A 72,089-nucleotide genomic window follows, 5' to 3' on the forward strand; every position below is an offset into this window, starting at 1 on the left:
TTAGTTTTGGAACCATACATTCCTTTTGACTCTAATCACTGTGACTGTACCAACCATAGCTGAGTTTGTAAGAATATTTTACCTTGCCCACCTTGTAACTGCTGTTCATTGTAATCTACTTATGTTGCACACACACTGTACAGATATTGTTTTAGTCAGATGATTTCAAAAGGGGGAATTTTTCACAGCTAAACCCACGCTAAGGAATTTGATTATTACAGAGGGTGGGTGATGCTGCCCCCACTCTCTCGCCTGCTTCCACTCAATCCCAGAAATAAATGGGAGCATGAGGAGGCCATTCAGCCCTTCGAGCCTGTTCTGTCTCCACCATTCATTATGGACATGGCTGATCATCCAATTCAACAGCCTGATCCCACCCTTCCCCCCCCAAACCACGGTGGTACGATGGTTACCACTGCTGCCTCACAGCTCCAGGGACCCGGGTTCAATTCCCAGCTTGGGTCACTGTCTATGCGGAGTTTGCACTTTCTCCCCGTGTATGCATGGGTTTCCTCCAGGTGCTCCGGTTTCCTCCCACAGTCTGAAAGACATGCAGGTTAGGTGGATTGGCCATGCTAAATTCTCTCTCAGTGTCCCCGAACAAGCGCTGGAGTTTGGCGACCAGGGGATTTTCACAGCAACTTCATTGCAGTGTTAATGTAAGCCTACTCGTGACAAATAAAAAATAAACTTTTCTTTATATCATTTGATCCCCTTCGCCTCAAGTGCTATAACTGCTTCTTGAAAACATTCAATCTTTTGGCCTCAACTACTTTCTAGGGTAGAGAATTCCATCGGCTAACCACTCTCTGGGTGAAGGAAGTTCTCCTCAACCACATTCTCAAGATGTGACCCCTGGTTCTGGGAACAGCCTCCATGCATCTACCCTGTCTAGTCCTGTTAGAATTTGATAGGTTTCTAAGAAATCCCCCAAAGCTTGGGTAGCCTGACAGCTGCAGCGGATGGCTGCTACAGATAATCCGTGATATCACAATGGGGCAACGTAAAGAGTTAAGCCCCAAGAGCTACCTCAGCCGGCATGGGAACTGAACCGTTGCAGTCGTCATTCTCTACCACGCGCTTAACCAACTGAGCTAACTGGCCCCACTTCATGTGGTACTCCACAAACAAAAGTATGTCATGTCCACCATCTATCTGGTTCAACTGCCAAGATATTATCCATTACACTAGCAGGTAAGAGCTTGCAATTGCATAATAGTATTTTATGTAGTCAATTGGCCTCCCATTTCCTGTGACCTGGGGGGGCGGGACTTTACGGCCTCACTCGGGTGAGACGGGAAATCCCGCCCCCCTCCAAGGTCAACGGAGATTTCCGTTGTCGGACCCACGTCCACTCCGATTCCGTGGCGGGCAAGGCAGCAGAGTTCCAGCGCAGGGCTCTAATTTACATAGTATTCGGGCTGTTGGATTTCAATCTACAGTTTAAGCATATTTTAACACTTTTGAATAGCAAGCAGCATTTGAAAAGGGAATTGTGACTGGATAGAGATGCGTTAACAATTTATTTGCAAAAGTCAGTTGAGCTGGATCCTGATAACTATGTACTTTTTTCTAAGAAGTCAATCTCGGAGGAGTTGGATGTGATTCTTCGTAAATGGCAAGGCAGCGGGATCCTAATTCGTGCTTGTTTGATCCGCATTTTAATCTCTATGGACTCTGTTGTATCAAATATTTGTCCATTTGATCATTCATTCGGCAAAAGGATTGAAGTGAAACCGAATGTTGTCTTATTATGTCAGGAACATCAGATCCATGACGGTGCATAACTAAACTTCCTTCGCCACGGGGCAAGATTCATAAGCAACTCTACAATGTGATATTACCGTTTAGAAAAAGGAGCTTCTCCAGGTGGAAGGATATCAGCAGCAACAGAGCAATGAACTGACGGTCCGTTTACTATTTGAGCCACTTTCCTTTCCCATTTTGGCATCTAACATGCAATTTTTAAATTTGCAGGGGACACCAAAGTGGAGGGATGGCTGGGGTTGGGGGATGGTTGGGGGGGAGGGGGGGTGGTGGGGTGTAAGTGGGTGGTGGAACGGGTGGTTTGGCGGAGTGGGGGTTAGTCAACACTGTGGAGGGCTGCAACAAATTGCAAGAGGACATTAATGAAGTTCAACACAGAAAAACGCAGCACGGTGGCACAATGGTTAGCGCTGCTGCCTCACAACGCCAGGGACCCGGGTTCGATTCCGGCCTCGGGTCACTGTCTGTGTGGAATTTGCACGTTCTCCCGTGTCTGTGTGGGTTTCCTCCAGGTGCTCCGGTTTCCTCCCACAAAGAGGTGAGGGTTAGGTTGATTGGCCATGCTAAATTGACCCTAGTGTCAGGGGGATTAGTTGGGTGAATGTGTGGGTTTACAGGAATAGAGCCTGGGTGGGATTGTGGTTGGTGAAGACTCGATGGGCTGAATGGCCTCCTTCTGCACTGTAGAGACTTTATGAAAAATATGAGGTAGTACAATTTGGCAGGAAGAATAGGGAGGTCACTTATCTCTTGGAGGGTGCAAGGTTAGATCGGGTAGAGGGACAAAGTGACCTGGGAGTACAAATGCACCAATCACTAAGAATTGCGCTATAGGTTAACAAGGCCACAAAAAAAGCAAACTTTGGGTGCAATCTTATGACCTCACCCCACCCATGTTTCCGCGAGATGAGGTCGTAAGCTTGGGAGTGAGACAAAAAACAGGAATGGCGCCTGTTTTCACGCCGCTTCTAATCTTACCGAAAATAAATTCTGAGCGCAATGTGGAGTGTCCCCAAAATGGGTGCGACGTCATCTGACCTGCTTTTGCATGCACCTCAATGTTTTCAATGCGGTTCCCTCACAATCGCCTCACCTCACTTACCTTAACGATCTCATTCGTGTCAGCTGCAACCGGCGAGTAAAACACCTGCTCTGTAAATGTCTGCGGCAGGCGCAGCAGCACTGAGGGTGAGTGAGGAGGTAGGTCGCTCGGTCCGCAGGGCACCATGCTGCATGTGTTGGTAGGGGGGAGTCAGCGAAGTGGCCATGTTGCATGTCGGGATGGGGGGGTGGGCCTGTGTGTGTGTGTGTTGGGAGGTGGGTGGGTGGGGGAATGGTGTTGATCATGGGGTCCGACCTCACGTTTCAGTGCTGAGCTCGAGTCTCAAGGCTGGCAGCAGGCAGCAATGGTGGGGGTGGGAGGAATAGGGTGGGGGGAGGGAGGGGGGATACTGGGGTGGGGGGGTGCGGGGTAAACAGCAACATACCAGCGGCGCTGCATCCCTCCTGTCCTGGGCCTCAACACTGGCTGGGGTCAGCAGTGGTGGGGGGGGGGGGGGGAAGGGGGAGTAACCAGCAGCATACATGAAGCGCTGCATCCCTCGTGTCCTGGGCCTCAGTGCATGTTGAGGTAGTTAGGGTGCCTCCTGTACTCTCTGGAGGAGGATAGCGACATTTTATGTGGGCCCATCCTCCCAATGGGTCCTGCATCTCCTGCCCCTGCACCTCTCCTCCCTTCCTGGCCTCCTCCCTCTTCTGCTCCTCTCTTCCTCAGGCAAGGTGCCCTCAACAGAATGCACAATCTCCCCTCTGCTGGAATACAGAGGGCACTATCCCGTGCACTGAAGGCTCCAACAGAAACACCAGAACAAAAGAGTCCTCAGAACAAGATGAACGATGCCTGAGATGCCCCAAACCAGAGGAAAATGGTCTGAAATCTCAACATCATGCTACAGCAAATTCTACCCTGAACTCCTGACAACTCACACAGCCAGTGCTCCAATCCTCCTTTTATCTCGCCTTTGGATGTGAAAAGTGAAAAAAAGCGGGAAGGCCTCCTGCCCATGTTGCCCAACCTAAAAATCGCATGGGCAAGGTAAAATTCAAATCAATTGGACTTTTGGTCCCCTTCACTGGCTGCTTAGTTGTCGGTGGGCGTGCTGTCGACTCCTGCCCACCGACCGGAATTTCACGTGAGCACACAATGCCTTCAGAACATGTACCCAACCTCTTCTTGTGTGATGTCATGCACTGCCAGGCCAGGTGCATGCCCGCCCTTGTAATGTAAAATTCTGACCCGTGCTCCTTTTACCCCGTTCCATTTTAATTGCCTCATCCCTTAACATCTCACCGACACGTGATACTCTACTCCCGCAGGCGTGCTCCAAGTCAGCACCTGGATCCAAGCAGGAAATTTTTTTTATCCATTCGTGGGACATGGGCATTGCTGGCTGGCCAGCATTTATTGCCCATCCCTAGTTGCCCTTGGAGAGCAGTCGAGAGTCAGCATCTTGCTGTGGCTCTGGAGTCACGTGTAGGCCAGAAAGGGTAAGGACAGCAGATTTCCTTCCCTAAAGGGCATGAGTGAACCAGATGGGTTTTTCCGACGATCAACAATGGTTTCATGGTCATCAGTTGATTCAGATATTTTTTATTGAATTCAAATTCCACCACCTGCTAATGGCGGGATTTGAACCCAGGTCCCCAGAACATTGGCTGACTTTCTGGACTAATAGTTTAGTGATAAAACCACCAGGCCATCGCCTCCTCTTAAATACCCAGGAAATTCAGGGACACATTTGCTGTTCTGGCAGGAACAGCTCGTAGCCGCTTAGAGCCACAAATTTATAGAAATGTTTCCCTATCTTTCTCAAAGAAGCACAAAGTCAACTGACCATCTATCAGCTCCCATTAGGAATATTTTGTACATTGTAATGAGCCTGGAGCAGACTCCCAAGTTCTCAATATGATCCGGCTATGGACCAGTAACGTTTCATTTAAAGTAGACAAGGTTTGAGATTCAGGACACTAGCTAAGAGAACAATATTCAATGGGTTTTGAACAAACAAGAATACAAGGTTGGGAAGCTAAAACTATTCATTATATCAATCTTACTCTCCTGACATTCAGGGTTAATATGAGGTACATATGAATTAACCAGAAAACTACGCTCAAAAACTCCACACGACACAATAAATGGGAGGACAAGCAAGACAAATTCCACAGATTTCTCAACAACCCACCCAGACATCAGTAAACACAGTTGTCGGAATCTTACCACCTCACCCGCCTGAGGCTCATAAGATCCCTCCCGATGGCCAAGGGAGAATGGTGTTCGGCGAGTCTCGTCCACCCCCAATTCCGGGGCGGGCGTGCCAGTAAAATTCCAACCTGTGAGTCATCCAATCTCATTGAACTCTGTCTCTCTCTCATGAGTGATTCTTATTTTCATATTTGAAGATCTTGCTTTGTAATTCTCTCCAAATGTCGGTCCAGCTCACACAGCCTTAACGACTGCACACCCCCAGGGTGCCACTCTCATCTCAAGAGAACATGTTGCCATGGATTCCCAAATCTCCACTCCAGCCTTTACTCATTGCCATAATTTGAGTTCTTTACCAGACTGCTGTCTTCACTGAGCTGGCACTACCCTTGGGTTTGCCTGAGTTCTGGCCTCCCATCTGTGCCCAGCTGTATGTGGCTCCCAGGGCTTCCTCTGAGCCCTAACCCTTTTTAGCATGGAGCCCGTGACCTTTTCAGCCCTTCCAGTCTTCTCAGGTCCTACCTACCTGGAGTCTTTACTGGCAGCAGCTTTCCTGTCTGGAGACACCTCTTTCTGCTTCTGAACATGCTTCGATTACCAGAGTTCTCTTGAGTTTTCACCATTCAAATTCTGCTAACTGCAGCCCATTTGTTTTTGCTTGGACTCTTTCTTCTTAGTGGGGCCCTTCCCTGCCCCTCCACTGTCCTCTGTCTGAGACTCTCTATTGGGATCCCTCCCTGTCCCCTGTCTCCATCCCCTTCCTGAGATTTTCCTTAACTATGATGGCCCGCTCCAAGGTCACATGACCCCTATTTTCTTTTTTGCACAAGTACTCCAGGCCCATCCTCGGCCTAAAGAACTATAAGACGCCGGATTGCGTCTGCATTGCCCATGCCCGTACCCCCGAGGCCCAAACCCCTGAGGACTTCGAGGGCTGGAGTTCCTGGACCTCCACCCCCCCAATTCTCAACAAGAGGGCCAGTCAGATCTCGTAACAGAGCGCAATTGCAGCGTAATGAATGGCTAAGAATTTGGATGTTAAGAAACAAATGTATTGCTAAGAAATGCAAAAGCAGTCAAGAAATGAATAAAAGGCACAAAACTAAATCCTGTGGAAATAGCACAAGCTTCCTTACAGCTCAGGAAACTTGGCTCAGCCAGTCCTCAATCTGTTATTAACATTCACTGGCTGACATCCAAACAGCTCGTTGACATGAGAGGTATCATCGAGTAGCAGCAATGAGAATAAGAGACACTGTACCCAGCCCCAGGATTGACAGTAAAGCCATGTTTACAACGTTGCACTCAGTGACAGAAAGAGGCACAAACAGGTGCAAGTCCCACTTCAGAGGCAGCTTCTCCTGCACTGGGCTTTGTCTTGGCATGAGCTCCGCCAGCTTGAGTGGCAAGCAGCTGCCGCAGTGTCATTCCACCAAGGCACTGCGGAGGGACATCGCCCTGTGAAGCCCATTGAGCTGTGTTAGCAAGGAACAATGAACATCAACGCAGTTTCAGACGTCTGGCAGCAGTAGTTGGCAACGACCAAAGTGCGTTGCTTTTCTGAAGTGGCCGAGGCAGGCGTCACTGGTGCTGCCATGTGCTCAGTGGCAGACCACTTTTGCTACATCAAGTAGCTCACTGGGAGATTGCAGTGCAATTCTGTATTAAATCTTCCATACCACTCTTATAACCATGACAGGGTGGCACAGTGGCACGGTAGCCAGCAATGCTGCCTCACAGCGCCAGGGATCTGGGTTCAATTCTGGCCTCAGGTCACTGTCTGTGTGGAGTTTGCACATTCTCCCCGTGTCTGCATGGGTTTCCTCTGGGTGCTCCTTTTTCCACCCACAGTCCAAAGATGTGCGGGTTCGGTTGATTGGCCATGGTAATATGCCCCTTAGTGTCAGGGGGACTAGCTACGGTAAGTGCATAGGGTTAAGGGGATAGAGCTGGGTGGGATTGTGGTCGGCACAGATGCGATGGGCCGAATGGCCTCCTTCTGTACTGTAGGGATTCTTTGATTCTATTCTATGAACCTTTCACTGAACTTCACAAGGAGACGAATGACACATTGCTGAGAACTCGACCAGCCACTGATTTAAAACAGACCCACTAAATCTGTACCACCACACCTCGACATTCTGTAAGTGGATTTCTACGCCGCACCAAACCGACCCCTCATCAATCATTAGCGCTATCCCTATTCTTCACAAGTAGTCAATGGTCATCCTGGGTCTCTGCCCAAATCTCCTGCTGTGTCTCCTGAAGTATGTATATGCCATACTTGTTCCACAACAAGGTGAGGAATATTTGTGCTTTGGTAATTGGCTGGGGTCTTCTTCCGCCAAGTGAATGTAGCACAATCCATCACGCAAACCAGCCTCCCATTGATTGACTCTGTCTACACTTCCCGTTGCCTTGGAAAAACCAGCATAATTAAGGACCCCACGCACCCCAGGCATTCTCTCTTCCACCTTCTTCCGTCGGGAAAAAGATACAAAAGTCTGAGGTCACATACCAACCGACTCAAGAACAGCTTCTTCCCTGCTGCTATCAGACTTTTGAATGGACTTATCTTGCATTAAGTTGATCTTTCTCTACACCGTGGCAATGACTGTAACACTACATTCTGCACTCTCTCCTTTCCTTCTCTGTGAACGGTATGCTTTGTCTGTATAGCACGCAAGAAACAATACTTTTCACTGTATTTTAATACATGTGACAATAAATCAAATCAAAATCAGGGATAGTAGGTACAAAAGCCAAATTTGCAGATGACACTAAAATAGTGGGATAGTAAGTTGCAACAATGAAATAAGAAATTTACAAATGGATATGGATAGGTTAAGGAATGGGACAAAGTTTGACAGATGGAGTTTGACGTGGATAAGTGTGAGGTTATCCAGTTTGGTAAGTAAAATGCAAAGGCAAATTATTGTCCAAATGGAGGGAAACTTCAGAATGCTTCAGTGCAGAGGGATCTGGGTGTCCTCGTGCATGAATCACAGAAAACTAGAAAACAGCAGATATAAGGAAGGTAAATGGAATCTTGGCATTTATTGCTAATGGAATAGAATATAAAAGTAGTGAAGTGTTGCTGCTACGGTACAAAACATTAGCGAGACCACACTTAGAATATTGTGGACAGTTTTGGTCGCCTTACATGAGGAGGGATGGAGTTACATTAGAGGTGGGTTCAGAGGACACTCACTAGATTGATTCCAGAGATGGAGGGTTTGATTAGGCCTATACTCCCTGAAGGTTAGAAGAATGAGAGGAGATCTAATTGAGGTGTACAAGGTGATAAGGGGATTAACAAAGTACGCGGGGAGAGGGTGTTTCCTCATGTGGGGCAATCTAGAACAAGAGGTCATAGTTTTAGGATAAGGGGTAGCAGATTTAAAACAGATTAGGAGAAATTGCTTCTCTCCAAGGGTCATGAGTCTGTGGAATTCACTACGTCAGAGTGTGGTGGATGCTGGGGCATTGAGTAAATTTGAGGAAGAGGTGGACAGATTTTTAATTAGTAAGGGTTTGAAGGGCTATGGTGAATGGGCAGGCAAGTAGAGTTGAGACCAAGATGAGATTAGCCATGACTGTATGAAAAGGAGAGCAGGTTCAAGAGGCTAAATTGCCTACTCCTGCTCCTAATTCTTATGATTCTTATGATTTTCATAAGGCATCCGGGAGCACAGGTTTTAGTAATTGAGACATGAGTGCAGAAGCAAGGAAATAATGATGAACCAGTATGAAACACTGGTTCAGCCTCAACTGGAGTATTGTGTCCAATTCTTAGTACCCCGCTTCAGAAAGAATATGCAAGAAATGGGCAGGGTAGAGAAAGGATTCACAGGAATGGTTCCAGAGATGAGGAACCTGAGAACATAAAAACATCAGGTCAATACGATCATGGCTGATCTTGTCTCTCCTTCAACTCCACTTTTCCGGTCTCCATCACCCTTCAACCCATTACTAATTAAAAATCTGTCTATCTCCTCTTGAATTTACTCAAAGTCCTGATGTCCATCGCCCTCTGGGGTAGTGAGTTCCACAGATTCGCGACACTTGAGAGAAATAATTTCTCCTCATCTCAGTTTTAAATCTGCTGCACCTTATCCCAAAACTGTGAACTTAAGTTACGTGCATGGATTGGGAATCTGGGGCCTTTTCCCCTGGGAGAAGAGAAAATTTAAGAGGAGATTTGATAGAGATGTTCAAGATCATGAGGGGTCTGGACAGAGTAGAAAGAGAGAAACTGTTCCAGTTGGGGTGAGGGTCAAAAACAAGAGGACACCAGGTTAAAGTGATCAGCAAAAGAAGCAATGTCAGCATCTGAGGGAAAATATTTTTCATTCAGTGAGTGGTTAAGATCTGAGATGCACTGCTTGAGAATGTGGCAGAGGCAGATTCAATCACCGCCTTCAGTAGCAAATTGAATATTGATCTGAGGAGAAAAAGGTTTGCAGAACAACAGGGAAAGAGGTGAGGGGAGTGGGAGGAGATGAGTTACTCTTGCAAAGGGCCAGCAGGAACACAATAGGCTGAATGGTCTCCTTCTGTGTTGTAACCGTACTATGATTCTACAAACATGTGAAAAGCAATGTTGATGAAACTTTTCTCAAAGAGGCTTAATCGCTAAAGAGCTCAGAAAGCCCAGCGTGATGGTAATCGGGGAAAACTATAGATCCCCGACTTGGAATGCCGAGAACAGTGTTTTTTTAATTCATTCGTAGACATGGGCATTGCTGGCTGGCCAGCATTTATTGCCCATCCCTAGTTGCCCTTGAGAAGGTGGTGGTGAGCTGCCTTCTTGAATCGCTGCAGTCCACGTGCTGTGGGTTGACCCACGATGCCGTTAGGGAGGGAATTCCAGAATTTTGACACAGCGACTGTGACGGAACGGTGATATATTTCCAAGTCTGAATGATGGTGTTCCCACATATCTGTTGCCCTTGTCCTTCTAGATGGAAGTGGCCGTGGGTTTGGAAGGTGCTGTCTAAGGATCTTTGGTGAATTTCTGCAGTGCATCTTGTAGAAAGTACACATTGCTGCCACTGAGCGTCAGTGGTGGAGGAAGTGGATGTTTGTGCATCATAGAATCCTAGAATCCCTACAGTACAGAAGGAGGCCATTCGGCTCATCAAGTCTGTATCGACCACAATTCCAGCCAGGCCCTATTCTCGTAACCCCATATATTTACCCTGCTAATCCCCCTACACTGGAGTCAATTTAGCATGGTCAATCCACACATCTTCGGGCTGTGGAGGAAAGCGGAATGCCCAGAGGAAACCCACACAGACACAGGGAGAAAGTGCAAACTCCACACAGACAGTCACCCGAGGCTGGGATTGAACTTGGGTCCCTGGTGCTGTGAAGCAGTGTGCTGCCAGGGTGGTACAGTGGTTAGCACTGTGGTGCCAATCAAGCAGGTTGCTTTGTCCTGGTTGGCATCAAGCTGCTTGAGTGTTATTGGAGCTGCACTCATCCAGGCAAGTGGGGAGTAGTCCATCACACTCCTGACTTGTGCCTTGTAGATGGAGGACAGGATTTGGGGAGTCAGGAGGCGAGTTACTCACCACAGTATCCCTAGCCTCTGACCTGCTCTTGTAGCCACTGTGTTGAGTTTCTGGTCAACGGTAACTCCAAGGATGTTGACATGCAGCCCACTCACTGGCCTAGGTTGCCCATTACTGACCTAGAAACATCAGATGGATTTTGATCGACTGGAAAATGAGACACAATTTTAATTTTCAGAAATGTTATGCAGTGAGTGACAATCCTGCCACTGATTGAATTATTGTGCAAGTGTTGGCAGATTTTCTGCAGTGTACCCAACCCTTCTGCATTGACAAGTGTGATGAGTCCAGACATTCCTATTGAGGCCTGTCTGATCAAACCTACACAAGGAAAAGATAAAAGTGCGTAGCGATGACAAAAAGTAGGGCATGCAATATTGCTGTTGCTAACCAAAATGAGCTTGGGCAAGATAAACCTTTGCAAATGCAAAAAAGCAAGACCCCACTTTAAAAATGTGAGAAATTTTCCAACTGAAGCGACAGGGGACATGAATGTTTGGACAATGCAGACGCTGTTGAGGAAGTGGCTGCGGTCTTGCAGTGCTGGGACGAGAAAGATAATGGGCATCACTGATGGTTAATGTCACTTACCATGACAAGGCTCTGCACCGTTCACATTTTCAGATCCATATTTTACCACCGAGCACTTCTCCCATCATCCAGCACCAGAACCAAGTAGTTAGTCAATACAAAAAGCACCACCACAAGAAGCAAACATCAGAATTGTCACTAGAATCGTAAGTCCAGACTGATGCTCTGGAGACACAAGTACAAATCCCATCAGGGCAGCTGGTGGAACCTATATTCAATTACTTCGTAAAATTCAATTGATTAAAATTGTGGTGAACCATCGTTGGTTCCCACTAGGTAGTACTGAGCCAGGGTCTGGCCAGTACTACGAGTATGTATATATGTTGCTGTTGGGGTTAGGGATGGGTTGTTCTACTTGTTGCTGTTGGAGTTAGGGTTGGGCTGTTACACCTGTATTATAGTTATTATGGTACATCGCAGTCGGGCTCCGCCTCCTGGGAGAGGTATAAAGGTCACTGCTCTGTCTGGGACCCCTCAGTCTGGGATCGTGTACTATATATGGTAGCTTCGTTGTAATAGTAAATAAAAGCCTTTATTTCCTTGAGCATCTCAAGCCTCGTGTGTGATAACGCGCAACGATTTTATTTACTATTAATTAAACTCTCGTCGTTAAAAAAAAAGAAAACAATACAGAGAGTATGGAGCAAATGTTAAAACCCGAACGTCTTACACTGGATCCACGTGCGGCGGGCGCCTCCAACACCTTCGACCACTGGTTGAAATGTTTTGAGGACTACCTTGCAGCCTCCGCAGCGGTCACCACAGACGACGACAGACTCCGGGTCCTCCACGCAAGGGTAAGCGACACTGTATATCTCGCGATCCATGCAGCCACCGACTACACAAGGGCCCTCAAGCTTCTTAAGAAGCGTTACATTAAACCGCCAAACGAGATGCATGCTCGATACCTCTTAGCCACTCGACGACGGCAGCCCGGCGAAACGACGGAAGAGTATGCGAACGAGCTCCTACAGCTAGCCAGGGGCTGTAACTGCAAAGCAGTGTCGGCAGACCAGAACATGAACGACCTCGCTCGAGATGCGTTTGTGGCGGGAATCGGATCATCTTATATCCAACTCAGACTGTTGGAGCAAGGTAATCTTGATCTCACTAAGTCGATAGAACTAGCGGATACGTTGGAGACAGCCTCCTAAAGCCTAGTATTGTATCCCGAAGACCACGTGGCGACAACGTGGCAGGAGCAGTCGCTGATCCCTCCTCGTCCCTCGGGTTCAAAAAGCTGCGTGATGGCGTGCCCACACTCGGGCCTGACGACGGCAGCAGCTCCGGGCGGCCCGCGGTGTTACTTCTGTGGGGGAGTGAAACACACTCGGCAGCGATGTCCCGCTAAAGCTGTGTTGTGCTCCGCCTGCGGTAAGAAGGGGCACTATTCGAAGGTATGCCGATCCAAACTTACTTCCAGGAACAGCAGTGCGGCCTGCGACTCCCCGGAGCCCGGTTCTTCGTCGTCGGTATCGTCGAGGGTTTCGTCCACGTGCGAGGCCAGGACGCCGCCATTACAGTCGACGGAGTCGCAAGAGATGCGCGACCACCAGGGGTCGCTGATTTTGGCGCCATCACCCACATGCGACCTATGGGAGCAGCCATGTTGGTCGGCACCGAACGCGAACGACCAGCAGGGGTCACCTTCATCGATCTCAGCTGCCTGCAGTGGCGCTCACGAACCAACGGTGGCGTCGATCATCCTGGACCAGGCCAAGCCTCACAGACTCGACAAGTCTATGATGGACATTCAGGTAAACAAACACTTGATTTATTGTCTGTTTGACAGCGGGAGCACTGAGAGTTTTATTCACCCAGACGCTGTGAAGCGGTGTGGCCTCCAGATCCAACCTGTCAAACAGACGATTTCGATGGCATCAAGGTCCCGGTCTGTCACCATGCTAGGGAGTTGCGTGGTAAATTTAACGGTGCAGGGCACAGTTTACGAGCGCTTCAAGCTCCGGGTGTTACCGCACCTTTGCGCGCCTATACTCCTCGGACTAAATTTCATGGTCCACTTGAAGAGTGTAACCCTACAGTACGGTGGGCCACTCCCTCCGCTTTCAGTGGGAGAACAGCAGCTTCCAAATTGCCCAACGCCTGTAGCCTCTCGACGTTGAAGATCACCACACCCTCCCTGTTCCAGAATCTTGTGCCAGGCTGCAAGCCCATCGCGACTAAGAGTAGGCGTTACAGCGCTGAGGATCGGATCTTCATTCGATCTGAAGTTCAGCGGTTCCTCAAGGAAGGGATCATACAATCTAGTGCTAGTCCATGGAGAGCGCAGGTCGTGGTGGTCAAGAGTGGGAACAAACCCCGGATGGTCATTGACTATAGTCAGACCATTAATAGATACACGCAGCTGGATGCGTATCCCCTCCCGCGCATATCTGACATGGTCAACCAGATTGCGCAGTATCGGGTGTTCTCCACCATAGACCTCAAGTCTGCCTACCACCAACTCCCCATTCGCCCAGAGGACCGACAATACACGGCTTTTGAGGCGGATGGTCGCTTGTATCACTTTCTCAGCGTTCCTTTTGGTGTCACCAATGGGGTCTCGGTCTTACAGCGTGCTATGGACCGAATGGTGGACCAGAACGGACTGCGGGCAAATATTCCCGTACCTGGATAACGTCACCATCTGCGGCCATGACCAGCAGGACCACGACACAAATCTCCTTAAGTTCCTACGCACTGCATCTCGCCTGAATCTGACCTACAACAGGGAGAAGTGTGTATTTCGTACGCGCCGTTTAGCCATCCTCGGATACGTGGTGGAAAACGGGGTCATTGGCCCTGATCCAGACCGTATGCGTCCCCTCCTTCAACTTCCCCTGCCCACTAGCGCAAAAGCACTGAGAAGATGCTTAGGCTTCTTATCTTACTATGCACAGTGGGTTCCCAATTACGCGGACAAAGCCCGTCCGCTCATCAAGTCCACCTCTTTTCCCCTAACACCAGAGGCTCGATTGGCCTTTGATAAACTAAAAGCCGACATCGCGAAAGCCACAATGCACGCTGTTGATGAGTCTATCCCCTTTCAGGTGGAGAGCGATGCATCTGATTTCCCCCTGGCCGCCACACTTAACCAGGCGGGCAGGCCCGTCGCCTTTTTCTCTCGCACCCTCCAAGGCCCCGAAATTCGACATTCAGCGGTGGAAAAGGAGGCCCAGGCCATTGTGGAGGCCGTCAGGCATTGGCGCCATTACTTGGCGGGAAAACGGTTCACCCTGATCACGGACCAGTGGTCCGTGGCGTTCATGTTCAATAACACGCTGCGGGGCAAGATCAAGAATGACAAGATCTTGAGGTGGAGAATCGAACACTCCACCTATAATTACGACATCATGTATCATCCAGGGAAACTCAACGAGCCCTCAGATGCCCTGTCGCGTGGAACATGCGCCAGTATACAGGAGGACCGTTTGCAGGCTCTCCATAATGACCTATGCCATCCTGGGGTCACTCGGCTCTACCACTTCGTAAAAGCCCGCAATCTGCCCTACTCGGTGGAGGATGTCAGGTCCATAACGAGAAGTTGTCGGGTATGCGCGGAATGCAAACCGCACTTTTACCGACCTGACCGGGCACAACTAGTCAAGGCCACTCGTCCCTTCGAAAGACTGAGTGTCGACTTTAAGGGCCCCCTTCCCTCGACAGATCGGAATGTGTACTTCCTCAACATCATTGATGAGTACTCGAGATTCCCTTTTGTTATTCCCTGCTCTGATACATCCGCTGCCACCGTTATCAAGGCATTCCGTGATCTTTTTACTCTGTTTGGGTACCCCTGCTACATTCACAGCGATAGGGGCTCGTCGTTCATGAGCGATGACATGAGGCAATACCTGCTCTCATACGGGATTGCCTCTAGTAGAACCACGAGCTACAACCCAAGGGGTAACGGACAGGTGGAACGTGAGAATGCTACAGTCTGGAAGGCTGTCTTACTGGCTTTGAAGTCAAAAAGCCTTCCAGTCTCCCGTTGGCAAGAGGTGCTCCCTGATGCGCTTCATTCCATACGCTCACTCCTGTGTACGGCAACCAACGCTACTCCTCATGAGAGGCTGTTTTCATTCCCTCGGAAGTCTTCCTCTGGGACTTCATTACCGTCTTGGTTGACGTACTCAGGACCTGTCCTCCTGCGGCGACATGTAAGGGCTCGCAAGTCCGACCCGTTGGTCGAACAGGTCCATCTCCTCCACGCCAACCCTCAGTATGCCTATGTGGCATACCCTGACGGGCGAGAGGACACGGTCTCGATTCGAGACCTGGCGCCAGCAGGGGACATAGACACCCCTGTCGCTCCCATACCTCCTGTTAGAGACCCCCCAACTATTGTTTCCCCTCCTGACATGGCACGGGCAGCATCGGGACCATTACTTACCCTTTTACTCCCGTGTACAGCTTGCCTGAGTCCAGGAGATGGTCACCACTTCAGGGCGTGTCGGAACTCAACGGATTATCATCACCTCGGGGTCAGCCGGCCCGTGAGACTGTGGAGGAACCGTTGGACATCGCCTTGGGGAGAACGCCACCGCGAGTGCCTACTCTGGTGTCATCACCGGTGTTGAGGAGGTCACAACGACGGTGCGGTCCCCCTGACCATCTGAACTTATAGACTGATGACAAATTATTCTGTTTTTTTTGTACCCCGCCGGCCTTTGTCTTCAAAGGAGGGGTGAATGTGGTGAACCATCGTTGGTTCCCACTAGGTAATACTGAGCCATGGTCTGGCCAGTACTACAAGTATGTATATATGTTGCTGTTGGGGTTAGGGATGGGTTGTTCTACTTGTTGCTGTTGGGGTTAGGGTTGGGCTGTTACACCTGTATTATAGTTATTATGGTACATCCCAGTCGGGCTCCGCCTCCTGGGAGAGGTATAAAGGTCGCTGCTCTGTGTGGGACCCCTCAGTCTGGGATTGTGTACTATACATGGTAGCTTCGTTGTAATAGTAAATAAAAGCCTTTATTTCCTTGAGCATCTCAAGCCTCGTGTGTGATAACGCACGTCAAAAATGAAGTCTGGAATTGAGACCTAGCCTGAATAATGGTGACCACGAAACTGTCATTGTTTGTTGTAAAAAGCTATCTGGTTTATTAATATCCCTTAAGGAAGGATCTGCCATCCTTACCTGCTCTGGCCTCAGCGAGACTCCAAACCCACAGCAAGGTGATTGATTCTTAACTGCTTCCAAGGGCAATTGGGGATGGGAAACAATGTTGTCCTTTGATGCCCATACTCCGTAAACAAATAAGAAAAAGATATGAGGGACTGAGGACCCTGGCATTCTGCACCTTATAAAGAACCTTTTTGATTTGATTTATTATTGTCACATGTATTGGGATACAGTGAAAAGTATTGTTTCTTGCGCGCCACACAGACGAAGCATACCGTTCATAGGGAAGGAAAGGGGAGAGTGCAGAGTATAATGTCACAGCCATAGCTAGGGTGTAAAGAAAGATCAACTTAATGTGAGGTAGGTATATTCAAAAGTCTGATGGCAGCAGGGAAGAAGCTGTTCTTGAGTCGGTTGGTATGTGACCTCAGACTTATGTATCTTTTTCCCGGTGGAAGAAGGTGGAAGAGAGAATGTCCGGGGTGTGTGGGGTCCTTAATTATGCTGGCTGCTTTTCTGAGGCAGCAGGAAGTGTAGACAGAGTCAATGGATGGGCGGTTGATTTGTGTGATGGACTGGGCTTCATTCACCACCCTTTGTAGTTTCTTGTGGTCTTGGGCAGAGCAGGAGGCATACCAAGCTGCGATACAACCAGAAATAATGTTTTCTATGGTGCATCTGTAAAAATTGGTGAGAGTTGCAACGGACATGCCAAATTTCCTTAGTCTTCTGAGAAAGTAGAAGCATTGGTGGGCTTTTTTAACTATAGTGTTGGCATGGAGGGACCAGGATAGGTTGCTGGTGATCTGGACACCTAAAAACTTGAAGCTCTCGACCCTTTCTACTTCGTCCCCATTAATGTAGACAGGGCCATGATCTCCACTACGCTTCCTGAAGTCGATGACTATCTCTTTCGTTTTGTTGGCATTGACGGAGAGATTAGTGTCACCGCACCGTACCATGTTTGGATGTTATGCACTCACCCTACAGAGGATGGAATGCACCAACTCCCAATTACATTAGTAGAAATTGCAATAGGGTTTCGAGTAAGAAAATCAATGACCAAATCAAAGCTGAGGAATGAAGAAAACAAAGGTTTGCATTGTTGTTGCACCTTTCAAGATCTCAGGACATCCGAAAACACTTCACAGACAATCTTTTTGAAGTTGCAGTTATAATGCAGAGGAAGCTGATTCCTGGCGATGAGGTGGTTTTATTTTGTTTCACCAGTTGGTGACCTTGACCTCCGTGGGGAGATGACAGGTGACAGAAATCGTTTCTTCCCCCAAACAAAAAAGAAAGACAAGTCGGAAACAAATGAAGCCCTGTCAGAACTGGAAATCCCCAGGGTTAGAGGGATAGACATCACACCGCATTGATTCAACGAGTCAAAGGATAATGAGGCATTTGATGAATATTATGCACTGGGAATGGGAAGTGCGTTAGGTTGATGATTTCTGATTGCCTCCAAAAAAGAAAAATCACAGAAGTTTTTTGCGACATTAAGAGAAGTCTTGAGGCTTGAGCATTCTTCTTTAATTTTTAATGTTAAAAAGAATGAATAAGGTGTAAGATGTTGCAATAATGTTTCACTGTATGTAAAATAGCTCATGAGACAGGTGCATTGTTTGTCATTGTATTGGAAGGTAATGGTGCATTCACCCTTGTGGTAAAAACATTTAGGTAAATAAAGGTAGATATGCAACAGACCAACCTTGAATTTCATTGCTTCATATCTTTTTTTAATTGTCATTTTATAACAACGTGCACATCAATCCTGAGCAGTTGCAACTAAATAGGTTCAGCTGTCCTTCAAATCAGATTATTCTAAATTGTTGTAGGACTTCAGTGAATGATCTAGTGGTCGCCAATGCTGTACTGAGGGAGCACTGCAGTGTCAGAGGTGCCATTGTTGGCTCAGATATTAACCTGAGGTATTTTGATGAACATTTAAAGAAAGTGTGGCACTATTTCATTCTCCTGGTAACAGCAGCCAACATTTCCCCCCCCCCCACCCCGACCTCACCCTTAACCAACCCGAGAAAAAAGACCAGCCATTGATTGCTTTTTAACGAGTCACTGCTGATTGCCTTTGGTTGTCACGTTTGCCCACATAATGGTCACTATGTCATCAAAATGATTCACTATCTGAACTGCTTTGAGATAAGTTGATGTGATAAATACACAATGGTCCAGATCTTCCAGTCTCTGGAGAGCCAGAGGCTGGGCAAAACCTCCAAGATATGTGACAGGATCCTTCATTGATCCCAACACAAAGAGTCCATTGCCCAGAAAGTTTGACCTTCCGATGGCCATTTCCCATTTCCCACTCCATCTGACGAAGGAGCAGCGCTCCGAAAGCTAATGGTATTTACTACCATATAAACCTGTTGGACTTTAACCTGGTGTTGTTAAAACTCTTACTGTGTTCACCCCAGTCCAACGCCGGCATCTCCACATCATGATTTCCCATGATCCCCAGGAAGCTCCGAAAAGTTACCAACTCTGAATTTGGGTCAGAAGTTTTGGACAGTTTCAACCTACTTACTTGGATGGATAACCAGGATATATGAGATAGATTAAAACTTAATCTAACACCTGGGTAAATGTGGAACTGACCCCCCCTCCCCGCCCTGATCACTCACATTTAAAACCCCCAACCACCCACCATCGACACCCTGACAATCCCCCGACCCTCTGACTACCCCCGACCCTCCTGACTCCCTTTTGACCTCACCTGAGTAGCCCCTACCACCTGACAATGCCCCAATGTCCCAATTCCACACCCCCAATCCTCCTGACTTGACCTGTCCTGACCCCAACATGTGATTCCTCCTCCAACCTCCCTGGCTCCTTCTCCCTATCCTGACTCAACCCGACCTCACCACCCAACCCAGCTGCCACCCAATCCCCTTACCCACTTATCTTACCCATTCTACCAATTCATACACCCTACCCCCTTACCCACTCAACCCCTTACCCAATTATCCTACCCACCCTTCCCTTCACCTACCCTATCCCCTTACCTACTTATCTAACCCACTATACCCCTCACCCACCCTATCCTCTTACTCACTTACTTTCTTTCCATAGCTTTTCAAAGAAGATTTGGGACATTTAACCTCTTTACTTACCAGCACAAATTCTCTCGGCTGTCTCCCTGGAGTCCTGACTGGGTTCTGTAGGATTCTCCATCGGAAGATTGCCCAGAGAAAACAAAGGTAGCCTTCCTCATGAGAGGAAATTTCCTCCGGGTATCTTCTCTATCAAGCCCCTCAGGGTCTTATACCTTCTACAAGATCATGTCTCATTCTTCTAAACTCCAGTGGATATAGGCCCTACCTGTTCAACCCTTCTTCATACCACAACACCAGCATCCCAGGAGTGAACCCAGTGAAATTTCTCTGAACTGCTTCGAAAGCAATTGTGGCTTTTTATAAAAAAACAAGGAGTCTAAAACTACACACAGTACTCCAGGTACGGTCTCACCAAAGCCTTGTGTGGCTGAAGTAAAACCACCCTACTTTTATCTTCCTTATAATAAACAGCAACATTCAATTTGTCTTCCTAATCACTTGCTATACCTGCACACCATATTTATGTGATTCATGTACTAGAACACCCAGATCCCTCTGTACCACCACATTCTGCAATATCTCTCCACTTAAATAATCTGCTGCTTTCCTATTCTTCCTGCCAAAGTGAGCAAGTTCACACTCACTCACATTTGACAATTTTTTGCCCAGTCACTTAACCTGTCTGTATCACTTTAGAGACTTTCTGCTTCCTCCTGACAACTTACTCCCCTGTTTATCATCAGCAACTTTAGCCACCAAACATTCGCTCCCTTCATCCAAGTCATTCATATGGATTGTAAATAGCTGAGGAGCCAGCAATGATCCCTGTGGCACTCCACTAGTTTCAGTTTGCCAATCTCAACAAAAAAAAAACAACTTATCCCTACTCTCTGCTTCCTGTTCGCCAACCAATCACTGTGGACCCTCCTGCTGGGCTTTACAGTTCCCAGATTCATTCGCCATCCTCAATTCAATGGTCAATGTGGAATTGGCCAATGTGGCGACTGCCTCAAGATAAGATCCTTTGGAGGCAGACTGAGGACGTGTGCGGGATGGGGACCTGGATATCGACTTGACATCAAGGTTCCGACAACCATGGGAATGTTCAACACTAAGAACCTACATTTAAGTACTTGGCAGCTTTACTGTACTGGATGTTCACAGAAAAAGGGATGGGCAGTCAATCCCTTGAGTCTATTCTGTAATTCAATGAGATCACGGCTAATATATATGCTAACCTTGTCCACTTTCCTTGGCTCCACATCCTCCCATATCCTTGACTCAAAAAATCTATCTCAGATTTTAAATTATTAATGGAGCTGGAATCTCTTGGTATTCATATGTTCTGATCCCCAGGAGTCTACAAACCAAAAGGACTGAATGGCACTAGTTTTTATCACTTTTATTTTAACATTCAAGCCAAAATCAACATCAGTCTAACATGAATGAACAGGCGAATCACAATCATTGTAAATTATAAATTAAATAGCAATTGCAACAAAGATAGATCTCATGAATGACTGGGCAATCCCAATGAGCACATATGGCACCAATTTAAGGCACAAAGTCCTTCAAAGTCCGAATGTTTAGGTTGGCAGGGGGCTCGGTAGGCTTCTGAAGAGTTGGCAGAGAACACATACCCATCGACTCCAGCAGCCCCAATGCTACAATAGGCTCGAACGAGTGTTGATTGGCTTTAGTGGGACTTCCATCCTCACTCGAAAGGAGGCCTTGCCTTGGAGAGCTGCCAGCCAATCAGATTGGCTAGCAGCTGTCCATTCCCTCCAGGCACAGCGCTGCAGTGGCCGGAAGAGGAGCTGCGGGGAGCTGCCTGGAACTCGTACTGGGAGCCGGAGGACTGGTCAGTGGCAGGCACCCCAGGGCGGAATGGGTAAGGAACGCACGGCACAGTGGCACAGTGGTTAGCACTTCTGCCTCAGAGAATCAGGGACACGGGTTCAATTCCGGCCTTGGGTCACTCTGTGTGGAGTTTGCACATTCTCCCCGTGTCTGCTTGGGTTTCCTCCGGGTGCTCCAGTTTCCTCCCACAGCCTGAAAGATGTACTAGTTAGGTGCATTGGCCATGCTAAATCCTCCCTCAGCATACCCGAACAGGCACCGGAATGTGACGACTGGGGGATTTTCACAGTAAATTCATTGCAGTGTTAATATCAGCCTACTAGTGACACTAATAAATAAACTTTAAACTTTAAAAATAATGCCTGGAAGTGTTACAAGGGGCAGAGGATAATTCAGGTCTCAGCGAATATGCCGGGGTGGAAGGGAGGTGCAGAGGTTACCAGGCCTTAAGAGGAGTGTGCCCCCAGTCAGTGGGGGCCTCCTAATGGAGGCACCCTGCCTCCCTCCCTTTCCCACTTAAGCTCAAACATTTTTTTAGGCCTTCCACCTCTGAACTGTCATCTGCCCGCCAGCCTAAATAGCGAGGCTGGGCACAAAAGGGCCTTAAGGGGCTGTTAAGTGGCCACTTATGGGCCTTATTTGGGAATAGGGCAGGTGTCCTGCCCAAGATCCTGCCTACCCCAGTGTAAAGTCACAACCAGGCCAGGGGTAGGCGGGGGTGGGGGGGGAGTGTGGTGCGGAAGGGAGAAATCCGGAGGGAATCCTGTCAATGCAACTTCATTCTCTAACTACCCTCCTCCCATCCCCACCTCAGAACTTTCCAAGGGTGGGGAGAGTCTAAAGTTCTGGTCTAAAGTTTCAAATTTCCTCAGGTAGAATTCCAACTCTTTTCCTTCAAGGATTTAGCCACTGACTCTCACTGAAGAGTCAATCAACCAGAGTTCCATGGTCACAGTCTTCACCAAAATGGTGCACTCCTGCAGAATCTCCTCAGCATTGCTCATGGCATTCTTGGCGACATGGATCCACCTTGTGCACTGTATTTTTCTGTCTGGTCGGATAGTTTCTTTAAAATAACTGACAAAGTGACAGTAACATCATTTTTCCTTTAACTCTGCTCCCAAAAGCAACCTTCATGTTCATTCTATTTTCAAATGCTTGTATTGTGCACTGGCATCTGAACTCAAATAGCTTTGCGTTTTTTATCTGGACTCAAGCAGCCTCAGTTTCCCCAGAAACCTGAAGTTTCAGTTTTAGTTTTCTTTCAGTTTCCCCAGAATCCGGAAGGTTCAGTTTCTTTTTCAGTTAAGGTTGTACCCAAACAAAAAGCTCCTCCCCCTGGGGTGATTCCTCACTTGGTGAGTCCTGACTGGTCACCCAGGCCAGGTGACCCTTACTCTGCTGTGTTGCCCTTAAAGGGACAATCAGCAGAGAAACAGATGTTCACCTTCAGCAGATTGATGAACCAAATAGGTAAGGGGTCTGGGGCGGGGGGGCGGGGATCCACTTTATCTCCTGTGATCTGGTTTCCTGCAGACCAGTGGAAACATTGAGCCCTCGCACCACGGGAGTGGTAGTGGCATACTTGCTGTGGCACATACTGCCCTCTCTGAAGATGCCAACACATCTGTTCCTTTACCATCCCACCTAGATATACCGGCTGTGGTGCAGTAAAGACTTACAGGCTGGCACTCTGCCCCAGGAGAAGCAACAGTCTAAAGCCAGGCACCTCAAAGCTCAAGCACCCAGAAGTCACCAGCAACAAGCAGCTCAAAATGGTCTCCATGTGACAAACAGCATTCCAATAGATTGTATTTTAATGCTGAATTAAAGTGGCATTGGAGAGGAAAAAGACCTGAACCTTCCTATCCCCACTTTAACGATCACGGGTGGCACGGTGACACTGCTGCCCCTCACAGCGCCAGGGATCCGGGTTCAATTCCAGTCTCAGGTCACTGTCTATGTGGAGTTTGCACAGTCTCCCCGTGTCTGTGTGGGTTTCTTCCGGATGCTCCGGTTTCCTCCCACAGTCCAAAGATGTGTGGATTAGGTGGATTGGCCATGGAAAATTGACTCTTAGTATCAGGGGGATTAGCAGGATAAATAAATGGGGTTACAGGGAAAGGGTCTGGGTGGGATTGTAGTCGGTGCAAGTTCAATGGGCTGAATGGCCTTCTGCACTGTATGGGATGCTAGGATTCTATTAGCCTGACCTGTTCAGGGCCAGGCAACAGGAGTTAAAATCAGGACTAAAGTTACTGCAGGAAACAGAAGAAAATGGTTTTCTGAGCAAAATATCAAAGTATGTGATTAAACAGACTGGTTTGAAACTCAGTGCACAAGAGACTTAATCAGTGGTCTCACTTTGCCAATTTGCACTTGACTTTCAATTATTACTTTGTATCAGCCTCTGCTGCCAGACAGAGACTTTGAACTGGTTCATTTGCAAGATTCACCAGGAGAGTGAGAAATTCAGTTTGCCTTTGGGCACCTCCGCAGCACCTGCTTGGCATTTAGAGATAAGTCAGACTCGAAAAATGGTCACATCCACAGTGGCTCCACTCTTTTTAACTGATAAGCTACAAAGTACTCCAGAGTCAAAGGGGGAATGGACAGTCTTGTAACATAGTGAGATGGAGGCATTGCAATGGAAGATCATTCCACACCGCAAGATGGTGTAACGCAACAATGGGGGTTACAGAACCAGTTTTTAATCTATCTTAATCAACATCAGTGTTTATTGTTCATGAACTCTAACCTTGCTTCTGTTCAGCCAGCCTGAGGTAAATCACCATTCTATTTGAAAAGGACATGCCCCTAAACTGCGAGCAACATGCAGTGAGTCCATAGGCCATTGAAATGCAGAAACGTAGAAACTAGAAGCAAGAGTCAGTCATTTGGCCCTTCGAACCTGCTCCACCATTCATTTTGATAATGGCTGATCAATTCTCTGGCCGTTCATGCCGATGGAATTCTTCAGTCCTGCTTTCAACACACCCCCGCATGTAGCTTTCCCACCAGAGTGGGATGACCTCAATGGGAATTCCCATTGACAGCGGCGGGACTGGAGAATCCCGCCACTAGCAAACAATGCGCCACCTCCCGCGGCTGGGAGGCCGGAGAATCTCGGCCAATGTCCTGATCCTCCCCTCCCCCTTATCGCTTGATCCCTTTAGCCCCAAGAGCTATATCTAATTTTTTCTTGAAATCACACAACGTTTTGACCTCAACTCCTTTCTGTGCTAGTGAATTCACTGAGGTTCCATCATTTGGATCATTTCATTTTGAAAAGATACAATGAGTTCCAAGACATGACAATTACATAAACTTCCAGATTCAAGCAAAGATAGAACATAGAACATAGAACAGTACAGCACAGTACAGGCCCTTCAGCCCTCGATGTTGTGCCGAGCTTTGTCCGAAACCAAGATCAAGCTATCCCACTCCCTATCATTCTGGTGTGCTCCATGTGCCTATCCAATAACCGCTTGAAAGTTCCTAAAGTGTCCGACTCCACTATCACAGCAGGCAGTCCATTCCACACCCCAACCACTCTCTGAGTAAAGAACCTACCTCGGACATCCCTCCTATATCTCCCAACATGAACCTTATAGTTATGCCCCCTAGTAACAGCTACATCCACCCGAGGAAATAGTCTCTGAACGTCCACTCTATCTATCCCCCTCATCATCTTATAAACCTCTATTAAGTCGCCTCTCATCCTCCTCCGCTCTAAAGAGAAAAGCCCTAGCTCCCTCAACCTTTCGTCGTAAGACTTACCCTCCAAACCAGGCAGCATCCTGGTAAATCTCCTTTGCACTCTTTCCAGTGCTTCCACGTCCTTCTTATAGTGAGGTGACCAGAACTGCACACAATATTCCAAATGTGGTCTCACTAAGGTCCTGTACAGTTGCAGCATAACCCCACAGCTCTTAAACTCAAACCCCCTGTTAATAAACGCTAACACAGTATAGGCCTTCTTCACGGCTCTATCCACTTGAGTGGCAACCTTCAGAGATCTGTGGATATAAACCCCAAGATCTCTCTGCTCCTCCACATTCCTCAGAACCCTGCCGTTGACCCTGTAATCCGCATTCAAATTTGTCCTACCAAAATGAATCACCTCGCACTTATCAGGGTTAAACTCCATCTGCCATTTTTCGGCCCAGCTCTGCATCATATCAATGTCACTTTGCAGCCTACAACAGCCCTCCACCTCATCCACTACTCCACCAATCTTGGTGTTATCAGCAAATTTACTGACCCACCCTTCACCCCCCTCCTCCAAGTCATTGATAAAAATCACAAATAGCAGAGAACCCAGCACTGATCCCTGTGGTACACCGCTGGTAACTGGTCTCCGGGCTGAAAATTTTCCATCCACCACCATCCTCTGTCTTCTATGAGATAGCCAGTTACCTATCCAATCGGCCATATTTCCCTCTATCCCACACCTCCTTACTTTCTTCATGAGCCGACCATGGGAACCTTATCAAACGCCTTACTAAAATCCATATATACGACACCAACTGCTCTATCTTCATCTACACACTTAGTTACCTCCTCAAAGAATTCAATCAAATTTGTGAGGCAAGACTTCCCCTTCACGAATCCGTGTTGACTATCCCAGGTTAAGCTGCATCTTTCTAAATGGTTATAAATCCTATCCCTCAGGACCTTTTCCATTAACTTACCGACCATTGAAGTAAGATTAACCAACCTATAATTGCCAGGGTCATTCCTATTTCCTTTCTTGAACAGAGGAACAACATTTGCCACTCTCCGGTCCTCTGGCACTATCCCCATAAGAAGTTTAACAACACCAGGTTAAAGTCCAGCAGGTTTATTTGGTAGCAAAAGCCACCGGAGCTTGTGGCTTTTGCTACCAAATAAACCTGTTGGACTTTAACCTGGTGTTGTTAAACTTCTTACTGTGTTTACCCCAGTCCAACGCCGGCATCTCCACATCATGACTATCCCCGTGGACAGTGAGGACCCAAAGATCAAAGCCAAAGGCTCTGCAATCTCATCACTTGCCTCCAAAAGAATCCTAGGATATATCCCATCTGGCCCAGGGGACTTATCGACCCTCAGGTTTTTCAAAATTGCTAATACGTCTTCTCTCAGAACATCTACCTCCTCCAGCCTATCAGCCTGTATCTCACACTCATCCTCAAAAACATGGCCCCTCTCCATGGTGAACACTGAAGAAAAGCATTCATTTATCGCCTCTCCTATCTCTTCTGACTCCATGCACAAGTTCCCACTACAGTTCTTGACTGGCCCTAACCTCACCCTGGTCATTCTTTTATATCTCACATAAGAGTAAAAGGCCTTGGGGTTTTCCTTGATCCGACCCGCCAAGGACTTCTCATGCCCCTTCCTAGCTCTCCTAAGCCCTTTTTTTAGCTCATTCCTTGCTACCTTGTACCCCTCAAGCGACCCAACTGTTTTCTCATCCTTACATACGCTTCCTTTTTCCTCTTGACAAGACATTCAACCTCTTTTGTGAACCATGGTTCCCTCACTCGGCCATTTCCTCCCTGCCTGACAGGGACATACCTATCAAGGACAAGCAGTATTTGTTCCTTGAGCAAGCTCCACTTTTCATTTGTGCCTTTCCCTGACAATTTCTGTTCCCATCTTATGCTCCCTAATTCCTGCCTAATCGCGTCATAATTACCCCTCCCCCAATTATAAACCTTGCCCAAATGATTTGATTCGATTTGATTTGATTTGATTTATTATTGTCACATTTATTAGTATACAGTGAAAAATATTGTTTCTTGCACACTATATAGACAAAGCATACCGTTCATAGAGAATGAAATGAGGGAGTGCAGAATGTAGTGTTACAGTCATAGCGAGGGTGTAGAGAAAGATTAACTTAGTGCGAGGTATGTCCATTCAAAAGTCTGGCAGCAGCAGGGAAGAAGCTGTTCTTGAGTCAGTTGGTACGTAACCTCAGACATTTGTACCTTTTTCCCGAAGGAAGAAGGTGGAAGACAGAATGTCCGGGGTGCATGGGGTCCTGAATTATGCTGGCTGCTTTTCCGAGGCAGCGGGAAGTGTAGACAGAGTCAATGGATGGGAGACTGGTTTGAATGATGGACTGGGCTCTGTTCATGGTCCTTTGTAGATTCTTGCCGTCTTGGACAGAGCAGGAGCCATACCAAGCTGTGATACAACCGGAAAGAATGCTTTCTATGGTGCATCTGTAAAAGTTGGTGAGAGTTGTAGTGGACATGCCAAATTTCCTTCGTCTCCTGAGAAAGTAGAGGCGTTGATGGGTTTTCTTAACTATAGCATCAGCATGGGGGGACCAGGACAGGTTGTTGGTGATCTGAACACCTAAAAACCTGAAGCTCTTAACCTTTTCTACTTCATACCCATTGATGTAGACAGGGGCATGCTCTCCACGATGCTTCCTGAAGTCAATGACTATGTCCTTTGTTTTGTTGACATTGAGGGAGAGATTATTGTCATCGCACCAGTTCACTAGATTCTCTATCTCTTTCCTGTACTCTGTCTCATCATTGTTTGAGATCCAACCCACAACAGTAGTGTCATCAGCCAACCGTAAAATCAAGTTGGAGGGGAATTTGGCCACACAGTCAGAGGTGTATAAGGAGTATAGCAGGGGGCTGAGGACACAGCCTTGCGGAACACTGGTGTTGAAGATGATGGTGAAGAAGGTGTTGTTACCCATCCTTACTGACTGCGGTCTGTGGGTTAGGAAGTCGAGGATCCAGTTGCAGAGGGAGGAGCTGAGCCCCGGGCCGACGGAGTTTGGAGACGAGTCTCGTAGGAATAATGGTGTTAAAGGCTGAGCTGTAGTCTATGAATAGGAGTCTGACATAGGTGTCTTTGTTATCTAGGTGTTCCAGGGTTGAGTGTTGGAGCCAGGGAGGTGGCATCTGCTGTGGACCCGTTGTGGCGGTAGGTGAACTGTAGTGGATCCAGGCAGTCTGGGAGGCAGCAATTAATTCGTGCCATGACTAACATTTTTAAGCACTTCATAATGATTGATGTCAGAGCCACTGGATGATAGTCATTAAGGCACACTGCCAGGTTTTTCTTTGGCACCAGGATGATGGTCGTCTTCTGAAGCAGGTAGGGACCTGAGATTGGTGTGAAGAGAGGTTGAAGATGTCTGTGAATACCTCCGCCAGCTGGTCCGTGCAGGACCTGAGTGCTCATCTGGGTACCCATCTGGGCCAGTTGCTTTCCGTGGGTTGACTTTTGAGAAGGCTGCTCTGATGTCGGCAATGGTGACCTCGGATACAGGTTCGTCAGAGGTTTTTGGAATGGAGGGCGTGCTCTCGCTGACCTCCTGCTCAAAACGGACATAGAATGCATTGAGCTCATCAGGGAGGGGTGCTTTGGAGCTGGTGACTTTACCTGCCTTCTTCTTGAAGCCAGTTATGTCTTGCAGACCTTTCCATAATTGTCCATGTGACTAGCCTGGAATTCTAGCTTGGTCCGATACTGTCTTTTGGCATCTTTGATGGATATCCATTGATCATATCTGGCTTTCTTTTATAGTGTGGAGATGCCGGCGTTGGACTGGGGTAAGCACAGTAAGAAGTCTCACAACACCAGGTTAAAGTCCAAAAAACCTGTTGGACTTTAACCTGGTGTTGTGAGACTTCTTACGTTCTTTTATAGGTCAGGGTCGCCTGACTTGAATGCCTCAGACCTAGACTTCAGCAAGCAGTGGATATCCCTGTTCATCCATGGTTTCCAGTTGGGAAACACATGGATTTGCTTCTTCGGCACGCAGTCTTCTACACACTTATTAATGAAGTCAGTTACTGCAGTGGCGTACTCGTTCAGGCTGGTCGCAGAGTTTTTAAATACTGACCAGTCTACTGACTCTAAGCAGTCCCGTAGGAGATCATCCGATTCCTCAGACCAACATTGCACGACTTTCTTTGACGGATTCTCCCATTTCAGTTTTTGCTTGTAAGCTGGGAGCAGGAGCACAGCCTTGTGGTCTGATTTACCGAAGTGTGGGCGGGCGATAGAACGGTAGGCATGTTTGATATTTGTGTAGCAGTGGTCTAGGATGTTTGGGCCTCTGGTGGAACAGCAGACGTGATGGTGGTATCTTGTTAGAATGCTCTTGCGCTTGGGCTGATTGAAGTCCCTGGCCACAATGAACAAGGCCTCGGGATGTTTTGTCTCAAGACTATTTGTAGTGGTGTGTATTTCGTCCAGCCTGGTCTTCACATCCACAAGGGGTTGGATGTAAACTGCCGTCAGGATAACGGAGGTGAACTCCGGCGGAAGGTAGTAGGGACAGCATTTTAGCGTCAGGTATTCTAGTTCCGGAGAGCAGAAACGCGCTCGTGCTGCTGTCCAGGCACCACGAGGTGTTGATAAGGAAGCAGACCCCGCCGCCCTTAGCCTTGCCTGAGGCCGCTGTACAATCCATTCGCTGGATTGAGAACCCTCTGGTTGTCAGGCACTGTCTGGTGAAGCAGGAGTGAGCCACATCTCTGTGAAACAGAATGCACAGCAGTCCCTCAGTCCCCTTTGAAAAGTGAGTCTGGCTTGAAGTTCGTCTAGTTTGTTTTCCAGAGATTGGACATGTTCCAGGAGTAAGTTGGAGAGGGGGGCGTTGTTTCACCCTCACCTGCAGGCCTGCACATTTTCCACACTTCCTGGAGTGACTGCTTCTTTTCAGGCCTGGGAGACAGTGAGAATAGTGTGCGGAATTCAGGGAATAGGAGCGTCCAGTGATGTTCTTTGCTCTGGTCGGTGTGTGGATGGAGGATTTGTTGCTTTGTTGTGTTAACTGCTCCCGTGGTTTAGGGTCCTTGTGGTATTTTTCAGCTGTAGAGCAACTTGATAAAATGAACAGTGGCGTCAGTGGAAAGCACAGGACTTATATTTCATTGTGTCTCCCACTGCACAGGGAATGTGAAATAAATGTGCAGCTCTGATGAAAAACTAGCCCGAACTATTATTGTGATATCGTATGCCATCAAAGAACCATATCTTAAATTGCTGTTGAACATTATCTACCTCGACAGGATGTGAACTATTAGTCACGTGACTTTTATTTATTCATTCATGGACATGGGCGTCGCTGGCTGGCCAGCATAAGGGGCTAAGAGCTCTGAAAGCTTGTGTGGCTTTTGCTACCAAATAAACCTGTTGGACTTTAACCTGGTGTTGTTAAACTTCTTACAGCATTTATTGCCCATCCCTAGTTGCCTGAGGGCAGTTGAGAGTCAGCCACGTTGCTGTGGCTCTGGATTCACATGTAGGCCAGACCAGGTAAGGACGGCAGATTTCCTTCCCTAAAGGACATCAGTGAACCAGATAGGTTTTTCCAAAAATTGACAATGATTTCATGGTCATCAGTAGATTCTAAATTTTATTGAATTCAAATTCTACCATCTGCCGTGGCGGGATTCGAACCCGGATCCCCAGAACAGGGGCGGCACGGTGGCACAATGGTTAGCACTGCTGCCTCACAGTGCCAGGGACCCGGGTTCCATTCCCTTCTTGGGTCACTGACTGTGTAGAGTTTGCACGGGTTCTCCCCGTGTCTGCGTGAATTTCCTCCGGGTGCTCCGGTTTCCTTCCAAAGATGTGCGGGCTAGGTTGATTGGTCATGCTACTTTGCCCCTTAGTGTCAGGGGGACTAGCAGGGTGAATATGTGGGGCTAAGGGGATAGGGGCTGGGTGGGATTGTGGCTGGTGCAGACCCGATGGGCCGAACAGCACTGTAGTAGTTCTATGGATTCTATGGATTCTAACATTAGCTGAGTTTCTGGATTAATAGTCTAGCAATAATATCCCTAGCCCATCGCCTTCCCTTAAAGACATACACCAGCACATACAAGCAGCAATGGTAGAAATCAGATGTACTGTACTCAGCTCCCAATCAACATTATCTGTATATAGCCTTATCTTCAAGCAACACATTATTGTTTTACAGGTTTTGTGTGTGATGGCACATTTACATTGAATGGAACAATGGTTTCCAACCAGTATTCCACAAATCACTGATGTGCAGTGAAGACCCTCCCAAGTGTGCTGCAAAAAAGATTCACAATGATTCAAAATTCATTGCATTAAACTAAAACTAACCTTCGTCTTCAGCTCTGTGTTTGGTATCTCCAAGACTTTGTGGGGGAATCACAGTGCAGAAGGAGGCCATTCGGCCCATCGAGCCTGAACCGACAACAATCCCACCCAGGCCCTATCCCCATAACCCCATGCATTTACCTTAGCTAGTCCCCCTGACACTGAGGGGCAATTTATCATGGCCAATCAACCTAATCTGCAAAAGTGTGGGAGGAAACCGGAGCACCCCCATGCACAGTGCAAATTCCACACAAACAGTGACCCAAGCCGGGAATTGAACCTGGATCCCTGTGTGCTGTGAGGCAGCAGTGCTAACCACTGTGCCACCGTGCCGCCCACAAGGGAAGAAGATGGAGAAAGTAGGTGGTGTGCCTCAAAATTATTTTATAGTACAGAGGTGTGCCATGAGATATAAAAGGCTGGGAATCACTCGATTGGAGTAACATAACTCTTAACCCCGTTTCCCTCTCCGGAGACCTTGACCTCCTGAGTGTTTCCAGCATTTGTTGTTGCCATTTCCAACTACGCAATAGATTTTCTGTCTGGTGGATTTGTGCACATATAATTTACATACTGCCCAGGAGTTTGTTGAGGCAGAGTGTCACCAGCACCTCAATTCTGGAGGAGGTGCTGCCTCCATCGTTGGAAGCTCCAACTCTTGGACCTCAGGCTCACTGGAGGTAAGAGGAACACTTTACCGTGGGACTGCAAAATCCAATGCCGCCGTCAGTGACATTATCGGTTGGTGAATGGATTGGCACACCACACAGAGAATGCACATTCGTCATGTTCCACTCTCTCCAATGGATCCCAAAACACACGTTAGAAGTAGGAAACCCACTGCATGACATTCCAGCCAACGGGAATGCAGAGGATTGAAAGATCTTCAGGAGAAATTCATTGGCACAGTGGTTAGCACTGCTGCCTCACAGCGCCAGGGACACGGGTTCGATTCCCGGCTTGGGTCACTGTCTGTGTGGAGTTTGTACGTTCTCCCCGTGTCTGCGTGGGTTTCCTCCGGGTGCTCCAGTTTCCTCCCACAGCCTGAAAGATGTGCTGGTTAGGTGCATTGGATATGCTAAATTCTCCTTCAGTGTACCTGAACAGGCGCCAGAGTGTGGTGGCTCGGGGATTTTCACAGTAACTTAATTGCAGTGTTAATGTAAGCCTACTTGTGACACTAATAAATAAACTTTAAAATTCATTGACAATTGGAAAGGACCCTGTCATGACCACAAGATATCCTGAAGTGCTGTGCAGCCAATGAAGTACCTCTGAAGTGTACCTCTTTTGCAACGTAGGGAAGCTAAGCCACTAATTTGCTGACAGTGAGGTTCCCCCGGGCAACAAGAAGATTGATGACTAGACAACGTGTTTATTGATGTTAGCTGAGGGGTACATACACTGGTCAAGGCAAGCCGCTGTTCTTTGATTAATGCAGGTTGAGAGGCTTTAACATTTCATCGAAAGGATAGCACCTCCAGCAATGCAGTCTGAGGAACTGCAGGGAGATGTCAGCCTGTATTATGTACTCCAGAATGGAGATTCAACTCGTAATGCTCCGACTCAGCATCAAGAGGGCTCCCACTGAACCAAGACTGACGCCTAGAAACAGACGAATAATGTGCTTTCCCATAGTTCACTTCTTTCCCCGATAGATACGTCTTTGCTAATAATGCACTATTTTATTTCCTCCCTTCACCCCTGCTGAAGGGAAAGACCAATCCCACAGCTCTGGTGCTACCTAGAATCACCTCCCCCCGCCACCCCTCCCCACTGATGCGCGATTGATTCACATGGGAGGCTAGAACGTACCCGGGAATAAAGGCTCTTATTCACTACAAATAGGAGCACACTACTCAACAATATTATCCCAGACTAAAGACTACTAGGAAGTAGCAGTGACCTTTATACTCCTGTAAGAAGGCGGAGTCCTGGGCGGAGCCGAACAGAGTGTACCACATAAACAGTAATAACAGGTGGAACACCCAACAACCCGAACCCCAACAGCAATGAGAGTAACATGTATACAAGTACCCATAGTGGTAACCATCTATGGTTCACCACAGCCACCCACCACAATATTTAGCACAAACGATCATTTGGAATGACTGGAAAAGTAGCAGTGAGCTGGGATAGGGTCAGGCTGGATGATGGTGGGTTATTCCAGCACCAAGACATCACCGTCCAGCCTCTCCCTGTTACTTTTCCAGCAGCAACCCAGAGAATCTTGCGGCACAGTTAGTCAGTCCGTTGTCCTTCACTGGCCTTCGGACAACACTCCGCTCCCTGACCTTTACCCTTTCGCACCTTTCTCCGTCTATTTTCCCTTTATGAGCAACGAACGATTCTGTGCCCGCACGAAAATAACTGATGATAGAACCCTGACCTGTAGAGTTAACTCTCTTTCCTTCTCCAGGGCTCATGTCTAAGCAGCTGCATGTTTGACACATTGCCCAGTGATAGGAAGTTCCACACCCTAAGCACTCACTGCAAAAATACATCCTTTGAATTAAATATCATAGAATCCTACAGTGCAGAAGGAGGCAATTCGGTCCATCGAGTCTGCACCAACCACAATCCCACCCAGGCCCTATTCCCGTAACCCCACATATTTACCCTTCTAATCCCCCTGACACTAGGGTCAATTTAGCATGACCAACCAACCTAACTCGCACATCTTTGGAGTGTGGGAGGAAACCCACGCAAACACGGGGGAGAAAATGCAAACTCCAAACAGACAGTAACCGTAGCTTCACTGAAACGGTGGAAATAGTTTTTCCAAAAGACCTTATTGAAGCCCCTCATCATTTTTGCCGCTTCTGTCAGGCTTTTAATTCCCCCGTAAATTAATGTACAAATATAGAGAATTATACAGGTTTATATAAAACTGATTAAAAGCACTGGCTGACAACGGGAATATCTGACATCTGAATTGGGATTTCCGACAGGGCTTGCTGTAAGGTTCAATTTCCTTTAACACCTTCTTGTCCTTGACCTCATGTCACCATGGATGCCGTTACCTCAGTTACTCATCCACAGTATGCAGTTGGCACACCAGAATTGAACAATGCACAAACTCCTCAATCTAGATCAATACACTTGCAAAGCAAAACGCATCCCACTCAATAACAGTCTTCGAAATGACTGTTGGGGAATTTTAACCTGTCAGGGTGGGGGAGTGTCGGTGCGTGCCAGGGTTCAAAAGAGAACAAGAAAATCTGGCTAGTCAGGAAACTTGGCAGGATCTCGATGGCTTTGGCATCGAACTCGATTGTGGTTGGTAGGATGCGGGCAACCTTTGTGGGATTTCGACAAATATTAAAAGCAACCTGTCCACTTGTAATCCCGGATTCTATTTTCAACTATCAACGTGTGTGTTCCGAGAAGTTGCCAGGGGTGAGCAGGGGTGTGTGGAGTGGAGTTTGCACATTCTCCCCGTGTCTGCGTGGGTTTCCTCCCACAGTCCAAAGATGTGCGGGGTTAGGTTGATTGGCCATGTTAAATTGACCCTAGTGTTGGGGGATTAGCAGGGTAAATATGTAGGGTTGTGGGGATAGGGCCTGGGTGGGATTGTGGTCGGTGCAGGCTCGATGGGCCGAATGGCCTCCTTCTACACTGTAGGGATTCTATGATTCTAAAGGCTTTTCCTCACAGGATTTGTGCTGAGAGAGTCCTTTCTCCACTTTCGAGGGAATTTCCAATATTATGAGTGCTGTTGTAACCTTTGGTATTTTTGTCTTTGATCTGCACTCACCAGCTCTCAGCCTTCCCATAGAATCCTACAGGGCAGAAGGAGGCCATTCGGCCCATCAAGTCTGCACCAACAACAATCCCACTCAGGCTTATCCCCATAGCCTCATCTATTTACCCTGCTAATTTCCCTGCCACTAAGGGGCAATTTAGCATGGCCAATCCACCTCACCTGCACATCTTTGGACTGTGCAAGGAAACCAGAGCACCCAGAGCAAACCCACGCAGACGCGGGGAGAACATGCAAACTCCACACAGACACTAACCCGAGGCCAGAATTGAATCTGGGCCCCTGGCGTTGTGAGGCAGCAGTGCTAAGCACTGTGCCAACCAGTGGGCACTGCTTGTGTAACTCTGTCATGGATAGAAGAACAGGAAGAGCACCAATCCCAACGGTACCATCGGGAACAAGAGCAGCACCAATGCCAGCTGCCTTCGCCACTTCACAGGTCAGAGGGGATTAACATGCAGCCCCAACTGCATGAGGCATTGCTCCCAATACAGGCTATGCAGGCAGATCATTAGCCATCTTGACAAGACTGAGCACCAAAGCCTCAGGAGGTTCAGGCTTTGCCGTCAGGTCATTGCTGATATTCACAGTCCCCCGAGGAAGACTAGGGGGCCACATATTACTACGTGGACCAAGGTCACCACTTACGCCCATTGTGCGCCTGGTACCTTCAGACAATGCGAGAGGGAACCGGGGTTTTCTACACTGACTGAACTCCAGGCAATTTTATACCACACTAGTGTGGTAATCAAGGTGCCCTCAACTCAATGTCCATCAGTTGGAAGGGATTCCACATCATTAATGTTCAACTGGTATGTAACAACTGAACAATTATCGTGCATCTATGTGAAAGGTGAGATAAAGTCGCCATAGTCCCAGATGACCATAGGCTGCTCTCACATTTGAGAGGGGAGAACTGCCTGGTGGTGATTTAACCTGAGGGTCACCACACCTCAGGCGAGGGGTAAAGTTGAGAAGGAGGGGCCTTCATGGATAACCTCAGCCAGTACGGGAATTGAACCCACACTGTTGGCATCACTCTGCATTACAAATCAGCCAGCCAGCCAACTGAGCTAAACTGATCCCAGTCAGGACTCTGCGCAAAAATAAGAAAACTTGGGGCGGCACGGTAGCACAGTGGTTAGCACTGCTGCTTCACAGCTCCAGGGACCTGGGTTCGATTCCCGGCTTGGGTCACTGTCTGTGTGGAGTTTGCACATTCTCCTCGTGTCTGCGTGGGTTTCCTCCGGGTGCTCCGGTTTCCTCCCACAGTCCAAAGATGTGCGGGTTAGGTTGATTGGCCATGCTAAAATTGCCTCTTAGTGTCCTGAGATGTGTAGATTAGAGGGATTAGTGGGTAAAATATGTAGGGATATGGGGGTAGGGCCTGGGTGGGATTGTGGTCGGTGCAGACGCGATGGGCCGAATGGCCTCCTTCTGCACTGTGGGGTTTCTATGATTAAGGTCACAATATTGCTGTCCTGATTCTCTCCCCTGCGTCTGCACCCAATGACTCGCCACTGGCGAAACAGCCAATCACTACTCCTGTCCTTTCATGTTCATTTTCAGTTTAATGCAAAAATAAAGTTGTTTCATCGATGTTGTCCGACCATAGAAATGTTCAGAGCGGCAATGGATGGATCGAATTACCTGAAGGAATGCTTTAATCTTGAGAAACAAAAATACTTCAAATGGAGATTCTCTCGGACTTTAGCAGCAAGAAAAATAAGCAAGCAAGAGATCAATAGCGAGTATCCTTTGCATTATTCTTGTAAACAATCTGATAATTGTGACTTCCCGCTGGGAGAATGGGAATGTTCCGGGAGGGGGGAATGATCTCATGCCAAACTCACTAATGAGATTGAGATCAAGTCAATCTCTTGCTAATCAGCCTCACGTCTTTTCTGGACGAGATCTAGTTTGCACCAGCAGAAAGGAAACGAGAAGATCACAAACTGTTTGGCGCCAGGAGCAAGACCTGACTTTGGGCCTGGACGCAATTTTCCCAGATTCGCGCAGTCTGCACCAGGCGCAACACGGCCGGAAAACCGCACCCACTGAGTCCAAATGATGCAGTTCCTAACCAGTGTCCAAACCTAGATATAAAATCACAGGTCGGGGGTTGGGGGGGTAATTCTCTCATCCTGCTGCACTAACTGTTTAGCGCAGCGGGCTGGGAGAATCCCGTGGCGGGCTTGCGCATGCGTTCCCACCGTGGTAGTGTCTCCCAGCGCCGGATTTCCGGCGGGGTCTGCTCCGCATTGGAAATCGGCGGACGCTGGTTGCAGGGCTGGCCGGTGATGGAGGTAGCCAGCAATCGGTGAGGTCATCAGTACGGGGCCACTATGCATGCGCCGACCTCGGCACTGACAGATCGACGCATGCGCAGTGGCCCACTCAGCGCGCTGATTTCAGCCACTCCAGTGGGAATAGGCCCCGCCCCCTGAAAGTTAATGGTATTCACGCTGGTGGCCTCTGCGGCGCACAGAGTGTGGGAGATTCTAGTCTGAACTCCCACTGAGAAAAACAACGTGAATTACTCCAGTTTGCACGCGCATTCGACACTCAGAATTTTTGGGGGAGAATTCCGCCCCTGAAATCTCTCCAGGTTTTTCTTTGTTTCACTTGGCTTAATTGTACTCCAAAGCTGATGGACTTTATTCAGTTTTAATGCAATTCTCCTCACCACAAGCAATGTCCTGGTGAATGTGATTGGAGCATTTTCCCAATGCGAGAGGCATGAATCTCGAAAAATCAGCAATAAATTGCCGTTACTGCAAAGTTACAAAGCGATGGTGTGGTGAACCATCGTTGGTTCCCACTAGATAGTACTGAGCCAGGGTCTGACCAGTACTACAAGTATGTATATATGTTGCTGTTGGGGTTAGGGATGGGTTGTTCTACTTGTTGCTGTTGGGGTTAGGGTTGGGCTGTTACACCTTGTATTATAGTTATTGTGGTACATCCCAGTCGGGCTCCACCTCCTGGGAGAGGTATAAAGGTCTCTGCTCTGTCTGGGACCCCTCAGTCTGGGATCGTGTATATAATTAGTAGCTTCGTTGTACAGCAAATAAAAGCCTTTATTTCCTGAGCATCTCAAGCCTCGTGTGTGATAACGCGCATCAGATGATCAAATGGCTAATGGTGGGAACTAAGAGGGTAAATGTACACTATTTAAAGTTTATTTATTAGTGTCACAAGTAGGCTTACATTAACACTGCAATGAAGTTACTGTGAAAATCCCCTCATCGCCGCACTCCGGCGCCTGTTCGGGTACCCTGAGGGAGAATTTAGCATGGCCAATGCACCTAACCAACACGTCTTTGGACTGCGGGAAGAAACCAGAGCACCCGGAGGAAACCCACGCAGACACAGGGAGAAAGTGCAAACTCCACACAGACAGTGACCCGAACCGGGAATTGAACCCAAGTCCCTGGCGCTGTGAGTCATAGAATCCCTACAGTGCAGAAGGAGGCCATTCGGCCCATCGAGTCTGCACCGGCAACAATCCCACCCAAGCCCTATCCTTGTCACCCTACATAATCCCCCTGACACTGAGGGGAAATCCCACCCAGACCTGTTCTCCGTAATCCCAAGTATTTACCCGCGGATTCCCCCTAACCTACACATCTTGGGATACTAAGGGGCAATTTAGCATGGCCAATCTACCTAGCCAGCCCATCGTTTGGATTGAGGGAGGAAACCAGAGCACCCGGAGGAAACCCATGCTGACACGGGACGAACATGCAAGCTCCACACAAACAGTCACCCGAGCCGGGAATCAAACCCAGGGTCCCTGGCGCTGCGAGGCAGCAGTGCTCACCACTGTGCCACCATGCGTCGAAAGAGAAAGGGTTAAACCTTGGTTACATATCAAAAAAAGACACTCAGGGAAATTTCCCTTCTTCATTTCAAAGCATAAAAGCTACAGTTGTGTTCACAGTAATATTGCATGTTTGCCAATTAGAATTTTCTTGTGACCACAATGGCAGGGCAATGCTGTTTATTTTCGCTTCAGAGAGAGAGAGAAAAAAACTGTGCAATTAGCAATGGTAATTTGTACATTCTTAGTATTCATTAATAAGAGGGAGAAAGCCATGAGGAGGTCACTAATTATTTCCGGCGTATTTTGCTAATGTACTCAGTCACGAATAATCAGCGTGTATTACAAATAAGGTGAAGGAAAAGAAAATCACTGTCACAACAGTAGCTGACAAAGATGCAATCAGCCCTGGGGCTATAAGGGACTTATGGAGCAGAATAACAATGCAAGAAAAAAATATGCCCTTTCACAGGCTTACATTAGCATGTTCAGAGGTGGTGCTTTGCCTGACCAGATGATTTTTAAATGTAGATATGCATGATCCAGGGAGTCATGGCCAGTGCATGACTCATTTATTACTGCAGACATCAGCCTGAAAAGCCAACATTTTTATCTTCTGCACATAATTACAGTGGATTCAACTTTCAGCTTAAATGTTTCAATAATTTATATCCAGTTAAAAGACAGCTATAAATTCAGTGTCAGTCAAAGGAATACAGCAGACAATTGTAACTGCAGATGTGCTTACTTTGAAGCGTCTTCACTCACCTGCTTATATCCACTTGTGACAAAAGCAACTTGAAAAATGAGCCACCCTGCCAAGACATAGGGGTTGGTGATGAGACCCTGGGCACTTACAGCGCCGATGCGCATTGGGTGCTGAGGCTCTGAATTATGGACCTTCGAGACCTTTTAAGCCACTGATGCATTTCAGCAAGGCCTTTGACAAGGTCCCTCATGGGAGGTTAGTTAGGAAGGTTCAGTCGCTGGGTATACATGGGGAGGTAGTAAATTGGATTAGACACTGGCTCAATGGAAGAAGCCAGAGAGTGGTTGTGGAGGATTGCTTCTCTGAGTGGAGGCCTGTGACTAGTGGTGTGTTTACCCCACAAGTGACTGTGTTTACCCCAGTCCAACGCCGGCATCTCCACATCATGACTAGTGGTGTGCCGCAGGGATCGGTGTTGGGTCCATCGTTGTTTGTCATCTATATCAATAATCTGGATGATAATGTGGTAAATTGGATCAGCAAGTTTGCTGATGATACAAAGATTAGAGGTGTAGTGGACAGTGAGGAAGGTTTTCAAAGCTTGCAGAGGGATTTGGACCATCTAGAAAAATGGGCTGAAAAATGGCAAATGGAATTTAACGCAGACAAGTGTGAGATATTGCACTTTGGAAGGACAAACCAAAGTAGAACGTACAGGGTAAATGGTAGGACTCTGAAGAGTGCAGTTGAACAGAGGGATCTGGGAATACAGGTACAGAATTCCCTAAAAGTGACGTCACAGGTGGATAGGGTCGTAAAGAGTGCCTTTGGTACACTGGCCTTTATAAATCGGAGTATCGAGTATAAAAGTTGGAGTGTTATGGTAAGGTTATATAAGGCATTGGTGAGGCCGAATTTGGAGTATTGTGTACAGTTTTGGTCACCTAGTTACAGGAAGGATGTAAATAAGGTTGAAAGAGTGCAGAGAAGGTTCACAAGGATGTTGCCGGGACTTGAGAAGCTGAGTTACAGAGAGAGATTGAATAGGTTGGGACTTTATTCCCTGGAGCGTAGACGATTGAGGGGAGATTTGATAGAGGTGTATAAGATTTTGATGGGTATAGATAGAGTGAATGCAAGCAGGCTTTTTCCGCTGAGGCTCGGGGAGAAAAAAACCAGAGGGCATGGGTTAAGGGTGAAAGGAGAAAAGTTTAAAGGGAATATTAGGGGGGGCTTCTTCACGCAGAGAGTGGTGGGAGTGTGGAATGAGCTGCCGGATAAAGTGGTAAATGCAACTTCATGCAACTTCGCAGGGCTGAGTTGCATGAAAGTTCAGGGATTGTCCATTATATATTGGGAGCCCCTTATAAAAAAAACTCCCAGTGCTCAATACCCATGTGTGATGGTTGGTTGATGCCAAGTTATTTGGTCACATTACAGCAGTGGCTACACATGATTGGTTGTAAAGTGCTTTGGGGCACTCGTGACGGGCGCTAAATAAATGCAGGATAAATCATTTAAAATTCCCTTTTTTACCTCCCCCAGTATCCTGTCTTTAGGTAATGTAATCCCTGCCTGTCATTGTTGTGATGTTTGGCACCTATTTCAGCGAGGGGGGGTCAGTTAGCTCAGTTGGCTGGACGGCTGGTTTGTGATGCAGAGCAATGCCAATAGCATGGTAGCACAGTGCTTAGCACTGCTGCCTCGCAGCTCCAGGGACCTGGGTTCCATTCCAGCCTTGAGCAACTGTCTGCTTGGAGTTTACACGTTCTCCCCGTGTCTGCGTGGGTTTCCTTCAGGTGCTCCAGTTTCCTCCCACAGTCTGAAAGATGTGCAGGTTAGGTGGATTGGCCATGTTAAATTGCTCCTTAGTGACTCGAGATGTATAAATTGGGGGAATTAATGGGGTAAATATGTGGGATTACAGGGATGGAGCCTGGGTAAGGTGCTCTGTCGGAGAGTTGGTGCAGACTTGATGGGCCGAATGTCCTCCTTCTGCATTGTAGGGATTCGACAGTTCTATGCATTTCCATATGAGCTGTGGTTACTCATGAAGGCACTGCCTTCTCGACCTTGCCTGAGGTGTGGTGACCCTCAGGTTAAATCACCACCAGTCAGCCCTTCCCCTCAAAGGGAAGAGCAGCCTATAGTCATCTGGGATTCCGGCGGCTTTACCTTTTCATTTCAGTGCCTCTTTGTTGTTCATCTTTTTGTCTGAGACATTTTACCTGGTAATCTATTTAGCGCTTTGCGGAGGTTGAGAACAGTTCGATTCTTCCTGAGGCAGTGACTGAGGCTAAACGGTGAGAGGAGAATGACATTGATGGCAGAGTTTATGGTGGGAGCCCAACATTTAACTGGGGGAAGCTATGACTCCCTCAGTAATGGCTGCCGGGCAGGAAGCTGGACAACATGCGGCACAGTGGCACAGTGGTTAGCACTGCTGCCTCATAGTGCCGGGACCCGGGTTCGATTCCCGGCTTGGGTCTTTGTGGAGTCTGCACATTCTCCCTGTGTCTGCGTGGGTTTCCTCCGGGTGCTCCAGTTTCCTCCCTCATTCCAAAGATGTACAGGTTAGGTGGATTGGCCATGCTAAATTGCCCCTTCGTGTACAAAGATGTGTAGGTTAGGGGGTTTGGTCATGCTAAATTACCGCTTAGTGTTTCAAAATATGTAGGTTAGGGGGATTGGCTGTGCTAAATTGTCCATTAGTGTCCAAAGATGTGTAGGTTAGGGGGATTGGCCATGCTAAATTGTCCATTAGTGTCCAAAGATGTGTAGGTTAGGGGGATTGGCCATGCTAAATTGCCCCTTAGTGTCCAAAGATGTGTAAGTTAGATGGATTAGCTGTGCTAAATGCGCAGCGTTACAGAAATAGGGTTGGGATGTCTGGGTAAGATGCTTTCTGGGTGAGCCAATAGTCAGAATGGCCGCCTTCTGTACTGCAGGGAATCTATGAATCAAAAATGTCAGTGGAAGGGTCAAGAGCGATGGCAGTGAAGGAGTACTAACTGGCTGTCATCAGCGTATGTATGGAACCTATTTTCCTATCTTCAGAGGATGCTGCTGAAGGGCAGTATGCAGATGGTAAAAAGAAGGTGGGCCAAAGGTGGATTCATGGGCACTCCAGAAGTAACAGTGCAGGGATGCGAACATTGCACACGGTTCTCTGTGACTGGATAGATAAGGACTGAGCTGGGAAAGTGCAGTCCTATCGGAAGTTGCAGACAGACCGAGAAGGGTGAGGAGTGATCCCCAATCGAGGATGTGACTTGTGACTTCAATGAAGATCTTTTCAGTGCTGTAACAAAGGATGAAGCTCGATTGGCAAAGCTCAAAGGAGTTGGTGGAAAGATTTATGGAGGCAAAAATACTATCAAGAGCTGTGGAGAGAAAAGGGAAGTTAGAGATGGAATTGGTCATTTACAAGGACAGAGGTCAAATGTGGGTTGAAGGTCATGATGTTAGATTTTGGATGTAGGATTTTTTTTAATCGTTCATGGGATGTTGGTGACACTGGTTGGGCCAGCATTTATTACCCGTCCCTGAGGGCATTAAGAGTCAAACACATTGTTGTGGCTCTGGAGTCACATGTAGACCAGGCCGGGTAAGGATATTAGTGAACCAGATGGGTTTTTACAACAATCGACAATGGCTTCATGGTCATCATTGGACTTTTAGTTCCAAATATTATTTATTGAATTCAAATTCCACATCTGTCGTGGTGGGATTCGAACCCAGGTCCCCAGAACATTATCCTGGATCTCTGGATTACTAGTCCAGCGACAATACCACTACGACAGGCAGAGAGATCTGGACGTACATGTCCACTGATCACTGAAAATGGCAACGCAGGTTGATAAGATAGTCAAGAAGGCACACAGCATGCTTGCCTTCATCGGTCAGGGCATTGAGTACAAATGAGTACAGGTCATGTTGCAGCTGTACAGAACCTTAGCTAGGCCTCATTTGAAATATTGTGCACAGTTCTGGTCGCCACACTGCCAGAAGGATGTGGATGCTTTGAAGAGGGTACAGAAGAAGTTTATCAGGATGTTGTCTGGTCTGGAGGGCATTAGCTATGAAGAGAGGTTGGAGAAACTCGGTTTGTTCTCCCTGGAACAATGGAGGTTGAGGAGTGACCTGATAGAGGTTTACAAGATTATGAGTGCCATGGACAGAGTGGATAGTCAGATGCTCTTTCCTAATGTAGAAAAGTCAAGCACGAGAGGGCATAGGTTTAAGGTGCGTGGGGAAAAGTTTAGAGGAGATGTGCGAGGCAAGTTTTTTACACAGAGGGTGGTGAATGTCTGGAAAGGACTGCCTGGGGAGGCGGTGGGAGCAGGTACGATAGCGGCATTTAAGGGGCATTTAGACGAATACATGATATGGAGTTGCCTGATGAAGGAACAGCACTCCGAAAGCTTGTGCTACCAAATAAACCTGTTGGACTTTAACCTGGTGTTGTGAGACTTCTTACTAGACGAATATATGAATAGGATGAGAATGGAAGAATACGGACTCCGTAAGTGAATACGGTTTCAGTTTAGGCAGGCATGGTGATTGGCACAGGTTTGGAGGGCCGAAGGGCTGTTCCTGTGCTGGGCTGTTCTGTGTTCTTCGTCACCAGCCCCCCAGTGGCAGCACCTGAGGACAGGGACTCTAACACGGGACGGGATGTTGCTCAGCAGTTAAATGGGAACAGGGATGAATCTCAGAGGATAAGATGATCTCGAGAAGGGCACGCGGAAAGATGGCAGAAAAACATGCATGCTCAGGGTTAGCGCAAGGGCAAACCTGAAGGAAACCTGACTTGGTAGGCAGGAGGAAAGGAGGAACTTAGCGGAGGTAGCTGGGTGGATGGTCTTAATTGAAGATGTCCATGAGCTCCTCATGCTTGGTGTTGGAGACACGATGGAGGAGGTAGGGTGAGGGGTTTCGGAATTTGTTGCTAATGCAGAAAAGAAGCAATGTATCAGGGGTTTATCTTTGAATTCCAGGATAATCCTGGAGTGGTGGGATGGTTTGGTGAAGAAGAATTGGACCGAATAGGACTTGGTGTGGTCAAAACTGATCCATCCAAAAACAACAGCATTTCCCCCAATTACTGGGCACAATAGTGTCGTGGCTTTCAGTAGTGGATTATTACTACAGTGACTGGGACTAATAATCGAGAGACTGTGGGCAGAATGTAATGCCCCTTCCCCAACCATGGTAAGTTTATTGATGGAGGGGGGGGGTGTTAATTGGGTGGGAGGGTGCTGAGTCAGGACTCCATGAATCTCCTGCTTCTGCTCCATGGTGGGAAGCCTTGTCATTAATCATAGAATCCCTAGAGCGCAGAAGGAGGCCATTCAGCCCATCAAGTCTGCACTGACAACAATCCCACCCAGGCCCTATCCCCATAATCCCATGCATTAACCCTCGCTAGACCCCCTGACATTAAGGGGCAATTTAGCACGGCCAATCCACCTAACCCGCACATCTTTGGACTGTGGGAGGAAACTGGAGCACCCGGAGGAAACCCACGCAGACACGGGGTGAACGTGCAAACTCCACACAGACAGCGAGCCGAGGCCGGAATTGAACCTGGGTCCCTGACGTTGTGAGGCAGCAGTGCTAACCACTGTGCCACCGTGCCGTCCCATATGGGGTGAGTATCCCGCCAGGAAAACTAGAGATTTCCTTGATTTAGATAGGGGACTGTCATTTGTACTTTACCCGTGATCAGCAGGATCAAGTAGCAGGGTCCATCTTCAAAAGTGAAATTCCTCATTCAAATTTAAGTAGGAGTGAGGGGTTGGATGTGAGCATTTTGGGGCTGAAAACCCTCTCATTTTGGGTATAAAAAGCTGAACAGAGGTGTTATTAATGAAGCACTAATGAAATTGTTGCAGTACGCCATTCTCCCAAGTGCCAATTGTGGGAAATGAGATGTTGCCGTGGCAACAAAAGCAGTCAATTATAATACTCCTGTAATAATGATCTTCGCGCAGCCCTGGAACTGCTAACCAGTCACTTGCTCCCTTAAAATGTTGAGGAGTCCATTAATCCAGCTGCAGAGTGTGCAGTTCTAACTTCAAATCTCTTGACAGCAACAACAAGCAATGTTGGAAAATGAAGTGACGCAAAGAATTCTTGGTCAGGCAAAACGAACAAAGAAGACCCGGTGCAAAACAAAAAAAAAATCACAGACAGCACTAAGGGGCGGCACGGTGGCACAGTGGTTAGCACTGCTGCCTCACAGCTCCAGGGACCTGGGTTCGATTCCCGACTCAGGTTACTGTCTGAGTGGAGTTTGCACGCTCTCCCCGTGTCTGCGTGGGTTTCCTCCAGGTGCTCTGGTTTCCTCCCACAGTCCAAAGATGTGCAGGTTAGGTTGATTGGCCACGCTAAATTGCCCCTTAGTGTCAGGATTAGCAGGGTAAATGTGCAGGGTTACGGGGATAGGGCCTGGGGTGGGATTGTTGTCAGTGCAGACTCGATGGGCCGAATGGCCTCCTTCTGCACTGTAGGGATTCTATGAACTGTGGAAGGAGATTTCTAACCAGCTCATAAGATTTATAGGCAGAATGCAGTCTTTCAGATTTCTCTTTTATTGAATTCAAATTCCACCATCTGCCGTGGCAGGATTCAAACCTGAGTCCCCAGAACATTAGCTGAGTTTCAGGATTAATAGTCTGGTGATAATACCACTAAGCCATCGCCTCCCCAATACAGTCTTTCAGAGGACAAAAAATCAGTAAAGAGTTAAATGATTGTTGGGCAAGCTAACACATGTGTGAATGCAGTAAGTGAATCAAAACAAGTAGTTACGATTTCAAAACATATATGCTGATATTTTAAATGTATTGCAAGGTACTTTACACTTTAGTCAAGCAAAGTTACCAAAAGGCATTGTGGTAGAAGTCAATAGTTTAAAGCCAAAGGTCTGGGAACAGGTTAGTCAGCAAGTCTTATTGGGTGGCATTCCTAAGAGGGCACGTATTATGCAACATTAATGAATAGATGCATTAATTGCCCAGACACAAGGATAGATATGAACCTGGATACAGGAACTCATCTCTATTCAACATGGCAGTGAACCGGTGGGAACATCCATTTTGACCTGGCAGTAGCATCTGCCGTTACCAGGCAACAGGGATGCAGTTAATGCCAAAAGGGGAGATTCAGTCCAGAGTCATGTTGGACGAATAAGATATCACCATGCTATTAACTATCGTACGGTTGGCTGAGATACTTGACAGAGATTTGTATTGACGTGTAACTGTTAAATGGAATTGATTTTAAGCTAATGAAAGGCGGGATTATAGATTATGAAAAAGTATAATTGATCGGTATTTGGCTCTGTACTTCTGTTCTTTTGGAGAGGTTCTGTTCCTCTGCCCGCAGAGCTATTTAACCCTTTGTGAGGCTCCGGGTCGGCTGTACATTTATCTTGTCTTCTTTTATGTTTTATGTTAAATAAATTTGTGTCGCCTTTTATACAGAGATATTTGCCTTGCAAGTTTTGAATTGTCTTTGTTTAAGACACTATTGGCCATCTTTTGAAATTTCCCCACAACAAGCATCGACGCTGTCTCCATGATTTACAGGACCTGGCAAGAGGTCCACAAGAAGGCTTATGACTTAACTGATGGCAGGGCGAGTGTTTTACCTTAAGGTACAAGTATTGGGCAGAAATAAGCATGAGCAAGCAGTATTGTTCAAAAAGAACTATTCAAATCATTGCTTTGCTGGCAATGTTTGATGGTGGGGTGGCACGATGGCACAGTGGCTGGCACTGCTGCCTCACAGCGGCAGGGATCCGGATTCAATTTCAGCCTTGGGTCACTGTCTGTGTGGAGTTTGCACGTTCTCCCCGTGCCTGCGTGGGTTTCCTCCGGGTGCTCTGGTTTCCTCCCACAGTCCAAAAATGTGCAGGTTAGGTGGATTGGCCGTGCTAAATTACCCCTTAGTGCCCCAAGAAATGTTGGTTCGGGGGATTAGTGGGGTAAATGTGCAGCGTTATCGGATTAGGAGCCTGGGTAAAATCCTCTCTCAGAGAGTCAGTGCAGATTCAATGGGTCAAATGAACTCCTTCTGCCCTGTAGGGATTCTATGATTACTGTTCATCTTATTGCTTAATAAACATGTGTTTTAAAACACCACAAAATGTCTGGGACATCATTCTCTGGGTTTCAAGTTTTTCCTCACATTATATTTAATTGCAAAATAGAGTTGAGGGCACTTGTTTCCCTTCTGGGATTTAGAATAACATGATATTTACCATCAGCCATATTCTTAACAGACCATTAAACCCTTCGAGCCCTGTCCACCGTTCAATGAGATCGTGACTCATCTTCTATTTCAGTACCATTTTCTTGTATAATCTTCATATCCCTTAATGTTTTTAATATTTAGAAATCTATCAACCGAGCAATCTAATAGAATAGTTCATCTCTCTTAGTCTCAATCATCACAAACATTTATGTAGGCGTCCTAATGCTTTTTAAATTAAGGAGACATAGAAACATAGAAACTAGGAGCATGAGTAGGCCATTCGACCCTTCGAGCCTGCTCCAACATTCACTATGATCTTGGCTGATCATCAAATTCAATATCCTGATCCCCCTGCCCCCCCATATCCCTTGACCCATTTAGACCCAAGAGCCATATCAAATTTCCTCTTGAAATCAGACAATGTTTTGGCCTCAACTACTTTGCATGAAAGTGAATTCCACACATTCACCACTCTCTGGGTGAAGACATTTCTCCTCATCTCAGTTCTCCTCACTTCCTTTATTCTCAAACTATGACCCCTGGTTCTGGACCCCCCATGAATACATAGCCATGCCAAACTTTAATTAAAAGCAAATATGCTGGAAACATTTGTCACAATTATGATGCTTTTAAGGTTATATTTTGGGATGGTACTTTTAATATAGGATAAAAATAAAGAGGGTCACGTGACCGGTTCTGCCATCTGCCTGACAACAGGACTGGGTGACATTGTTGTTAAACATCGAATTCAACACCTTCAGATGATTTGCTCTACCCCATCTCTGCCCCCTCTGTTTTCATGCTATTTTATTTAATTTTTTTTACTGTTCTCTACCTTTTATTTCTTTTTTGACTTTCTTCATTTTTTCTTCCCCCCCACACTCTTTTCCCCTACTTCATCCCCCTTTGCTTACCTTTTCTCCCCCCCCCCGCTTCCCCTTTTCTACATTCTACTTCTGCCCCACCCCCCACCCCCCCCCAACCCCCCCCCCCCCCCCCCCACCCCACCCCCCAACCCCCAACCCCCCTGACATCTCCATCTGTCACAGCTTACAGCTTCTCTGCCGTTTGGCCATTCACACCCTTTATTCTCTCTGTGGACTGCCGTTAGCAGCCTTTTCCCCTGGTTTCTGTGGCTATGACTCATCTTTCATTCCCTCACACTGCAGTATAAATATCTCCCACTTTCTATGCCTTTTAGCTTTGACAAAGGGTCATCAGGACTCGAAACGTCAGCTCTTTCCTCTCTTTACAGATGCTGCCAGACCTGCTGAGATTTTCCGGTGTTTTCTCTTTTGGTTTCAGATTCCAGCATCTGCAGTTATTTGCTTTTATCCATTGTTAAAGGGAGGCACAGGTTATTTTGATATAATTATCCAGCCCTTCCCGCAGTAGGTTACCTGATGGTGTGGCATGGCGGTGAGCAACACAAGTTGACACTGACTTCAGAGAGACCAGAAGACCCCTCCAGTGATCACCTCCATCACGGGAAAACCCCAGCCTTTGTTTTCTATTGTGCTAAATTCCCTATCTTTCTCCAGCCAATGTCCTTCAGAGGGCCAGGCAAGGTGTGACATGTTTATACCCCATTAACAAACCATCTTTAAAGCTTGTGCCTTCAAAGCAAGTCTTCTACTGCAAGTAAAGAATGCTTTGTTTATATCCCCCAAGCCTTCGATATAGCTAGCTGCTGGATTATTAGCCTTTACTGATTCAGATTCTCAGTATTCAGTTTAATTGCTGGCTCCATTTTAGGTAAGAAGTTTAACAACACCAGGTTAAAGTCCAACAGGTTTATTTGGTAGCAAAAGCCACACAAGCTTTCGAGGCTCTGAGCCCCTTCTTCAGGTGAGTGGGAATTCTGTTCACAAACAGAACTTATAAGACACAGACTCAATTTACATGAATAATGGTTGGAATGCGAATACTTACAACTAATCCAGTCTTTAAGAAACAAAACAATGGGAGTGGAGAGAGCATCAAGACAGGCTAAAAAGATGTGTATTGTCTCCAGACAAGACAGCCAGTGAAATTCTGCAGGTCCACGCAACTGTGGGAGTTACAAATAGTGTGACATAAATTCTGATTCTAGGATCGCATGATAAAGACTCAGGAGGAAAAAAGCAGAAATATTTATGTGAAATAGTGTGACATAAACCCAATATCCCGGTTGAGGCCGTCCTTGTGTGTGCGGAACCTGGCTATCAGTTTCTGCTCCGCGACTCTGCGCTGTCGTGTGTCGCGAAGGCCGCCTTGGAGAACGCTTACCCGAATATCAGAGGCCGAATGCCCGTGACCGCTGAAGTGCTCCCCAACAGGAAGAGAACAGTCTTGCCTGGTGATTGTCGAGCGGTGTTCATTCATCCGTTGTCGCAGCGTCTGTATAGTTTCCCCAATGTACCATGCCTCGGGACATCCTTTCTTGCAGCGTATCAGGTAGACAACGTTGGCCGAGTTGCAAGAGTATGTACCGTGTACCTGGTGGATGGTGTTCTCACGTGAGATGATGGCATCTGTGTCGATGATCCGGCACGTCTTGCAGAGGTTGCTGTGGCAGGGTTGTGTGGTGTCTTGGTCACTGTTCTCCTGAAGGCTGGGTAGTTTGCTGCGGACAATGGTCTGTTTGAGGTTGTGCGGTTGTTTGAAGGCAAGAAGTGGGGGTGTGGGGATGGCCTTGGCGAGATGTTCGTCTTCATCAATGTCATGTTGAAGGCTCCGGAGGAGATGCCGTAGCTTCTCCGCTCCGGGGAAGTACTGGACAACGAAGGGTACTCTGTCCACTGTGTCCCGTGTTTGTCTTCTGAGGAGGTCGGTGCGGTTTTTCGCAGTGGCGCGTTGGAACTGTTGATCAATGAGTCTAGCGCCATATCCTGTTCTTATGAGGGCATCTTTCAGCGTCTGGAGGTGTCTGTTGCGATCCTCCTCATCCGAGCAGATCCTGTGTATACGGAGGGCTTGTCCGTAGGGGATGGCTTCTTTAACGTGTTTAGGGTGGAAGCTGGAGAAGTGGAGCATCGTGAGGTTATCCGTGGGCTTGCGGTACAGTGAGGTGCTGAGGTGACCGTCCTTAATGGAGATGCGCGTGTCCAAGAATGCAACCGATTCCGGAGAGTAGTCTATGGTGAGCCTGATGGTGGGATGGAACTTGTTGATGTCATCATAGAGTTGTTTCAGTGATTGTTCACCATGAGTCCAAAGGAAGAAAATGTCATCGATGTATCTAGTGTATAGCACCGGTTGAAGGTCCCGTGCGGTGAAGAAGTCTTGTTCGAACCTGTGCATGAAGATGTTGGCATATTGAGGTGCAAATTTGGTCCCCATGGCTGTTCCGTGTGTCTGGATGAAGAACTGGTTGTTGAAGGTGAAGATATTGTGGTCCAGGATGAAGCGGATGAGATGTAAAATTGCATCTGGAAACTGGCAGTTGTTGGCGCTGAGCACTGAGGCCGTTGCAGCAATGCCATCGTCATGGGGGATGCTGGTGTAGAGTGCTGAGACATCCATTGTGACGAGGAGCGCTCCTGGTTCAACTGCTCCATGTGTGCCGAGTTTCTGTTTGACGCTGCGACAACGGATGAATGAACACCGCTCGACAATCACCAGGCAAGACTGTTCTCTTCCTGTTGGGGAGCACTTCAGCGGTCACGGGCATTCGGCCTCTGATATTCGGGTAAGCGTTCTCCAAGGCGGCCTTCGCGACACACGACAGCGCAGAGTCGCGGAGCAGAAACTGATAGCCAGGTTCCGCACACACAAGGACGGCCTCAACCGGGATATTGGGTTTATGTCACACTATTTCACATAAATATTTCTGCTTTTTTCCTCCTGAGTCTTTATCATGCGATCCTAGAATCAGAATTTATGTCACACTATTTGTAACTCCCACAGTTGCGTGGACCTGCAGAGTTTCACTGGCTGTCTTGTCTGGAGACAATACACATCTTTTTAGCCTGTCTTGATGCTCTCTCCACTCCCATTGTTTTGTTTCTTAAAGACTGGATTAGTTGTAAGTATTCGCATTCCAACCATTATTCATGTAAATTGAGTCTGTGTCTTATAAGTTCTGTTTGTGAACAGAATTCCCACTCACCTGAAGAAGGGGCTCAGAGCCTCGAAAGCTTGTGTGGCTTTTGCTACCAAATAAACCTGTTGGACTTTAACCTGGTGTTGTTAAACTTCTTACTGTGTTTACCCCAGTCCAACGCCGGCATCTCCACATCATGACTTCCATTTTAGGTCCCTTTAAATTGAAAACCTTCCTGAGAACATGTTTCAGGTGCAAACGATATAGAGAGCCTTCTCCTGATCATGTACACTATCACTTCGCCCTATTGTGTGCCAGTGTCATCGCTCTCACCTTTGAGCCAGAAATCCCTGCATGCTGACGCTATAGTCAAGAAAGCCCACCAACTCTTCTACTTTCTCAGGAGGCTAAGGAAATTCGGCATGTCTGCTATGACTCTCACCAACCTTTACAGATGCACCATAGAAAGCATCATTTCTGTTTGCATCACAGCTTGGTATGGCTCCTGCTCTGACCATGACCGCAAGAAACTACAAAGGGTTGTCAATCAAGCCCAGTCCATCACGCAAACCAGCCTCCCATCCATTGATTCCATCTACACTTCCCACTGTCTCAGGAAAGTAGCCAGCATAATCAGGGACTCCAAGCAACCCGGACATTCTCTCTTACACCTTATTCCATCAGGAAAAGATACAAAAGTCTAAGATCAGGTGCCAACTGACTCAAGTACAGCTTCTTCCCTGCTGTCATCAGACTTTTGAATAGACCTATCTTCTATTCATAGAATCATAGATTCATAGAATCCCTACAGTGCAGAAGGAGGCCATTTGGCCCATCAAGACTGCACTGACAATAATCTCACCCATAACCCCACCCCATATCTCACCCTATCCCCATAACCCCACCTATTTACCCTGCTATTCCCCCTGACACTAATGGTCAATTTAGCATAAACAATCAACCTAACCCGCACATCTTTGAACATATTAAGATGATCTTTCTCTACACCCTAACTATAACTTTAATGCAATATTCTGCACCCTCTCCTTTCCTTCTCCCTTCTGTACTCTATGCTTTGTCCATATAGAGTGCAAGAAAAATACTTCTCACTGTATCCCAATACACGTGACAATAATAAATCAAATCAAAGATTATGAATTCAAGTCCAACTCCAGATTTCTTTTTGGCGATGGATGGCTTCTTTATCCATTCTTAGTTCTTTGGCATGGGCCTTTTGACAAGTGGACCTCCTGTTCTTTATACAAGCCAAGATTCATTATATTACAAAGTTGACTCAAAACATCGAGTGATGTTTATGTAGTTCCATGCAATTTTGTCAATATAAAGCACTTCCTGATAATTAACATCACTTGGATATTTGAATTAGATATTATTCAGTGGGATTTTTAAACTAGTTGCTCAGACATTATTAAAAGTTGGTTGAACGAGGTTTCAGCAGGCAGTAATGGGATTTTCCAATATGGAGTCAAAGAGGTCTACAAATTTGATTTGATCTATTATTGTCACATGTACCAATATATAGTGAAAAGTATTGTTTCTTGCACACTATACAGACAAAACATACCATTCATAGAGTACATAGGGGAGAAGGAAGGGAGAGGGTGCAGAATGTAATGCAGTCATAGGTAGGGTGCAGAGAAAGATCAACTTAATATATGGTAGGTCCATTCAAAAGTCTGATGGCAGCAGGGGAGAAGCTATTCTTGAGTTGATTGGTACGTGACCTCAAACTTTTGTATCTTTTTCCTGATGGAAGAAGTTGGAAAAAAATATGGCCGGGGCAGCATGGTGGCACAGTGGTTAGCACTGCTGCCTCACAGCACCAGGGACCCGGGTTCAATTCCGGCCTTGGGTCATTGTGTGGAGTTTGCACGTTCTCCCCCACATGTGACAATAATAGATCAAATCAAATGTTAAGTTTGGTCAGGGGGATTAGCAGGGTAAATATGAGGAGTTACGGGAATAGGGCCTGATTGTGGTCAGTGCAGACTCGATGGGATGAATGGCCTCCTTCCGCACTGCAGGAATTCTATGATGTTATGACCTCACTTGGCAAGGCTCGTAAAATCCTGCCCGAGGCCAACGGAGAATTCCGTTCTGCGAGCCTCGCCCAACCCGATTCCGGGGCGGGATTGGTGGTAAAATTCCAGCCTATGTCCGAGATGCGAGGGGTCCTTGATTACGCTGGCTGATTTTCCCGAGGCAGCAGAAAGTGTAGACGGAGTCAATGGATGGGAGGCTGGTTTGCGTGATTAAAGTGTCTATTTATAATCAGTGAGACACTGCCGAATGATGGCTCCATCTCAGTAAATAGACTCTTGTGTAGCTGGGTTTTATGCTGTTTTCAGAGAGATGGAGAGCTATCCCAGTCTGTCAAGAGGAGACGCCAAGTTAGCCACATTGCACATGGTGGTCTGAAGCAGAGTATAAATCAATGGAAGCCATTCCACACCATCAGCATTGACAGGAACCTTGGAGAAAGTTGCCTCTCCATCCTTCCAACAATAGATTGGTGGGTGCGAAAGAGCCTTTGTTGTCTGTTCCATTCCAATCGTTGAAAGATTTCCATTGAATTGCTACCCAGCCTCCAAAATAGTTCCCTCCTAACGTGGAAACGGACCCTAGGAGTAGAACGTCCTGTGGCCTGGGTCCCTCGGTAGTTTGGGCAGGGAATCCAGACGGCAGCTTCAGTAACACAGGACACCATCTAAAGGGGATTGAGGAATTGTCCCAGTGTCCTCCATCAATAATGGATGAATGGGTTATTAATCTCACTTCTGCGCGCAAGTTTACCACCTCAGCTTCTGGCAGAATTGCAGTAACTCTGCTGCAAATGTTATTCATTGTTTGTAAGGTGCCTTCGAGGAAGCTTGAGGAGGTTGTCTGGTGGGCTGCATGAACAAAAGGACTTTGTTTCATCAAAGTAAAAGTGGCAGCATCCCAAAAGCCAACCGAGCAAGATGCAAGCAGAGCACGTGATAAACATGATATGATTGCTTGCGAATATGTCCAAATGAAGAGAATTGTGTCCTATATTCTGGCAGACCTGGTAAGTGACCCTCACTCACTTGTTCTACCTTTCTGCAGTGTGTGGGTTGCTGCTCCTCAAGTTTTTTTTAAAAATTAATTTGTGGGCGTCGCTGGCTGGCCAGCATTTATTGCCCATCCCAGTTGCCCGAGGGCAGTTGAGAGTCAACAACATTGTTGTGGCTCTGGAGTCAGACCAGACCAGGTAAGATTTCCTTTCCGAAAGGACATTAGTGAACCAGATGAGTTTTTCCGACAATCGACAATGGGTTCATGGCTGCCATCAGTAGATTCTTAAATTCCAGATTATTTTTTAGTTAAATTCAAATTCCACCATCTGCGGGATTTGAACGCGGGTCCCCAGAACATTAGCTGAGTTTCTGGATTAATAGTCTAGTGGCAGTACCACTAGGTTGTTTAATTAACTAGACTATTCTGGATTGAAAGTCTAGTGATAGCACCACTTGCTTCCCCAGAACAACCGTAATGCAGCATGCCACTATAATTTTGCTTGTCTTCGCTTGAACATATTCTACAGCCCTGCCCAATGGGTCCATGCATCCACAGCATTTAGTTAACATCCCAGAATTCCACTCGATGAGGGCCCTGGTTCACCCAGTCATGAATACTCTCCACTGACGCATGGCAGGTTGTGCACAAGTCAAAGTGCCGTCACAATATGAAGGCAAAATACTGCGAATATTGAAACCTGGAACAAAAACAGAAAATGCCAGAGAAACTCAGCAGGTCTGACAGCATCTGTGGAGAGAGAGTAGAGCTCTGACAATGGATCATCCAGACTTGAAACATTGGCTCTATTCTCTCTCCACGGATGTTGTCAGACCTGCTGAGTTTCTCCAGTATTTACTGTTTTGGTGTCAAAGTGTCATCAACCGCAACTGCACCATAACTGGCGCAGAACTGAAAGGAGTCAACTTTCTGTGGGTCCTTCTCTTTTTAGCTCTGACAGATGTAGAAAGAAAAGGGTTAACAACTGTCATACTTTGACCTTTTCGTAAAGTTGGCACCTCTACATTTTCTTCCTTGACGTATCCAGTCACCACTGCAGAAACAAACGTCCTTTCCTATTCCACCGAAAAGGACTGAAGTCAGGGAGCTGCAGGCAACTTGCGAGAGTGAGAAAGAAAATAAACTTTCCTCAGGCATTCTGCTGCCTATCATGTCCAAAGGACGCATCTCATTTGCATGGATGAGCTTGCTGTGAAGCCTGGCGACTGCAAGATGTTGCACGTGCTTTTCCTTCATGCCCTTCAAGAAGGGTTGAACAAGCTGAATTAGCTTTCCTCAAATTTTTTGACATGCATTCTTCAATCTTGTTATTTAGGAATGAGCTGGGGTCAGATTAGAGCTTCATATGGATAATTTACCCACTGACATTTCCCCCGAGATAATCCAGCACGCTTCACTCAAATCTACATCAAAGATGACGCAGACCGAGGCCCTTTATTCCAGCTAGATCTTTGAAACTCAATTAAACTTCACTCACGTAACCCTGATTCACATCCCTGATCCAGTTTTCAGGCAAGTTTCTTTTTATTGTGCTATATTGGCATCTGGTACGCAAGAATGTTAATCTCCAATTTGAATTTCTATCCTGGAGTCCAGAAAGTCTGAATAGAAATAAATTGGTCGCAATATCAAATCAAACCCAAAAGTTTAAGCCTATTGTGAGGCCTCCAATAACACAGGCTGGAATTTTACTGGCACGGCCGCACCAGAATCAGGGCAGGTGAAGCCCGCAGAATGGCATTCTTCATTGGCCTCGGGCAGGATCTTACGAGCCTCGGGCGGACGAGGCAATAAAATTCCGGCAACAGTTCCTGGCAACTTAAGCAGCGGGCTTTCATCTGAAAATTACATTGGCATCGCGTACTTTCAAACCATATTATCAAGATGACTATTATGGATTCACTACATTGCTTTGTGTTGTTGCTATTGATAAGGATTTAGACCATTACAGAACTGAAGATTTATTGCCATGGACCTCTCACTATAATAAATCTTTTCCTCTTGTAAGTGGAACTTCTGACACCCAATCTAACAGCGCTGTAAATGGCCTTTGTGGCAGTGATTCTTCCACACAATCCAGATGTATAGATACAAATGGTTGTGTTTCTTACTCATACTCCTTTAGTGTGATTGACATTCATTTTTGCTGAAGTTGAACCCAAAACTCCAACTCACTCAAGTTTCTTTCCGACAGCCAGATAATCCCTCTTTTTACACGTACTGACTTTTCTGAGAAACTTCCTTTTTATCTTATTGCCTGCCAATGCATCAGATCTGAACCTTTTGTCTTGCGGCATCTTATTCCTGATGTAGAGCATGCACACATTAAAGAGAATGGTACAATAGTGGTAATTGTGAGTGGACTAGTAATCCAGGTAACTAGATTAATGCTCAAGCGACATGAGTTCAAATCCCAGCATGGCAGTTGGGGTAACTTAAATTCAATTACTGAATCTGGAATAAAATGCTAGCTGCATTAATAATAGTCACAAAACTACCGGATTGGCATAAAAATCCATCTAAATAACTAATGTCCTTCAGGGAAGGAAATCTGCCATCCTTGCCCTCTCTAGCGTACATGTGACTCCAGGTCTACAGCAATGTGGTTGACTCTGAACTGCCCCCTGAAATGGTCGAGCAAAGCCACTCGCTTCATATACAAATGGGCAGCACGGTGGCACAGTGGTTAGCACTGCTGCCCCACAGCGCCAAGGTCCCAGGTTTGATTCTGGCCTCGGTTCACTCTCTGTGTGGAGTTTGCACGTTCTGCGTGGGTTTCCTCCGGGTGCACCAGTTTCCTCCCACACTCCAAAGGTGTGCGGGTTAAGTTGATTGGCCATGATAAATTGCTTCTTAGTGTCAGGGGAGTTAGCAGGGTAAATACGTGGGGTTATGGGGATTGGGCCTGGGTGGGATTGTTGTCGATGCAGGCTCGATGGGCCAAATGGCCTCCTTCTGCACAGTAGTGATTCTATGATTCTTACCCTCTCTAGCGTACATGTGACTCCAGACCCACAGCAATGCGGTTGACTCTGAACTGCCCCCTGAAACGGCTGAGAAAGCCACTCACCCTCACAGCCAAATAGGGATGGGCAACAAATGCTGCCCTTCATGAGGGTTAAGCTCAATATGGCATGATAACCCCAACGTGATGTTCATAATGTGTGATTAGTGTCCATTGATACTGATGGAGGAAGAATACCAACTCAGCTCATTTCAATTATTTCAGCATCTAGCCAATCAGTTAGATGCATCAAATATTGCAATCGACTAGCACCACTTAAAGCTCGCCTGCAGCTCTTAAATGAAAGGGGGAGGGGAGGAGGGGGGTGGGGTGGCATTGTGGCTGAACAGGTGTCATAGAGTCATAGAGGTTTATAGCATAAAAACAGACCCTTCGGCCCAACTTGTCCATGCCACCCAATTTTTACCACTAAGCTAGTCCCAATTGCCTGCATTTGGCCCGTATCCCTCTATACCCATCTTACCCATGTAACTGTCTAAATGCTTTTTAAAAGACAAAATTGTACCTGCCTCTACTACTACCTCTGGCAGCTCGTGCCAGATACTCACCACCCTCTATGTGAAAAGAATTGCCCCTCTGGACTCTTGTATCTCTGCGCCCTCTCACCTTAAACCTATGCCCTCTAGTTTAAGACACCTCTACCTTTGGGAAAAGATGTTGACTGTCTACCTTATCTATGCCCCTCATTATTTTATAGACTTCTATAAGTTCACCCCTAAACCTCCTATACTCCAGGGGAAAAAGTCCCAGTCTATCCAGCCTCTCCTTATAACTCAAACCATCAAGTCCAGGTAGCATCCTGGTAAATCTCTTCTGCACTCTTTCTAGTTTAATATTATCCTTTCTATAATAGAGTGACCAGAACTGTACACAAATGCTAAGAGAGAAGAGTATCTGACCTCAAAAACATTGAAGAGTGGCACAACTCAGGAAAGCATGGGCTCCAAGGTTTTCCGGCTGGAATGTTGGAGGAGAAATGTCCTGTATTCCCAGGGGGCCAGGAGACCCTCCATATTCATGCTCAAATGCATTGGAAGCAGTTACCCATGGACATCAATGTCAAAGTCAAGCCATGAGGAACTGTTGCAGTGCCACAAGAAGTTCAATGATCTCACACGAGTGGTCAAGGTCAGTAAATGCATCTTCAAATGCCAACATCCTAATGACTGTAGCACCGACCTCAGCTACTGCTCAAATCACCACAATGCCATCATTATCTATCAAGAATCTCCATCAATCAGGATTCATCCCTGACATTCGCATTGTCCACTGCACCCTAACAAACACAGCATTGCTGCAAGTCCCACATCTCACAGTGTGCACACACCAGCAGCTATTCAATCACCACCCAAACAAATTGCACACCCCCACTCACTGACATACTCCCCTCTCTCGTGCAGGGCAAAGTGACACACAACCTGGAGCTAACCAGAGGGGGAACCTCTATATCCAAAACCGAAACCCTAAGGAGGAGGATGGTGACGGCCATTGAAGGCAGAGGCCATGGGTGTAGTTGAAATTATCGAAGATAATGGGATTCTTATATCTAATCCATTTCCTCAGATTTTCCGATGCCCTCAACCCACACTCTCTTCTGATTTGAGAGCTATCGATGGTGTAAGCAAGCATCTTTAGCTTTCCCCCAATCTCCATATCACAGCCTTACCCGAGTGTGTTTCCCCTTTCAGACAGCCAGGAATCACAATCTGGCCAGGAGGAAAAAGCAAAGAGAAAGTGAAGATTAAACCAACGCTCAATTTCACACTCAACGCTACCGGCTCAGACATTGAGTAACTCTGAAGATGGCATTGAGGTGGGGGCTGCAAATGGTGGGATACCACTCACTAATGGCCTGAAGCCATGGCGGGAATCAAGGATAGCACACAGCTGCCAGGAGGGTGAGGATGTACAAGATGAGAGAGGACTCAGATTAGCACCTAAATGGGGCAGTGCACAGAAACACTCGAATGGGTGCATAGAGAAAGCAGATGGTAAATGTCAAGAAGCAAGGAGGGGTCCATCACCTCACACTACACAATATCAAAAAATGCTGGAAAATCTCAGCAGGCCTGACAGCATCTGTGGAAAGAGAATAGAGCCAACGTTTCCAGCCTGGGTGCACTTTGTCAGAGCTGACGACAAGAGAAAATAGGATGATATTTCATTTATTTCAACCATCATTACATTTTTCCACCTGTTTTTAATCTTGCTTTCTATCTTCCACCTCCCCCCCACCCCCCCCCGCCACTCCACCCTCACCAGGGCCACCTCTCCCCCTACCTCACCAGGGCCATCTGATACATGTCTCTGGCTGTCCTTTGACACTCTATTTACCTTTGTTCTGCCATTTACACATTCTGATCTATTTTTGACCACTATTAGCATCCTTCTTAGCCATGATCACCCTCATTTATATTCCCTTTGTCTTTTTCCGCATGACATCTTTATCAATCCCCCCACCCACGCAAACACCCCCCACCACCAACCCCCCCCCCCCCCCCCCCCTGCGGCTCCTCACCCTAACAGTATAAATCTTATTCTATTTTCTGTCTTTGTTTCAGATTTCAGCATCAACAGTCATTTGCTTTTATCCCAGGATTCCAGCACTTGTTCGGCACAGGATTTGCACAGACATCAAAAAGACATCCCCAGGGTTAGCATCCTCAGCCCAATCATCTTCAGCTGCTTCCTCAATGACCTTCCTTCCATCATAAGGGCAGAAGTGGGTATGTTCACTGATGATTACACAATGTTCCGAACCCATTCCTGACCCCTGAAATACTGAAACAGTTCATGTCCAAATGCAGCAAGACCTGGACAATATCCAGGTTTGGGTTAACAAGTGATAAGTAACTTCGCACCACACAAGTCCCAGGCAATGGCCATCTCCAACAAGAGAGAATCTAACCATTGCCCCTTGACATTCAATGATATTACCATCACTGAATCCTCCACTACCAACATCCTGGGCGTTGCCATTGGCCAGAAACTGAACCGGACCAACCATTTAAATACTGTGGCGACCAAAGCAGGCCAAAGGCTTGGAATTTTGCAGCGAGTAACTCACCTCCTGACACCTGCCCCCCCCCCCACCCACCCACCACACGCTCCTTGGGGGCCACATTCAGAAAGAGTCTGTTTAGCTTCCTGTCTCCCTTTCTCTTTCTCATTCTCCTGCTAATGCTCTTGTCCCCTTGGCTGCTGGCTGCATAGCAAGAGCTGTCGCCTCATGATGGTAAGTGAGGTTGTGAAGCATGCAGCAAATCACCACAAATCTTAGCACCCTCTCTGCTGAGTATTGGTTGGCCCCTCCTGAGCATTCCAGGCAGTGGAAGCCTTGCTTCAGCACGCTTCTCCATTATATGTCACTTGACAACTTGCCGAATGACTTTCATTGCACGCATTACCCTGCACTTTTGTATGGATTGCACACCGGAATGACCAACCATGCCTTCAGCGGACACCCCTAGTCACCCAGCAACCACCTTCTGATTTGCTGCAGTCACTCATTTACAGTCGGCAGAATGAACTTTCATAGAACGAAGACATCAGGTTTGCTGCCGGGATGCCGGGCATTGGCTTCCATGGTTTTCTGCCAATGTACAGGATGTTAAGGGGGTGGAATTCCTTCTTGTTCCTTCATGGGGCATAGCTGATAGGTAATGCCTGGAAAGTTATGTGTGTGCAGTCAGGTTAGGGGGTTATGCCAGAGGTAACGAGGGGAGGCGCGGGGGGGTCGGTGGGCAGAGGTAGGCCTGGGTCAGATGCTTCAAAGAGTCGGTGCAGACTCAATGAGCCTAATGGCCTCCCTCAGCATTGTAGGGATTCTATGGTTCGATGGCACCTGACACAATGGAAAAGCCTGCAACCCTTGCAAAACCACAATCTAGCTCCGCCTATTTTTCTCCAACAAGATAGACTTAAATATAATTATCTCTCTGTGGTGAACCATCGTTGGTTCCCACTAGATAGTACTGAGCCAGGGTCTGGCCAGTACTACAAGTATGTATATATGTTGCTGTTGGGGTTAGGGATGGGTTGTTCTACTTGTTGCTGTTGGGGTTAGGGTTGGGCTGTTACACCTTGTATTATAGTTATTGTGGTACATCCCAGTCGGGCTCCGCCTCCTGGGAGAGGTATAAAGGTCTCTGCTCTGTCTGGGACCCCTCAGTCTGGAATCGTGTATATAATTAGTAGCTGCCTTGTTACAGCAAATAAAAGCCTTTATTTCCTGAGCATCAAGCCTCGTGTGTGATAACGCGCATCACTCTCATTGTGTAGACAGCCATGGCGGTGTCCTTTATGTAACAGTGGATGTTAAAAGTTTTTGTACTTCCTGGTTTGCTGTCTGTGATTGTCCCTTGATCCCAACTGATGTTCCAGGGACCCGGGTTCGATTCTAGCCTTGGGTCACCGTCTGTGTGGAGTTTGCACATTCTCCCCATGTCTGCGTGGGTTTCCTCCGGGTGCTCCAGTTTCCTCCCACAGTCCAAAGATGTGCTGGTTCGGTGCATTGGCCATGATGAATTGCCCCTTAGTGTCCCAGGATCCTTAGGTTAGAGGGATTAACATGGATTCTATGATTCTATGACATAATTTATGAAAGGGTGCAACTCCAAATGCCACTAAAAGCCCAATTTTAAACCCCACCCCTGACAAGAATAACAAATGTGGGGAATTAATAAAGAAACAAGTGTGTACCTTTCTATTCAAAATCCTTTCTGCTGCCTCTTTAACTCCCAGGTTTTGGGAGACACTTGCAGTGTTCACCAATGGCAGTGAGGCGCCCATAAATATCCAAAAGTCAGGATTGAATGATATATTTTTCAGTCGCTGAAGTAGGCCTGACCCACAGTGCCACAAACATTCACCATGATGACAGCAAGGTGATAGGCCCCAAATCCACCCTAGCCTGAACAGGGATTGAACCCCAAGCTGCTGGCACCGATCTGATCCACACTGGCATTCCTGTCAACTGAGCCACCTGTTTGCCCCAAGGAGTCCAAGTTGCTGTGGCAATAAAACCAAAAGACCATAACAAATAGGAACAGAGTAGACCATTTGGCTCCTCAAGCTTGCTCCGCCATTCAATAGGATCATGGTTGATCCGACCGACATTCCTCACGTCCACTTTCCTGGCTTTTCCCCATAACTCTTGATTCCCTGACTGATCAAAGGTCTATCTATCTCAGCCTTAAATATACACAAGGACTCTGCCCCACAGCTCTCTGAGGCAAGAGTTCCAAAAACTCACAACTCTCTGAGGGATGAAATTCCTCCTCATCTCAGTCTAAAATTGGTCCCCCTTTATTCTGAGACTATGTCCTCTGGTTCTAGACTCTCCCATGAGGGGGGACATCCTCTCAGCATTTACCCTGTCAAGCTGCTTAAGAATCCCATATGTTTCAGTAAGATCACCTCTCATTCTTCTAGATTCCAATGAGCGAAGTCCCAACCTGTTTAACCTTTCCTCATAAGACAATCTCTCCATACTGGGGATCATCCTAATGAACCTTCTCTGAACTGCCTCCAATGAAATAATATCTCCCCTTAAAAAAGGGGAACAAAACTGTTCACAGTACTCCAGATGTGGTCTCACCAGTACCTTGTACAGTTGCAGCAAGACTTCCCTACCATTATTCTCCAACCCTCTTGAAATAAAGGCCAACATTCTATTGGCCTTCCTGATAACCTGTGTGCTAACTTTCTGTGTTTCATGCACAAGTACCCCCAAGTCCCTTTGTATTGCAGCTTTCTGCAGTTTTACTCTATTTAAATAATACTCTGTTCTTTTGTTCTCCTTTCCAAAATGAACAAATTCACATCTTCCCACAATATAATCTATTTGTCAACCTTTTGCCCACTTACTTAACCTATCAATATCATTTTGCAAACTGTTTGTACACCTGTCACAATGTGCCTTTCCACTTATTTTTGTGATGTCTACAAATTTAGCTGCAGTACATTTGTTTTCTTCCTTCACGTAATTAATATGTATTGTAAACAGTTGTGGTCCCAGCACTGATCCCTGTGGAATCCCATTGGTTACCAACATGAAATAATACCCCCTTATCCCCACTGTTGCCTGTCCATTAGCCAATTCTCTATCAATGCCAATATACTATCTCCAACACCATTGGTGTAGCTTGGAGCTATAAATAGTGATGGTGAGGCTTCCAATTTCTTTCTATCTCATAGCTGACCATGGATCTTTCCCGCTCTTACCGCCTGCCATTGGCATATTTTAGAACGATTTACATGTCTACGTTCGCAGGAGGCTAAGGAAATTCGAGATGTCCACTATGACTCTCACCCATTTTTACAGATGCACCAGAGAAAACATCCTTTCTGGATTATCACAGCTTGGTATGGCTCTTGCTCTGCCCAAGACCGCAAGAAACTACAAAGGGTTGTGAACATTGTCCAGTCCATCACGCAAACCAGTCTCCCATCCATTGACTCTGTCTACACTTACCACTGCCTTGGAAAAGTAGCCAGCATAAGCAAGGACTCCATGTACCCCAGACATTCTCTTTTCCACCTCCCTCCATCGGGAAAAAGATACAAAAGTTTGAGGTCACATACCAATCAACTCAAGCACAGCTTCTTCCCTGCTGCATTCAAACTTTTGAATAGACCTACCTAGTATTAAGCTTTAACTTTCTCTACACCCTAGCTATGACTGTAACACTACATTCTGCACCCCCTCCTTTCCTTCTCCCCTGTATATTCTATGAACAGTATGCTTTGTCTGTATAGTGCGCAAGAAACTGTATCCCAATACATGTGACAATAATAAATCAAATCAAATCAAATAAGCTGCTTGGTTGTGTTAGGAATGGGTCTTCCATTCAATTAGGAGGCCATCTAAAATTCCACTCCTTCCTCATCATTCCAGCTGGATTCCAGTGGGATTCAGTCACTGGTAATGGGAATAAGGCACAGCTGCAATAACCCAGCGCACTGAGGAAAGCGTGTTGCTCAGCCCATCCCCATCCTCCGCCATGCGGCACAAATGGGCGGCACGGCGACACAGCGGTTAGCACTGCTGCCTCACGGCGCCAGGGACCTGGGTTCGATTCCCGGCTTGGGTCACTGTCTGTGTGGAGTTTGCACATTCTCCCCATGTGTGAATGGGATTCCTCCGGGTGCTCCGGTTTCCTCCCACAGTCCAAAGACGTGTGGGTTAGTTGGCTTGGCCATGCTAAATTGCCCCTTAGTGTCAGGGGGACTAGTTAGGGTAAATGCATGGGGTTATGGGGATAGGGCTTGGGTGGGATTATGGTCGGTGCGGACTCGATGGGCCTAATGGCCTCCTTCTGCACTGTAGGGATTCTATGTCCCTGGGCGAAATCGGATGATAAATCACATTTCTGTGATTATATAGGCTGCCAACTCAAAATGCAGCATTCATAAACATAGCCATGAATGACAGCTTCTTAGTGGCGCATTTACTAGGAAAGGTATTAAGAGGTGCAAAACAGCAGCATAATAAAACTGAAATGGACCACAACCCTTCCCAAGACAGCAGTCAGCTTATCACATCACTGCATTCCTACTTCCTCACAGATTTCAGTCTCCCAGAAAACACATTTGACAGCTTATCAAAGTCAAGCTTATTATTGAGTCAACTCATATGATCTGTGAAAATAAAATTGGGTTTATTTTATTGCATCGTTTTTAATTGGATTTATTTACACGTGTTAATTTGCCTGATGTTAATTAGCCGGATATGAATCTTTAATCAGGCCTGATGAGGTTTCGAGCCAGCTTGCGTATTTGAGGTGCTGCTAACTTATTACACGTAGTTCTGACGGCATGGGAGAGACCTTTCCTTACTGCCGTCCAGTGTTCAGGAAATGCCAAGGAAAGATACGGCATGGTTAATACTTAACGTGTTGGAGGTAAATGTGCACTGCATTCAACATATGCAGCAACTGATATATTAATTATAATATGTGGTGGCACAGTGGTTGGCACTGCTGCCTCACAGCGCCAGGGGCCCAGGTTTGATCCCAGGCATGGGTGACTGTCTGTGTGGAGTTTGGACATTCTCCCCATGCCTGCTAAATTGCTTGTTAGTGTAAGGGGGACTAGCAGGGTAAATACATGGGGTTATGGGGATAGGGCTTGGGTGGGATTGGTGTCGGTGCAGGCTGCATGGGCAGAATGGCCTCCTTCAGCACTGTAGGGATTCTATGATTCTACAGTTGCTGTTGGAAGGAAATGTCAACCGCACGATTCTCCTGCCTGTTTAACACCCTAATCGTGAGCAAGGTCTGAACTATCATTAGCTAACTAGTCATATGCAACACCACAGCTGTGTTTGCGAAAATTGTTTTTCCATATTAGCCAACCTGTTAACTTAATTAGTTGCAGAATCAACACAGATGTCACTATTATGGCGTGCCGAGTTCAAAACAAAATTGAAGTTTGGTGACTTAATTTCAATGCAAATCAGCAATATTTGATTAAACTATAATTTTTTGCTGCATAATTTAAGCTAAGTATGGAACAACGATAAACAATGACCTGGCCTCTATAAGGCCTCTATAAGGCAGACTTCAAATTTATTAGTTTGTACAACGATTTAGTTATAGGAAACTAATTTTAAACATCATGAAAATAAAGTACAAGGCAGACGCTTAGAATTTTTCATGGCAGTTTAAAATTGATCTTTTTCATCAGATTGCAACCCATGGCCAGTAAAACTCACAACCTAGACATCGAAAAGGGGATGTTAGCTTTCTGGAAGAAAATTCGTAAAGTGTGACTGGATTGCACAATCTGAAGGTTGGTTACAGGAATATAAAATCCATAGAATCCCTTCAGTGCAGAAGGAGGCCATTCAGCCCATCAAGTCTGCACCGACCACAATCCCACCCAGGTCTTATTCCTGTAACCCCACACATTTACCCTGCTAATCCCCCTGACACCAAGGTCAATTTAGCATGGCCAATTGCACCTAACCAGCACGTCTTTCAGACTGTGGGAGGAAACCGGAGCACCCGGAGGAAACCCACGCAAACACGGGGAGAATGTGCAGACTCCACACAGGCAGTGACCCAAGCCAGGAATCGAACCCAGGTCGCTGGAGCTGTGAGGCAGCAGTGCTAACCACTGCCGCCCATATCAATACCACAGGGTTGTCAGAGGAAAATTGGGTTCAACAAGATACTGAGATAGACAGATTTTTAATCAGTAAGGGAATCAAGGATTATGAGGATAAGGCGAGAAAGTGGGCATCTCTGAGATTATGCCCTCTCGTCCCAGACTCTCCAACAAGGGGAAACAACCTCTCAGCATCTATCCTGTCAAGCCCCCTGAGAATCCTAAGAGTCTCAATAAGGCTGCCTTTCATTCTTCTAAACTCCAATGAGTACAGGCACAACCTACTCAACCTCTCTTCAGGAGAAAATCCCTCCATATCTGGGATCATCCCAGTGAACGTTCCCTGGACTGCTGCTAATGCCAGTACATCCTATCTCTGAGGGGGAATAGAGCATGAGGAAGGTGTTTTCTTTAAAGCAGCTTTAGAAAGTTATTTGAGCTCGAAGGGCAAAGGGGGAGGTGTTAATCTTGGGTCACTTAGAGAGGAGCTAAGGATAAAGTAGTGATCCTGAATAAAGAATAAGGGTGAGATAAGAAGCGATAGATCGGAGAACATCATTGATGGTAAGAATAATAAATTATCAGAATGTAAGAACTCGTAGCAGGAGTAGGCCATTCAGCCCCTCGAGCCTGTTCCACCATTCAATATGATCAAAACTGACCTCATCTCGACCTCATATCTACCTCCCTGCCCAATCCCCATAACCCTTCATCCCAGTACTAATTAAAAATCTACCTATCTCCTCCTTAAATTTGTTTTGTATTCCGGCATCCACTTCACACTGGGGTAGAGAATTCCATAGATTCACGACCCTTTGAGTGAAGTAATTCCTTCTAATTTCAGTCTTAAATCTACCACCCCTTAGCCCAGAACTATGGCCACTCGTTCTAGAATGTCCAGCAAGGTGAAACATCCACTCTACACCTACCCTTTATCATCTTATATTCTTCAGTTAGATTTTCTCTCATTCTTCAAAATTCCAATGAGAATAGGCCTAAACTGCTCAATCTTTCTTAACAAGGCAAGTCCTTCATCCCTGGAATCAATTTAGTGAACCTTTTCTGAACCGCCTCTGATACATTTATGTCCTTCCTCAAGTAAGGGGACCAAAACTGTGTGCAGTACTCCACATGTGGTCTCACAAATGTCCTATGCAGTTGCAACAGCACTTCCCTACTTTTGTACTCTATTCCATTAGCAATGAATGCCAAAATTCCATATGTCTTCCTCATTACCTGCTGCACCTGCATGCTAACTTTCTCTGATTCATGCACAAGGACACCCAGATCCCTCTACACCAAAGCATTTTGATGTTTCTCTCCACTTGTCTTTTTTTATTCCTCCAACCAAAATGGATAACCTCACGCTTTAACACATTAAATTTCATGGGCCAAATTTTAGCCCACTCACCTAACCTATCCGTATCCATCTGTAACTTTCTTATTTCCGATTGCAATTTGCTTTCCCAATTTTGCTACTATCAGAAGCTGAATGTGTCATGTGTGTAGATTTTGCATGTAAATGTGCCAAGCATTAAAAATAAATTTACAAACACGAGATATTATTTCGAATATAGCAACAAGGTGGTGATTTTCATCTAACCTGCCTAGTAGCAACCTAATGGGATCAGGTTTGAATCCCCCCATGGCAGATGGTGGAATTTGAATTCAATAAAAAATATCTGGAATTAGGAATCTGCTGATGATCATGAAACCATTGCCGATTATTAGAAAAACCCATCTGGTTCACTAATGTCCTTTAGGGAAGGAAATCTGCCATCATTATCTGGTCTGGCCTACAGCAATGTGGTTGATTCTCAACTGCCCTCAGACAACTAGGGATGGGCAAGAAATGCTGGCCCAGCCAGCGATGCCCACGTCCCATGAATTAATAAAGAAAAAGATCAGTCGCATGATTTACATTCTATTTAATTTTACTCTCCATTGACTTCGATGTAGTTTGGTGGATTTTAACTATCCTTCAATGGGGTAAAATACAAAAAAATGTTATGACGAAAATATAGGGAACTATTTTGGAATGGTTCTCTTAATCAGTATATTGTATTTCTAAAGAAGAATATTGCAGTAATCTGTTTGGTTCTGGAGAATGATGGAGAACAGGTCAATGAGCTGAAGGTAGAAAACCTGGGAAGTAATTCCTAACCAACTGATTTTGATTTGATTTATTATTGTCACATGTATTAGTATACAGTGAAAAGTATTGTTTCTTGCACGCTGTACAAAGCATACCGTTCATAGAGTACATCAGGTAATTACAGGCCAGTGAGCCTTACATCAGTGGTAGGGAAATTATTGGAGAGGGTTCTTCGAGACAGGATTTATTCCCACTTGGAAATAAATGGACGTATTAGTGAGAGGCAACATGGTTTTGTGAAGGGGAGGTCGTGTCTCACGAACTTGATCAAGTTTTTCGAGGAAGTGACGAAGATGATTGATGAGGGTAGGGCAGTGGATGTTGTCTATATGGACTTCAGTAAGGCCTTTGACAAGGTCCCTCATGGCAGGCTGGTGCAGAAGGTGAAGTCGCATGTGATCAGAGGAGAGCTGATAAGGTGGATACAAAACTGGCTCGGTCAAAGAAGACAAAGGGTAGCAGTGGAAGGGTGCGTTTCTGAATGGAGGGCTGTGACAAGTGGTGTTCCTCAGGGATCAGTGCTGGGACCTTTGCTGTTTGTAATATATATAAATGATTTGGAGGAAAATGTAGCTGGATTGATTAGCAAGTTTGCGGACGACACAAAGGTTGGTGGATTTGCGGATAGCGATGAGGACCAACAGAGGATACAGCAGGATAGATCAGTTGGAGACTTGGGCGGAGAGATGGCAGATGGAGTTTAATCCGGACAAATGTGAGGTAATGCATTTTGGAAGGTCTAATACAGATAGGAAATATACAGTAAATGGCAGAACCCTTAGGAGTATTCGTAGGCAAAGGGATCTGGGTGTACATGTACACAGGTCACTGAAAGTGGCAATGCAGGTGGAGAAGGTAGTCAAGAAGGCATATGGCATGCTTGCCTTCATCGGCCGGGGTATTGAGTTTAAAAATTGGCAAGTCATGTTGCAGCTTTATAGAACCTTAGTTAGGCCGCACTTGGAATATAGTGTTCAATTCTGGTCGCCACACTACCAGAAGGATGTGGAGGCTTTGGCGAGGGTCCAGAAAAGATTTACCGGGATGTTACCCGGTATGGAAGGCATTAGCTATGAGGAGAGGTTGGAGAAACTTGGTTTTTTCTCACTGGAGCGACGGAGGTTGAGGGGAGACCTGATAGAAGTCTACAAGATTATGGGAGTCATGGACAGAGTGGATAGTCAGAAGCTTTTTCCCAGGGTGGAGGAGTCAATTACTAGGGGGCATAGATTTAAGGTGCGAGGGGCAAGTTTTAAAAGAGATGTACGAGGCAGATTTTTTACACAGAGAGTAGTGGGTGCCTGGAACCTGTTGCCGGGGGAGGTAGTGGAAGCGGATACGGTAGTAACTTTTAAGGGGCGTCTTGACAAGTACATGAATGAGATGGGAATAGAGGGATATGGTTCCCGGAAGCGTAGGGGGTTTTACTTCAGCCAGGCAGCATGGTCGGTACAGGCTTGGAGTGCCGAAGGGCCTGTTCCTGTGCTGTAATTTTCTTTGTTCTTTGTTCTTTGTACATAGGGGAGAAGGAAAGGAGAAGGTGCAGAATGTAGTGTTACAGTCATATCTAGGGTGTAGAGAAAGATCAACTTAATATAATAATCTATAAATATAATCCAAAGATGTGCGAGTTCAGTTTATTGACCATGCTAAATTGCCCCTTAGTGTCAGTGGGGGCTAGCAGGGTAAATATGTGGAGTTACGGGAATAAAGTCTGGGTGGGATTGTTGTCGGTGTAGGCTCAATGGGCCGAATGGCCTCCTTCTGCACTGTCGGGATACTATGATTCTATGAGTCTGATGGCAGCAGGGAGGAAGCTGTTCTTGGGTCGGCTGGTACGTGACCTCAGACTTTTGTATGTTTTTCCCAATTGAAGAAGGTGGAAGAGAGAATGTCCAGGGTGCATGGGGTCCTTAATTATGCTTTTCCGAGGTAGCAGGAAGTGTAGACAGAGTCAATGGATGGGAGGCTGGTATGCGTGATGGACTGGGCTACATTCACAACCCTTTGTAGTTTTTTGCGGTCTTGGTCAGAGCAGGAGCCAGACCAAGCTGTGATACATCTGGAAAGGATGCTTTCTGTGGTGCATCTGTAAAAATTGGTGAGAATCATAGTGGACATGTCAAATTTCCTTCGCCTCCCTAGAAAGTAGAGGCATTGGTGAGCTTTCTTAACTATAGCTAGTTGGGTTCATGTCAATAATAAAGAATGAAAAAAGAATTGTTCAAGATGAAGGTCTGGAAACCCAAATCAATTGATTGGAGTAAGTAAAACCCAGTGAACCAACAACAGGAGATACATAAACATATTATGATTAATAAATCAGTTTAATATATTCTGACTAGGAACAAAAGTAGCTGTGTCAAAAGTCCAGGGCCTGTAGGTAAATAAAAATATTAGAGCGAAAGGTAGATTGAAAAGCAGCATACGAGGTTTAGGGGTGTAATACAGGAAAAAACATTGAGGTTTATATAGGAAGACTGGGTGAGTATGAAAAATAAATGGGAATGCAAGGGTTTGTGTTGTTCCAATTCTCTTAACAGACACAGTGGTGCAATAAGGCAGACTTTTGTCTGTTTCCATAGCTAGTAATCCCCAGAACAGGTTGCTAGTCGGTTACTAGAGGGCTTATGGCTTGAGATCTCCACTCCACACCAAGCATAGCTGACCAGGAGTCTCTCCCGCTCTTACTGCCAGTCATTGACGTGTTTGGAAATACCGGCTGTGCAGCTAATGAGCCAATGCTTGGTGAAAAAATGATAGAATTCCGCTCTTGA

This window comes from Mustelus asterias, chromosome 7, assembly GCF_964213995.1.
Source record: "Mustelus asterias chromosome 7, sMusAst1.hap1.1, whole genome shotgun sequence".
In the NCBI taxonomy this organism is placed as follows: domain Eukaryota; kingdom Metazoa; phylum Chordata; class Chondrichthyes; order Carcharhiniformes; family Triakidae; genus Mustelus; species Mustelus asterias.